The following is a 72089-nucleotide window of genomic DNA, read 5'->3' as shown; positions in this document are numbered from 1 at the left end:
CTTTCTGGTAATTTGTTTCTTTATTCTCATAAGTTACAAGAAATCTTTTTTTTTCTTGTTTGACTTCCTCTTTGATCCAGTTGATTATTTAGTAATGTTTTGTTTAACGTTCAGGTGCTCAAATTTACTCCCATCTTCCTTTACTTGTGGCATTATGGTCTAAGATGGCATTTGGTATGGTTTCCATACTCACAAATTTATGTTATGCCCTGGTATGTCAGCTGTCCAGTACAATGTTCCAAGTACACTAAATACCAAACAATAATATGTATTATACTTTTTTGAGATGGAGCGTTCTTTATATAATAGTTCACTGTCACTGTCCTCCCGTTGTTCATCAATTTTCTCGAGCGGGCCCAGTAAGGTCTCCATTGTGACAATTGTTACTATGTTTGGCATATCAAATACATCACGGGTAGCTTGCCAGGCTTTGCCATGAGGGCGAGATACTCTCGGTAGCTTGCCGGGCTCTCCGAGAGGGGCGGAGGAATCGAACTCGGGTCGGCCATGTTGGCTGTGTGCAAGGCGAACACCCTACCTGCTGTGCTATCGCTCCAGCCCATATAATAGTTAATTCCAATTTTTCTAATCCTTCATTTAGGTCTTAATACCCATTTTTCATTATTACTGCACCATATTTGATGGGGTTCAAATATATTTTGAATCTTGGGAACACCTGCAAGGGCAATGAGAGGCCACCCTAAAAGCCTCTATCCCTCTCAGAGAATCCAGCAAGCTACAGAGAGTATTCTGCCCACATGGCAGAGCCTGGCAAACTATCTGTGGCATATTTGATATGCCAAAAACAGTAATTACAATGGGTCTCATTTCCCTGACCCTGAAAGAGCCCCCAATATGGCAGCATTAAGAAGGATGAGCAAGGAGAGGCTGATAAAATCTCAGGGCCGAACTAGGCTTCCAAAACAAAGAAGGACTAAAATGACTTTCTGTACTTTCAACGCACGTACGCTGGCATCAGAAGCATCCACCAAGGACCTGATGGTGCAAGCGCAAAAGATCAAGTACGACATCATTGGTCTGACCGAGACAAGAAGGCATCAATCACATCACTCCACTTTCAATACTGGAGAAGAACTGTTCCTCTGAACATGTGACAAAAGAGGCATTGGTGGTGCCGGTGTCCTTGTCAACACCAACTTGGCCATGAGCATTGATTCATTAGATTGTCTAACAATCTGAATCAGACAATTATACTTGAATAGATGTGGCTCACTGCCAGCAGTTTCTATCTTCGTTGTATATGCACCAACATCCAATTACGATGAAGAAGAAATTGAGAAGTTCTACATGGAGCTGGAGAATTTCTATAAAGAAGACCACACCTTCTACAGGATCATTGTCGGTGATATTAATGACAAGATAGGACCGAGAACATCAGCCGAAGAACTTAAGAACTCTACATCGGGACCCATGGTCTAGAATGGAAAGAACAGTGTGAGAGACTGAGCTCATCATGTCGACCAAGACCATCCATGGTAACTCACAGTTCCAGAAGGCCGAATCTAAACGTTGGACATGGGAGTCTCCTGGTGGACAGTTCCACAACAGAATTGACCACATCATATTCAATGGACGATTTTGCCTGACTGATGTCACTGTTGTCCCAAAATTCCAAATGGTATCGGACCACTTTCTCCTTCATGCAAAATTATACTTCACCAAGCGAGGAGAAAGGGCTGCAAAGTTTAAGAAGAAAACTTCCAGAAGGACCAGCAACTGGGAGATCTTTGGCACTATTGCGGCAACATGGGAAGATGCTATCATTGATACAATCGACTGGTTCAGCACCTCCATGATTGTGCGAGAAATGACAAAAGAGAGAAAGCCACAAAAGACACCTGTCTTCAAAAACTCTTGAGCTCATTCACCAACATGGCTGAGCATGAGCCTCAGGCAACACAAGCTAACATCTGAGCTTGGAAAGCAGTGCAGAGAAACAATAAAGGAAGACATCAAAGAGAGAAGAGTAGCAGTGCTGACCGATGTGGCAGAAGCCAGGAAAAACATTCACAATGCTTGCCTGTCCTTTGCCAACTACAAGACCAAGATGACTGTCCTCCAACGTCCTTATGGATTTATCACATCTTCCAGAAGGGCAATGGAGAAGATTATCCATGACTTCTACTCGGATCTCTTCAATAGCCACATCCACCTTCCCACATACCAAAATTCCACAGGATGGAAGTGTCATTCCCAACGTTCTCCCTTTCGAAATTCAACACACCATTTTGTCAGTAAAGAAGAGAACAACACCTGGCCCACACAAGGTCATACCCAAAAACCTGAAGAATCTGCCGTCAGTACTCATCAATACACTGGCTCGATCTTCACACGCTACCTGTCTGAATGCAAGGTTCTGAACCAGTGGAAAACCAGCAGGACCATTCGACTGTACAAGAAGGGAGACATCCATGACATTGGCAACTATCACCTGATCTGCCCGTTCATCTATAAGCTGTTCACTCGAGTCATCCTGAATAGGATTGGCAGAATACTAGATGAAGGAAAACCATTCGAGCAAGCCATGTTCTGAAAAGAATTCAGTACAATCGACCATATCCACACGATAACCAAGCTCATTGAGGTTTCTCGAGAATTCAAGATGCCGCTCTGTCTAATGTTCACTTATTTAAAGAAGGCCTTTGATTCTGTTGAGACTGAAGCAGTCATCAAAGCCCTAGCCAAACAGAGCATTCAAACTCAATAAGTCAGGAGCCTCCGTGAGCTGTATTACGGATTCACCACCAGGATCTCACCATTCTACAAGGAAGTGATTGTGAACCTAAAGAGAGGGGTTCAGCAGGGTGGTACCATTTCACCAAAACTCTTCAGTACCACCCTCGAGAATGTCATGCGATGACTGGAATGGGAAGGAATGCAAGTGAAGATAGATGGTCGGCAACTAAATCACCTCTGCTTTGCTGATGACATCATTCTAATAACACCAAACGTTAGCCAAGCAGCACAAATTCTGGCTGACTTCGACCATAAGTGTGGAATGGTTGGACTGCAGCTGAATCTCACAAAGACAATGTTTATGAGAAATGGACTCATTCCTGATGTTCCATTCACTCTCAATAGAATGAACATCTCAATAGAATGTAGCAGTTATGTATACCTAGGTCAAAAACTCAACATGATGAATGATCTAGCACCTGAGTTACACAGGAGGACGAGAGCGACATGAAATGCCTTCAAGAGCATCGAAGAAATAGCTAAGCAGATGAAGAACCTCTGGTTCCGGGCACATCTCTTTGATTCCACCGTTCTTCCTGCATTAACATACACCACAGAGACCTGGGCCCTATGAAAACAGGATAAGAACGCTATTCAGGTCTCCCAAAGAAGAATCGAAAGAGCTATGCTTGGAGCATAACACTTCACTCAGGTGAGAGAAGGAATCCTGAGTTCTGACCTCCATAGACGATCGGGAATCAGAGATGCTGTCTCGTTTGCCAAAGCATTGAAAATCAGATGGGTTGGACATGTAATGCGATTTGGAGATGACTGCTGGACTAGTGACATTACTGGCTGGATTCCATGGGAAGTCAAAAGATGGTGTGGCCTCCCATCTACGAGACTTTTTCATCAAGACCCTGAACAAATGGTTTGAGGCTCTTCGTGTTCCTGGAGTGAGCAGACGCCATTGGGCTACACTAGCACGCGACAGGGACAAATGGAGACATTACTGGTGCCCACTCAAGCAAATCAATAAGTAACGGGATGTCAAGTGATCAGTTAGGGTTTTTATTTATTATTTCTTTGTTTATTTGTTTGGGCCACACCATTGTGCTCAGGGCTTACTCCTGATGGGATCAAGGTACTATATAGGGCACTGGGGATTGAACCCAGCTCAACTGCATATAAGACAACATCCAACACTCTGTTCTATCACTTCCACCCCTTCGGCTTGTGTTTTTACTAATATTCTGTTCATAAATGATGACAGTGAAATGCTGGAGTGTTCCATTACTATGTTTCCACAAATGTGTTTCTTTAAGTTTGTGAGCAGAACCTTTATAAATTTTTCTGCTACTTCATTTGGTCCATATATGTTGATAAGAGCACTTCTTGACCTACTGTCCCTTCAAATAATAAGTAGTTTCCATCACTATCATAACTTTTTTTAGATTTAATGCTCTTTGGTTTAATATAATTATGGCTGGTTTGGTTTAATATAATTAATATAATTTGGTTTAATATAATACCAGCTTTAAAAAATACACCATAGGCTTGTTTGTTTTTCCATTCTTTCATTCTGATTCTGTCTTCATTCTGTGAATTTAGGTGTGCAGGAAATAGATGAATTTTGTTTCCTGATCCATCCAGGAACTCTATGCCTTTAGATGGGAAATTTTAGTGCATTAATGTTCAAAGAAATTACTGATATAATAACTTTTTATCATTTTTCTATAGTTATTTTGGCTATTTTTGCCCTTGAAATTTTTTTTATATGAGGGAGATCTCTTAGTATTTGTTGCAGGACTAGCTTAAATATAGTAAATGTCTTGAGCCCTTGTTTGTCTAAGACTCTTATCCCTTCTCCAACTCTGAATTGCAATCCTTCAAGATAGAGTGCTCTAGGTTGAAGATTGTTCTCTTGCAGAGTTTTGAATCTGTCATTTCATTGTCTTCTTGATTTCATATGATATATATGTTGTTTGATGTTCTTTCCCTTGTATTTCAGATTTGCTTCTCTCTTGCCTCTGTAAATAATCTGTCACTCTCTTCGTTCTTGACTTTTTAATTACAATGTGTCGTACTGATGTTCTATATGTATATATTTTGTCTGGTTTCTTTGGGCCTCTTGAATCTATGCACAGGCTTCCCTGCAAGGTTTGAGGAATTTTGAAACTATTTTATATTCCACTATTCTTCCTCTCCCTTGTTCGTTTTTCTGTCCGTTCGGTATTCCTATGATTTGAAGCTTATACCTCTTGCTGTTATCCATTAAATAGTTTCCATTTTCTCCCATTTGTTTTCAAGTTGATTTCCTATTTCCTCTTCTTTTGTGGTACTAGCTTGTCTTCAAGATTACTGGGAGGGTCTTCAGCTTTCTGAATTCTGTTGCCATGAATTGTTACTGTATTCATTATCTCTTTCAATTCCATTTCAATGTAGCACTGTAGTACTGTAGCACTGTCCTTCTGTTGTTCATTGATTTGCTCTGGGCCCAGTAACATTTTCATTGTGAGACTTGTTGTTACTGTGTTTGGCATATCCAGTATGTCCCAGGGTGCTTGCCAGGCTTTGCTGTGGGGGGCGAGATACTCTCGGTAGTTTGCCGGGCCCTCAGAGAGGGATGGAGGAATCGAACTCGGGTCGACCAGGTCGGCCACATCCAAGGCAAATGCCCTGCCCGCTGTATTCTTTAATATTTTGCATCAATTTTTCTTTGACTTGATTGGATTTCTCTTTCAGAGCTCCTTCATTTCCTCTACTGTCACAATAATTGTTGCTCTGAGGTGCTCCTCAAATGGTTTTTAATGGTCTGAGGACACCCCTGGACTTCTGTTCCCCTGCATCTTAAAAGTGAATTTCCATGGATTTTTCTTTGTTCTGCATTTTGTGAGTGGTAATATGGAGTTGGAGAAGAGGGTTCAGGGTATGAATACTTTCTGGCAGTTTCTGCAGCTATGTCAAAGTAGTTTGGAGCTGTCTAAATGTGTAGGATCCAGTGGATGGGTGGGGGAGGTCTCTTAGCTGCTACAACCTACAGGCAAAGACCTGGGTCCAGCCAGCCTATCCCTTCCAAGGGTCCAATAACTGGCCTGCCAGTCCTCATTGCAGTGGACTGGGTCTGTGGTGAGTCAGCATGGTTTTCCAGCAAATGTATGAAGGTATGAGGTAAGTGAATAATAGCTTCTGTCTAATGAGAAGAGAACATTCCAAATAGCTCCAGGGCAGTGCTTATGAGTCTTTAACTTGAATGTAGCTCTAAGAGTAGGGAATTGGCGCTGAACAGGCTGGAAAGGAGAGCAGTTTCTCATCCCAGACCCTCTGGCATTTTCATAGATGGCAGACAAGGGCCCACTGAGCTCTCCACTGCTGGGGAAAGGCAATGAATCTGCTCTACCATCTTAATTAACATATCTTTATGATAAAGTTTTATAGCAGGTCTTAAACTCATTTTCTGTCCTCCAACATTGTTCCTTTTTCAGTTGTTTTGATCCTCTGTATTTCCATGTGAATGTTCTTTGTTTTCTATCCAGCACCTGTTTTTGTTTTGTTTTGTTTTGTAACTTCCCACCTTGCCTGGCTCTTCATCCTCTCTTTAGATCAGCCTATTTTGTTATTATCCATCAGATTATCTTTTTATTTTGTTTAATCTTCCCATCCATGGGCTGGAGCATAGCATAGCGTTAGGGCATTCGCCTTACAAGCGGCCAACATGGCTGACCCGAGTTCGATTCCTTTGCCCCTCTCGGAGAGCCTGACAAGCTACCAAGAGTATTCGATATGCCAGACACAGTAACAACAAAGTCTCCAATGGAGACGTTACTGGGCCCGCTAGAGCAAATCAACGATCAACGGGAGGGCCATTACCTTTACCTTTACCAATCTTCCCATAGATTTTACATTGCACACAAATGCAAAATCACCAAATCATTTCTTTTTTAAATCGCTTCATTTCACATAATCTTCCCACTAGCTGTGAACTGTAAAATTTCATCTTCTAAAACTGTCAACCCAGGGGTGCAGTGCCGCTAGCAAGTCAACCTGTACCTGCAGGGCAAGTGCATCAGTAATCTGATGGTGGTTTCAGGCTTCCTTATATCCCAAAATTGCCACTGTGCTTCGGGCTGGACCCCAACAACTCCGTACCAAGTTTCCTAAGAAATAATATAGTCAAAATGAGGTATGTGGACAAATGCCCACGAATAGCTAAAGCAATTCTTGGGAAAAAGATGTGGGGAGGCATTACCCTCCCCAACCTCAAACTCTACTACAAAGCAGTAATAATTAAAACAACATGGTACTGGAACAAAGACAGGGCATCAGACCAGTGGAACAGGGTGGAATATCCATATACACAACCCCAAATGTCACGGTCATGGTCCTCCCATTGTTCATCGATTTGCTTGAGCAGGCCCAGTAATGTCTCCATCGGGAGACTTGTTGTTACTGTGTTTGGCATATCGAATACATCACGGGTAGCTTGCCAGGCTTTGCTGTGCAGGCGAGATACTCTCGGCAGCTTGCCTGGCTCTCTGAGAGGGGCGGAGGAATGGAACTCGGGTCGGCCTGTTGGCTGTGGCAAGGCAAATGCCCCACCTGCTGTGCTATCACTCCAGCCCAACCCCAAATGTATGAACATCTAATCTTTGATAAGGCAGCAAGAAATGTGAAGTGGAACAAGGAAAGCCTCTTCAACAAATGTTGCTGGCATAACTGGACAACCACATGCAAAAAAATGGGCTTAGACCTCGACCTAACACGATGCACAAAAGTCAGATCAAGATGGATTAAAGATCTCAACATCAGGCTAAAATCCATAAGATACATTGAAGACAAGGTCAGCAAAACCCTCCATGATATTGATGCTAACGGTATCCTCAAAGATGACACTCCACTGACCAATCAAGTGGAAACAGAGATAAACAAATGGGACTATCTTAAATTAAGAAGCTTCTGCACCTCAAAAGATACAGTAACCAAAATACAAAGACCATCTACAGAGTGGGAAAGGATATTTATCCAATACCCATCTGATAAAGGGTTTATATCAAGGATATAAAAAGCACTGGTTGAACTCTTCAAGAAGAAAACATCTAACCCCATCAAAAAAAATGGGGTGATGAAATTAACAGAAACTTTCCCAAAGAAGAAATCCGAATGGCAAAAAGGCACATGAGAAAATGCGCTACATCACTAATCATCAGGGAGATGTAGATCAAAACAATGAGATATCATCTCACACCATAGAGACTGGCCCACATCCAAAAGAACAAAAGCAACTGGTGTTGGCATGGATGTGGCAAGAAAGGGACTCTCCTTCACTGCTGGTGGGAATGCCGACTGGTTGAGCCCTTTCAGAAAACAGTATGGACGATTCTCAAAAAATTAGAGATCAAGCTCCCATTTGACCCAGCAATACCACTCCTGGGAATATATCCGGAGAAGCAAAAAAGTACAGTCGAAATGACATCTGCACTTCTATGTTCATTGCTGCACTTTTCACAATAGCCAAAATCTGGAAAAAAACCAAGTGCCCAAGAACAAATGACTGATTAAAGAAACTTTGGCACATCTACACAATGGAGTACTATGCAGCTGTTAGAAAAGATGAAGTCATGAAATTTACATACAAGTGGGACTACATGGAAAGTATCATGCTCAGTGAAATGAGTCAGAAAGAGAGGGACAGACATAGAAAGATTGCATTCATCTGGGGAATATAAAGTAACAAAATGGGAGACTAACACCCAAGAATAGCTGAGATAAGTACCAGGAGGTTCACTCCATGGCTTGGAGGCCAGCTGCACATGCTGGGGGAGAAGGCAGCTCAGATAGAGAGGGGAGCACAAAGTAAAGGGTGTTGGGAAGATCCTCCCAGGATGAGATGCATGCTGAAAGTAGACTATAGACTGAACATGATTGCCACTCAATGCCTCTTTTGCCACTCACCACAGCACCCAAAAGGAGAGAGAGAACAAAAGGGAATGCCCTGCCACAGGGGTGGGGTAGGATGGGGGGGGGAGGGATGCTGGGAGCATTGGAGGTGGGGAATGGGTACTGGTGGAGGGATAGGTACTCAATCATTGTATAAACGAAACCCAAGCACAAAAATTTGTAAGTCTACAACTTTGCCTCATGGTGTTTCACTAATAACAAAAATAAATAAATATAAAGAAAAGTTTTTAAAATGAAGTATGTGGGATCCACACCCACAAACCACCTCCAACTCGGCTATATGAGTTCATGTTTAAGCCTTGCTTCAGAGACCCATAAATAAGTCTCGAAAGAGATCAAAAGTTGCAGTTAATCTCAAACCTGTATAAGGCTGTAGAAACCAATGTAAATTGGAAGAAGGGGTGTTAGCCTGGTACCTGCCCAAGCAGGGCCTCCATCAATCACTTGTTTCCACAATTCAAAATTGCCGCCATGTTCCCAACCAGACCAGCATCTCAGTACAGACCTCACCAAGATATAATCTGCTGAACATTAGGGTATGTAGGTACCTCCCTCTATTTCCAAAAGCCTCTACAGTCATGTACACATCCCAAAGCTGCCACCCAGTTAAAAAAGCTACTCCAGCTGTACCTTCCTGATAAAAAGTACTGACCTCCCTGAACAAACACGATGAGCTCTTGGTACCTGTATTGCAAACCATAATGCACAAAAGGAAAGGGATCGAGAGAAAGAAGAAAAGTGGCTGCATGGAGGCAGGCTAGGGGTGAAGGGTGGGATGATAGGGAATGGTGGGATGGAAACAAGGTATATCGGTGGTGGAAAATGTACACTGGTGGAGGGATAGATGGTCATTGCATGACTGAAACCCAGTCATGAAGAGCTTTGTAATGGTTTATATTACAGATTTCAATTAAAATTTTTTAACAATAATAATAATGTAGAGTTCGTGCCCACTTCAGTTAGCTTAACTGGTGGCTGAATAAATAGCAGTACTCCTATATAAAAAATAAATAAATAAAATTAATAAAATAAAATAAAACTGTCAACCTGTGCAAGACTAAGTCGTCCAGAGAATACTGGAAGAGGGGTGGGTGAGCCCACCACCTGCTCAAACAGAGCCCCAGCAGCCAAAAACCTCCGTACTCTACGAGTGCCACCATGCTCACAAGCCAGACTCCACTGCTCAGGAAAAACCTCATCCAGAAATTGATCTGTTAAAAAATTCAGGTATGTGGCTTTTGTGACTGAAATCTCTGGCTTCTTTGAGGGAGGGGATGGGCTACCTGCCCCCCACCTCCTTGTTCTTCCAGAAGCCTTGCAATCATGCCCATGAACTGCCACTGGATTCCTAGTAGGCTCAGTAGCTAGCCATGATCCAGAGACTCATAAATAAACATCAAAATAGATCAACAATCTGAATAGATGCTTCTGGACCTGTGTCAGGCTGAGTCATCAAATGGCACCCAAAATCACCATCCAGTTAAAAAATTAACTTTAGTTATGTCACCCCATTCAAAAAATTTGAATTTCTGGAGCAAATGATACCTCAAACTCTACACCACTGATATACCAGGAGTAGCACACCACATTGGATGGACTGCAAAGTAGAAGGTGACCAATATTGATTAAGAAAATATAAACACATAAATCTTAACTGTAACAACATATTGACAATCTCTTCTACAAGGGCTTAATGACTTCTTGGTAAGAAAGAACAATATTCGCACACTTTCTTCTAAGGAAATATTTTTTGATCATTTTTAGCTTATTATAACAAGCTATAACTTTTTCAGGGCCTGCTATAGGGGCAGTCTTGAGGGGTGGTTTGTAAAATGGGAAATAATGGTAATGGGAAGGTACAATGATGGTGGGATGTAATGGTGGTGAGATTAGTGTTGGAATATCGAATGTAATAAATCATGAACATCTTTATAAAAATAAATAAATATAACTGTCACATAGCATTCCATTGCATAAGTGTAATACATCTTGATCCAATCATCTATTGATGGGCATTTTGGTTTCTATATGAATTTTGAATCAGTTCATTCATTGCAAGTAAAAAGACCTCTTTAATTTATCTCAGTTTGTTTGTTTGTTTTTCCCCTTTATTTATTTATTTATTTATTTATTTTTACAGTTGTAGATTTACAATTTTTTGTGCTTGGGTTTCGATTATACAATGATCAGATTCAGTTTGTTTTTTAATTCACTAATTATCTTGGGCATCTTTTGTCATCTCTTAACATTTTTATACTTGAAATGCTAGTTTTGTTTTAATATCTTATTTATTACTAAGAGTAACTAATAAGCACAATTGATTTTTTATGTAACTCTTACAACCTACAACCTTGATAAATTCATTGCTTAATTCTAGTAACTTTCTCCCATAATGTCTCAGTTTCTCCATAAAAAGATTTTCATTATCAAGCCACCACCACTACCCCCCAAGAAAAAAAAAGTGGATTTTTTTCTTCTTACTGTCCGCTCTGAGTGCCTTTCTTTCTTTCTCTAGAACTACTGCAATGGCTGGAATCTTTAGCACAATACTGAATAGAAATGGTAAGAGTAAGCATCCTTGTCACTTTCTTAGATTTTGGAGTAAAGTACTTCATCTTCATAGGTATGATGTACACTGTCTTTTTGTAGATACTTCTCATCAAGATGAAGGAATTCCTTTATATTTCTAATTTGCTGAAAGTTTCATCAGAAATTATGAGTATAAAAGACTTTCTCATTGTTAATTGAGGTTATAGCATTTTTTGTCTATTTTACTTTTTTACTGAATCACTGTGAAATACAGTTACAAAGCTTTCATGTTTGAGTTTCCATTATAGAATGATCGAACACCCATCCCTCCACCAGTGCACATTTTCCACCACCAAAGTCTCCAGTTCCCCTCACAACCCCCTCGACCCATCATATCCCTCCCCCTGCCTCTATGACAGACATTTCCCCCATACTCTCTCTCTCTCTGCTTTTCGGCATTATGGTTTGCAATACAGCTACTGAGAGGCTATCATGTTTGGTCCTTTACCTACTTTCAGCACACATCTCCCATTCCGAACAATCTGTGCAACAAACAATGACTTAGTGATCCCTTCTCTATCCAAGCTGCCTTCTCCCCCAGCTCATGGCGCAGGCTATCAACCATGGAGCAGTATTCCCAACCCTTGTCTCTACTGTCTTCAGGTGTCTCATAATGTGTTATTTTATATTCTCATATTGTGTTATTTTATATTCTTCAAATGAGTGCAGTCATTGTATGTCTCTTCCTCACTTTCTGACTCATTTCACTTAGCAGGATACTCTCCATGACCCTTCACTTATAAGCAAATTTTATGACTTCATCTTTCCTAACAGCTGCATACTATTCCATGGTTTAGATGTACCAAAGCTTCTTTACCAGTCATCTGTTCTCAGGAACTCGGGTTGTTTCGAGATTCTGACTACTGTGAACAGTGCTGCAATCAACATACAGGTGCAGATGTCATTTCTACTGAGCTTTTTTGCACCCTTGGGATATATTCCCAGAAGTGGTATTGCGGGGGTCATATGGAAGCTCAGTTTTCAGTTTTGAAGGAATGCCCATATTGTTTTCCAAAAAGGCTAGACAAGTCAGCATTCCCACCAACAGTAAAAGAGTGTCACTTTCTCCCCACATCCACACCAGCACTGGTTGTTCTTGTTCTTTTTGATGTATGCCAGTCTCTGTGGTGTGAGATGAAATCTTATTGTTGTTTTAATTTGCATCTCCCTGATGATTAGCGATGTGGAGCATTTTTTCATGTGCCCTTTGGCCATTTATATTTCTTTTCTGAGGAAGCGTCTATTCATTTCTTCTTCCCATTTTTTGATGGTGTTAGAGGTTTTTTTCTTGTACAATTCTACTAGTGTCTTGTATAGCCTGGATATTCATCCCTCATCAGATGGTTATTGGGTAAGTATTCTTCTCCATTCTATGGACTCTCTCTGAAGTTTGGTCACTGTTTCCTTTGAGGTGCAGAAGTTTCTTAGTTTAACGTAGTTCCACTTGTTTATATTTATTTCCACTTGCTTGGTCAGTGGTGTTTCATCTTTAAAGTTGCTTTTAGCTTTAATGACATGGAGGGTTCTGCCTACATTTTCCTGCATTATGGATTCAGGTCTGATATTAGGTCTGTAATTGACTTTGATCTGACAGGTCTGATATTAGGTCTGTAATCGACTTTGTGCCTGGTGTTAGACAGAGATCAGAGTTCATTTTTTTGCAGGTAGCTGTTCAGTTTTTACAGCACCACTTGCAGGGCTTTCTTTGTTCCATTTCACATTTCTTGCTCAGTAACCTCACATTATTGAGATAATGCGAATTGAATTTGTCATCTTATCCCACATTTGTTGGATTCAGTATGCTAGGGGTGGAGTGATAGCACAGTGGGTAGGGCGTTTGCCTTGCACGCGGCCAACCAGGATTCGATTCCTCCATTTCTCTCGGAGAGCCCGGCAAGCTGCCATAGTATCCCACCTGCATGGCAGAGCGTGGCAAGCTCCCCGTGGTGTATTTGATATGCCAAAAACAGTAACAAGTCTCACAATGGAGACATTACTGGTGCCCACTCGAGCAAATCAATGAACAATGGGAGAACAGTGTAGTGGACAGTGCAGTGCTCAAAATGCTAAAATTATATTTAGAGTTTTTATATCTAGGTCTATGAGGCTATTAGTCTCCTATGTTTTGGCATGTCTTTTTAAGGCTTGATTTATAAAATAAATTTTAAACTACTCCCTTTTCCTAATTTCCTGCATTTATCCTAAAATGGTATTTCTTTTTATTAAATGTTTGGTAGAGGGGCTGTCGCAATAGCACAGTGGGTAGTGCGATTGCCTGCATGCAATCAACCCAGGTTCGATTCCCAGCATCCCATATGGTCCCCAGAGCACCGTCAGGGGTAATTCCTGAGTGCAGAGCCAGGAGTAAACCCTGTGCATCGACAGATGTGACCCAAAAAGAAAAAAATAATAATGTTTGGTAGAATTTACCAGTGATGCTTCTGAGGCTTCGGGATTACTTGTGAAAAGATTTTTTAATTATAAATGTACTTACAAATATTTTAATTAATATCTATAGTTAAAACTATGTTGAAAAAGGTTGATATTTGGTTTACTAGTACTTTGTGTTAATATTTAATATTATTAAACAGTATTATTCAATGCTTTTGACTAATAAATTTATTATTAATAATAAAGTATTAATAAGCTAATATTAGCTTTATTAACAAAACTATGGTCACTCACTCTTATTCTTAACTCACCTTTGTTTGGTATTTGGTAGTGTTTTTCAAAGGATTTATTCACTAAATCTAATAGATTAATTTATTCAACATCAAATATTTTTATCAATTTTTTCTGATATATGCTTTTTAGTATCTATAGAATATGTAATGACTTTACATCTGCTTTTTGATATACATAACATGTATTCTATTTCAATCAATTTAACTAAAAGTTGTTCAAGTTTATTGATCTTGTTAAGGAATCAGTTTTGGACTTCACTGATATTTTCTATAGCTTTTAAGTCTTCTAGTTCATTAATTTCTTCTCTGGTTATCATATTTTCTTTATTTTGCTTGCTTTAGGTTTAAGTTTCTCCTGTTTTTCTTTTTTACCAGTACGGAAGCTTTGGATCATTGATTTGAAAACTTTCCTCTTTTCTAATATAGGTATTTAATGCTACAAATTTCTCCCTAAGTATTAATTTAGCAGTATTCCACAGTTTTTTGACATGTGGTATTTTAATTTTATTCAGCACAAACTCCTTTATAATTCCACTTCTGGATTATTATTAAAATATATTTTGAAGTATGCTACTTAGTTTTCAGTATTTGAAAAGTATCCAAAGATCTTTCCACTAGTTGCATTTTCCTATATTCAAAGTTATGTCAGTTATGCCAGCTATGGAAATAGTATTGTTTAAATACTTTGTGTTCTTAAATGTCTTCTAATTTATTATTTTTAAATACTTTGAAAGCTTTATTATAATTGTGAGTTTGGCTATTCATCCTTATGCTTTTGTCAGAGTTGTCTTCATGTATATTAAAGCTCTATTATTGGGCACATATTTTGGTGTACTTTTTTTCCCTTGGGTTTATACATATATGGGTTAGGGACCAAACCTGGTGATACACAGGGCTTACTCGTGGTCCTGTGCTTGGGACCACATCTGACAGGCTCTGCGAAATATATGTGGTTCCTGGAACAAAATCTGGGTCTGTTGCATTCAAGAAAAACCCTCTGCCAGTTAGTTGTACTATCACTTTAGTCCCTATGTCTCAAACTCTTTCTTTATAAGCTCAGGTGAAAGAATTGCATTGCTTTATTGTATCATTCCATGATACAATTTTATTTAATTTTTATTGAATCACTCTGAGATGGGCCCTTAGAAAGCTGTTCATGATTAGATACAGTGTTGTTCCAACACCCACCCCTGCACCAGTGCACATTTCCCAGCACCTGTGTCCCAAGTTTCCCTCCCATCACCCCCCTCCACCTGCCTCTAAACAGGTATTTTTCCTCTCTCTCTCTCTCTCTCTCTCTCTCTCTCTCTCTCTCTCTCTCTCTCTCTCTCTCCCTCCCTCTCTCTCTCTCTCGTTCTATATGTGTGAGTGTGTGTTTTGTGTGTGTGTATCAGAAGACTAATATCCATGGTCAGGGGAAACAGGGGCTAATATCTTTGCTAGTTCTTGGTCAGGTGGAATTGAATTTTTTCTGCTCATTATAGTTGGGTTTTGTTTTGTTTTGTTTTGTTTTGTTTTGTTTTGTTTGTTCCTAGGCCACACCAGCAATGCTCAGGGGTTACTCCTATCTCTGGACTCAGAAATCACTCCTGGCAGTGCTCAAGGGACAATATGACATGACAGGGACCAAACCCGAGTCAGCCAAGTGAAAGGCAAGTGCCTTACCCACTGTACTCTCTCTCCAGAGCCTCACTATACTTGCATTTTTCTGCTTTCATTTTTTTCACTGAGTGGTTTTTAAATGTATACTATAATTTTGTATTTTGTCATCTAGATAATGAATATTTTTTTATTTCAATGAATATCATTGAACTTTTCTCCATAAATAAAGTTAAATGACTTTAAATAATGTGATCACTTTTAGAATTGCTTTTAAATGCTAGGAAAAATAGCGCTTAATCAAAAGCTCATTATTTTTCATAACAAATTATTCTCACAAGGCAAGACCCATCTATGTACTTTGCCCAGCACTCTATGAATCTTAAGGATTTTCATTTGGCTTGTAGAAAGAGGTGTTATTCCTGGCAGCTGGGTAAGCTACAAGCACTGTTACTTTTTATTGTTTGGATGGATCCTTCCAGGTTCTCAAGTCCTTTTCCTTTCTATTTCATCTTTGTTCTGTTTTGTTTGTGGGCCATGCCCAACTGTGCTCAGAGCTTACTCCTGGCTCTTTCACTCAGAGTCAATCCTAAGAGGGACTCAGTAGATCATGTGGGATGCTGGGATTGAACCTGGCGTGGCAACATGTAAGGCAAGCTGTTCTGTCTCTACACTCCCCTCACATGTTTTTCTTATTTCCATACACTAGTAATTATATAGCCCCTTTCCAGAGAGAAGTACCTAATCAAATGTTTTTATAAATCATTTATACATTTGTCACATGCTCCTTCATATGGTTCTTTGAGTGTGTTCAGACCCATTGAGAATGATCTCCAAATAAAATAGCCTTGTGACAAGCCATCACATGTTTCTCAGATAAAAAGTCATAGGAATTTGAAATGGAATTACTGTGGTAAACTAAAAATATAGACTACTCATTATAAAACATGCAAAGGGTATTCTAAGTTATATCATATTGACTTTATGAATGGTTGGGGTTTTTTTCTTTTTACACATTCTTCAATTCAGAGTCAAACCAAGGAAGAACCCCTCTGTAAGTAATTGGAAGTACTCAGTTGGATGGAAACAGAAAGAAGGTCTCTGAATGGCAGAAGCACATCATTTAAAGTACCTGCTTTTAATAACAGTGATCTGTTTTAAAATCCATCTCTAGTTTCTCCAGAGAAAAATTATATTTTATGTAATTGAAACAAGAAGAAAAGCTTATAACAGTTTTTCATGACATATTCACAGGGAGTTGGCATAAGTCACATGGGTTGACATATTCACATTGCATATGAAAACACATGTGTTAACAATTCTGTTTCTATTTAATGACACACTACATGCCAATAATTTCTTGCTGAACAAATTAATGAGTTTCAATGAAATCTCTCTTAACTTGAATTTTCATTTGGCCTAAGCCATCCTTTGGTTATTATAGTCATATTGAAAAATCATGGGTTTCAGCAATACCACTTCCAGGAATACATCCACAGGGTGCAAAAACACACAGTAGAAATAACATCTGCACTTGTATTTTCATTGAAGCACTATTCACAATAGCCAGAGTCTGGAAACAATCTGAGTTCCTTAGAACAGATGACTGGTTGAAAAAAAAAAACTATGGTACATCTACATAATGGAATACTATACAGCTGTCTTGGGGGAAATGAAATCATGAAACTCATTTATAAATAGATGGACATGGAGAGTATCGTACTGATTGAAGTGAGTCAAAAGGAGAGGCTAAAGAACTAAAGGCTCTCCCGTTGATCGTCGATTAGCTCGAGCGGGCCCAGTAACGTCTCCATTGGAGACTTTTGTTGTTACTGTGTTTGGCATATCGAATACTCTCGGTAGCTTGCCGGGCTCTCCGAGAGGGGAGGAGGAATCAAACTCGGGTGGGCCATGTTGGCCGCTTGTAAGGCGAACGCCCTACCCGCTGTGCTATCGCTCCAGCCCAAAAGGAGAGGGACAGACATAAATGATTGTGGAATATGAAAAAAAAGTAGTATGAGACTAACACCCAAGAACAATAGAAACAAGGACAAGTAGGATTGGTTCATGCTTGGAAGCCTGCCTCAAGGGCTGGGGAAGAGGGCAGTTGTGACGGAAAGAGGATCATTATGATAATGATGGTTGGAAGAAATCACCCTGTATCGGAGATGTGTGCTGAAAATGGGTAAAGAACCAAACATAATGGCCTCTCAATATCTGTATTGCAAGCCATAATGCCCAAAAGGAGAGACAGACAGACAGCGAGAGAGAGAGGGAGAGAGAGAGAGACTGAGAGAGAGAGAGAGAGAGAGAGAGAGAGAGAGAGAAGAACCTACCATAGAGGCAGGCTGAGGGAGGTGGGTGGAAGCAGAAGGAATACAGGTGATATTGGTGATGGGGAATGTACACTGGTGGAGGCATGCATGCTGGAACATTGGATCACTGAAACATGATCATGAAAGTTTTGTAACTGCATCTCACATTGACTCAATAAAACATTTTTTAAAGCCATTGGGTTTGGGACTGGAGCGACAGCACAGCAGGTAGGGCATTTGCCTTGCACACGGCTGACCCGGATTTGATTCCCAGAATCCCATATGGTCCCCCGAGCACTCCTAGGAATAATTCCCGAGTGCAAGAGCCAGGAATAACCCCTGTGCATCGCCAGGTGTGACCCAAAAAGAAAAAAAAGAGTCATGGGTTTATCTAAGAATAAAGTTCAATCATGGGCCAATTTTTAAAGGTTTGCTATTTTTAAGGCACCAAATATGACCCACACTACAAAGACTAACTTTTGATTATCCAAACTACAATATTATGTTTTATTGAGTTTTCTTATAAATTGAACTGCTGTTACTTGAATTAGTTACACAACCCAATTGTGTAACTGTAGAACCCTGTTAACTAGAACATAAAAAACTCATTTGAGGTGCATTTTGGTCATTTCAAGGTATTGACGCAATATTGATACAACTTCAGAACAAAGAGAATATGGAATGAAGCAATGACTCATGGACATATGCTAAATAATACCAAACTATTGTCAGGCAGGTTAATCAATTTACTTCAGTAGGAACTTTGTTAATACAATATAATTCTTCCACTTAATAATTACCTATAAAAGAAGTGTGTTTTCTGTATCTTAATTCAAATAATTCTGAGATAAGAATAGTAAAATTCATTCAATTTCATGGGGAATATGCCAGAAGAAGAAATCAGGAAGCATACATACAGGCATATTAGAGTCATTACAGTATTTAAAGTTGCTTTCTTGAAGCAAACCATCTGAAGAAATAGCTTGAGGACTAGGGATGCAGCTTTATAGTTGAAATAAAATACTACTATGACTATCACTATGAATAATAGTATTATCAGTAGTGGTAGTAGTCGTTGCTCTAATAGTAGCAATCTGATTTTTGTCTCTACCATTTTAACAAAGAGTCTTTCATAATGAAAATTTTCCTATAGATCACACTTTAAATGCTGGGTAAATTATGAAAAGCATTGCTCTGAGAAAGAAAGAGAAAGAGAGAGAAAGAAGAAAAGTGCCAAACATGATGGCTACTTACTACCTGTATTACAAACCATAACACTCAAAAGGATAGAAAGAGTAAAAGGTAATATGCCTGGCACAGGGTGGGGGAGGGAATGAGGTGGTAGTGGGATACTGGGGACATTGGTGGTGGAGAATGGGCACTGGTGGGGGGATGGGTACTTGATCATTGTATGACTAAAACGTAATCATAAAAGTTTGTAAGTCTGTAACTGTATCTTGCAGTGATTCATTAAAAAAGAAAAAAAGAGGGGGAAAGGAAACAGAAAAGTGCCTGCCACAGAGGCAGGCAGGGGTAGGGAGGGAAACTAGGGACATTGGTGATGGGAAATGCACGCTGGTGAAGGGACGGGTTTTGGTATATTATATGACTGAAACCCAATCCTGAACAACAACATTGTAACTGTGTATCTCGCTGTGATTCAATTAAAAACATTTTTAAGAAAAAAGAAGAAAAGCTCTGCTCTTAGATTTTATCCAACCAGGGAGAGTTATGATATCTCCTGAAGGATAGAGTTCCTTTTCTTCCTCATGCACCCTGTTTTGAGTACTGTTCTAATTCAATTAGCCCCTATTTCCCAAGCAAATTTAAGATCATAAAACTCTTGGAATTCTAAAGAGCATCTATCACATTCTTTCACTTCAACTTATTCTATAATGATCACCTAAGTATTTCTACTCTTTAAATGTGGGGAAAGACACGGCAGCAGTAGAGACTGGCTGACCCTTCCCATCTCCCCACCCCCTTGGGTCCTGGCTATCACAGCCATGATCTGCCTCCAGGCGGCATCTCAGCGCATCAAGAGCCTTGATCCAGAGACTCCCAAATGCATCTCAAAATGGATAATCTCCCTACAGAGATGTCTCTGGGCCCCAACCATTGACAATTTTAGAGTTACAGAAGCATGAGGCTGCTTTTGCAGCCATGCAACATATTCATAACAAGCAACAGAAAATAAATTTTCTAGCACCTGCCCCTGGCAGGCAGGCTTGAGAGGTGGTGGAAAAATTTGAAATAATGGTAGTGGGAAGGTGTAATAGTAGTGGGATCGGTGTTGAAATATTGAATGTAATCAATTAACGTGATCAACCTTATGAAAATAAAATTTTAAAAATAAAATAAGTGTGGGGAAGGGAGGGAGAGAGCTCAGATAGTGGGAAGTAGTGATATTCCTATAACCAGAAAAGAAAATCAAAGCATTCCAAATGAAAGCAGAAACTGATGAACTATAAATATATAGTTCTGGTAAAGATGGGAGGGAAAAGCTTATTCTTCAAACCAAGATGTATAGTTTCAGATGTCTGCTATTAGAGCTACAGACATATATCCATGTATATTTCAGCAGAGTAGGTACTATAGGAGATGAGGTGTTATCCAAATATTTCTTAGGCTATTTTGAACTTTGCTGCACTCTGGAACCCTTAAAAGAAACTACAAATCTCCAACTGAACAACTTTTGGAATACCATTACTTTTCCTTTTTATTTTTCCAAAGGAAAGGCAGGTCAACTTTTGTTACATTCATTTTAAATATATACTACATCATTAAAGGTGAGGACCCACTTTTAAAACTTCATCCCACTGGGGCCAGATAGGTAGTATAATGGCTAAGGCACTTGCTTTGCATTGTATCCAACCCAAGTTCAATCCCAAAACCTCATATTATCCCCCCCAAGCCTGCCAGAAGTAAAACCTGAGCACAGAGCCAGGAGTAAGCCTTGAGCACTACCAGGTGTGGCCCCCAAGCCCCATATAACAATAAAATAAAATTCTAGTCTATTTAAAACAATGCTATTTAAAATAATAAAATTTAAACAGTGCTGCATTTGAATTCTTAGTATATTGATATAAATTTGGATAGTCGAGAACAGATTAATTTCATATAAAATTGACATTGTTGTCCTAAATGTTTTATAACATGGGCATTCCAGTCCTATGGTAGCTCAAATAGGCACTGCATGTTTATTTAATCATTGATCTAGAACCCATCCAGTTACTTAATAAGAATGTTGCCTTTCTTCCCCTATACTATATCATCAGCATTGTTCCATGTTATATAACTGTAGCACAATACATTTTTATTGAAAGAATGAAGCAGATATATAAAGAATATGCTGTATTTTCACCTCTTTTCCAATCCTGTAATTTGAGCTTAATTGCCACCATGCTGTAGATGTTCCTGTGACCTGAAGTAAATGAGGGAAAGTTAAAGTGAGTAACGGGCACAGTTATCTTCCTCTGCATAGAAACCAAGAGTCACTGAAGAGCATTCTGATCTTCAGTAAATACAAATCTTCACCAACTCAAAGACTAGCCTTGACCTTTACCTTATATAATCATCATTACTTCTCCAAAGACCAAACCTAGACATCAATCAGCTCTTATAACATCCTCAGGGTCAGAGATTAGAGAACAGCTGCAAATGATACCAAGAGGCCCAATTTTCTAAATGCAACATATATTCCTAACACATTTAAAATCACAGCAAAACTGGTCTCTTTTTAGTACCTCCTTATCATCCTTTGCATTTTTCCTTAGACCTCACAATCGACAGACCTTCAGTTCTGGGTTGGGTTCCTTTTATGTCTCCCAGCCTCCAGTTCCCTGATTGTGACAGTATTCATCACAATACACCAGGATGCCAGTCAGTTGAAACTGTAGGTATCCTGTGAGACACTGGCCTGCTTTTAATGCTGATGACAGCTCCAAACAATAAAACAAAGGAAGAGGGGAAGCGAAGGGGTATTTGGTACTGAGTAGAGTAGAGATAGTTGGAGAACTGCTTACTTCCTTCTGGAAGAGCATATATTAGAATTAGAGTATGTACACAGTCTAGGAAAAGCCCCCTTTTTATTAGTTTGATACTGAAATCATGTAAAGCTATCATTTAGAACTCTGTATTTTGGGGTACACTAAAAGATAGGGAATAGCCAGGTGAAGCTCACAAAATGTTTTGCAAAATGGGTAGGGGAAAGACTGCAAAAATGCTTTTAAAAATAAGTTTCTCCAAGCTAGGTCATGAATACTGTATTTACCCTGCTTCTGAATTCAGGGGAGCAGTCATTCAGCAATGTCCTCATGATGCATTTTTTTTTAACTCTGTTCCTAATAAAAACAAGAATCAAGGTCCACACAGGAACATAATTAAAGGAATCCTCTGAATAGGACATGGGGGGTGCGGTAAGGGGAGCAAACCAAGCACAGCTTGCCAAAGACTCATATACATTTTCTTTACTTAAAATTTTACACATTTTCTTTAATTAAAATTAAGTTTCAAGATATTTTACAAGATACAGGTTTCAATGTGATTGAAGAATCATGGAAATTTTTAACATTCTCTTTTACTATTAACCAAAGTAGCAAAAAAAAGACCAACTCCCTGCTGGTCATCACAATAACCATACAATCTTCTAAGCCAGGTATGTCTCCAACTGAAGACTGAGCAGAAATAGAAGCAAAAGAAAGAGCACGTGTTCAAAAAAATTGCTTTACTTTTCTCCCAAAGAAAATTATACAATAGATGACAGCTTGCTTTCACATACACCACCTTGGTGAAAAAAACAAAGATGACATCAAAAAGTGTTCTAAAAAGACCTGGGCAGATCAGGAGGGCATTGTGCCAAGCCCCTAATCCTGCCAAAGCCCCAGCAGCTGCCATCCACACCCTTCAGCTGCCACTATGCCATCGACCCAACTCCACTGTTTCTCGACTAATCTCTGCAGAGATACTAAACCTACAAAAATTTCAGGTATACCGGTTTCCAGGCTGGGAGCTCTGGGGTCTTTCAGAAGTGGGTACAGGCAAACTCCCTTCATCCCCTGTACTTCCAGAAGCCTCAGAAGCCACACCTACACCACACATCTTCCATCAGGTAAACTCATCTGCTCAGTTCAACAGAGCCTAGAGTTTCTGAAACAACACCTCCAAATTCCACAATACTGACTTCCCAGTAGGAGCACACCAAATTAGAAGGGAATATAACATAGAAGCCAACTAAACTCAATAAAAAAAATAAATAAAACATGAGGTTCAACTAACAATAAACAGCTCTGTATACTCTCACACAGTACTTAATGACCCCATGGTGAGACATAACAATTTTTCAAATTTCATTTTACTGTATTTCTCTACTGGTGCCCGCTTGAGCAAATCGATGAACAACGGGAGGACAGTGCTACAGTGCTACAGTATTTCTTTATAATTCCATTAGCCATCTAGTTATAACAAGCAAGATAAAAGAAGTTATTTTGCGACTGCTAAAAGGGTAGACTTGGAAGGTGATTGGGTAAATGGGGCCATGGTGGATGGACTATCACTAGGGTGGTGGGATTAGTGTTGAAACTCTGCCCATAACAACTGTATTATGAATGACTTTGTAAAACATGAGTTTAAATAAATTAAAAAAATAAAAGACTTAGGCAGAGTAATCAGGTGGGGTTGAAGGAAGCCCAGACAGCACCAAGGCATACTACAATTAAAAAGAAGAAATCAGACACTAAAACAGTGATTTTCAATGTTCTCATACCAGCAGGTGAGGCCACTGGTTGAAACTACAGTTTTAGAAATAACTTTTTCATTGACCAATAGGAAATTTCTGCAAACTAGCACCAGTTCACAAGCCAGATGAGTCCACAAACCAGCAGTTGAAAACTACTGTTCTAAATCACTGACCACACCTTTACAACCAATCCTGTTGTGCCTAGAATTCCTTCCACAACCCTGAACACCAGAATTTGGTGTTAAAATTGAAGAAGGTAGACAGTGTCTCCCACATCTAACAACAACATATCAATTCTAAAAATGTGAAATATCTTTGGATCTACGTGGGTATTAAAATGCATGTAAAATGCACACACACACTTGTGATGGGCTTGGTATCTCAACCATCTTTCCAATCCGTCTGTCATTTTAGTCCATCCTCATCATTTTATTGTTGATTTTTTTCATGTGCAAACAGTGGATCCAAACTTAGCACATTTCAAGGTCAAATTATACAGCAACCAGAATTTGGTCTCAAACAATAAGCCTGGTGTATTCACCCAGTCAAGTAAATATGCACAAAACATCATGTTTTGTTTGCTTCAGATTCATAAATCTTTATCCCAGAAGATTAGGAGCTTCTTCAACTATTGCCTACAGAAAAGACAAGACATCTGGATGCATTTGTTTCTCCCCTCCATCCCCCACATTGCACCCAATCCCCTCAACACACACGCAACAGCTGTAGACAAAGAAAGCATGTTTTCAAAATTCCATTAGTTCATGTAGGCACATACGCTGAGCAGCTCCAAAATGGACATCAAGTAAAAAATACCAGTTTTCAAAAGTCTATAATTATATATTTACATAAATTACATAATCTTGTATGTATTTACATACAATTACAGATTATCAAGTAAATAACACAAGGTTCTAGTGTTAATGAGATGAAATAGAATGAAAACATCATAAACTGAAGCTATTCATTTATCTACAATGCTGGCAGGGGCAGGTTCCCCAACACTGACCTGGCATGTCCTTCAACACTGCCTGGGGACATTCACGTGAAAGACAGGAAGGTGGTTCACTCCATGTGTGTGACGTCTTTGACCAAGCGCAAGAGTTGGCACAACTAGTAAGAGAATGATTTGTTGCCTGAATATCTGTTTGTGAGAACTGGACTCATCCATTCCACAGTGGTTGGAGCTGTCATCCAGTGGGTTCTAGGTCTCTTAGGATAAGAGCTGAATGCAAACCCATAAGCAGGGAATGATTTGCTCTATTGCCCAATAGGACAATACATATATGGAAACCCTGAGCTGCCTACTCTCCCAGAACACTTATTTACATCAGTTGCATGAGTCAATGTTTATTTATTTACAAATCATTACAGTTTATTGTATCATTTGCCAAAAGCATATAACATTTTGTTTTTAATTTTAAAAAAATACCCAAACAAAATATCTCCAAAAGCATACATTAAAGTAGCATTTTCTAGGAATGCATAGAGAGATAAAATTATTACACTAACTGGTTTCTTCCTTTTATAGGCTAATCCTCAAAGTATAACATGCTACTTTAAGATTACTTTTGGTAATCTCCAAAAAGCAATTTCTTCAGTGCTAAATATTGAGTCAATGATGTCCTAGAAAATGGACTCTTTCCTGTGGTCGGGTGCTTAATATTTTCCTGCCGAAAAATATTAAATGCCTTTTGGAAAAACAGAAGCCTGAATATGTGCACATTTTAGCAGCAGCAAAGGGTTAAATAATAAATAAGAATACATCTTAGAATTAAATTCAGTTTCTGTTTAGAAAGTAAAAACAAACAAAAAAAGCAAGAAAACAAATGAAGCTAATATCCTGACCTTTATCAGAAATCAACTATTTTACATTGCTTCTGTCCCATCCCCACCCCCACCCCCATCAGTATCTTTCAAGTCCAATGCTAGACTTCATTTTTCCTTAATGCACATCACAGGAGAATTCTGCTAAACACTCCAGAGGCACACATGTGCCCATGGCAGTAAGTCATGCACTTCCACTTCAAAACAGCTTTCACTCACCAGTGACATCGTTTTATTTTCCATAGAAAATGTGCATCAGAGCAAAACAAAGTTAGAATATTAAACTTTTTAATTAGTTACATAAATTCCAACACATTTTCCACTGTCACTTCCAATTTCCCCACATAACTGGCAAGAAAGTATTCTATGTGGTATGAAAATTGTTATAAATTCCTTTTTCTTAAATATTGCTTTAAGAATTTGGCTCTTTTCTCCTTAGTAGATAGTAAGAAATAGATTCCCTTGCTCCAAGGCAAGTTCCAAAATTATTGCTTTGAAAGAAATATGTATTCTTCTGATTTTCAGCATAAAATATTATAAAAAGCCTTGTAAAAGATATTCTATATAGTAACCTCTCCCTTTAAAAAATTGAGTGCTTGTGTAGACCAATTTTAAAAACAAAACACAGTCAACAGATATTATGCTTTCCCCCTCTTTGTCATTGCTGATGAAAATTTATTTGTTTCATTTGTAAGATTTACTTGATGGGTGCTATTAGCAGGTATTATGACAGTTTGCACCAAAAGCAACCTCCTATAAAAGATGTTACAATGACCCCATGGTACCTGTATAATTTCACATTTGATAACCGAGTGCACAAATAAGAAGTTTACAAGAACAATCCCTTGAATCTGATTCCTGTCCCTTGAAAAGCAGCTGTGCTTCTATAAGCTTCCTCCCCACTCTTTTGAGAATTCTAAATCAGTACAATGTTTGAAGTTATTCCTGGGGTTATAGAGGATCCACTAAAATGAAAGCATAGTCATTATTTAGCTTTGGTATAGTCTGCAATAGATTAAAACAAATAGTACATATACCAACCCTAACGCTTTTCAACTGTGAAGTTACAATGATGGAGTAAGTCACTATGAGAGAGGAAATATTAAAGACACAGAATAAAAGTTTGAGACCCAGTTTATCTTTAATCCTCTGGGATAAGCTATGGAACAAGCAGTCTGAAGAGTGAATACTCAGTGTCATGAAAGATGTGCATATGTTTACAATAATACGGGCACAAAAAAGATTGTCGCCTTTAGTACATTAGGGTCATTAGTTTCTTTTATCCATGCACCATTATATTTACTTGCATGAATTTACCACAGATTCATAGCGGACTTTGCCATTTAATGCTTACAGAGCCTAAAGCTTCCAAAATGCCTATCTGGCCTGTACATATTTCATTAAAAATAAACTCTATATAATAAATAAATATATAAAATAAATAAAATGTTGCCTTTGGAATTTCTATAAATAAATTTAACTTTTTTTTATTTTTACTAAGAGGTCTTTGCTTTAAATTCACTGGGATGATTCCAGTGAGAATTAACTAAAAAGTCTTCTAAGTAAGACTTGCACCCTCCATGCCTTTGAAAAGGCAGCGTACCCCTGGGCAGGCCACCAGCCCAAATCCTGATGAATCGAATTATGGTAGCTGTGCTGTATAGGATGAAGTACAACTGATCAAAACATGGAAAAGTGTGTCTAGTTCCCAGCATGCATCAGGCCGTTGTCCTCTCTGTTTCTGTTTCCCTCTTGCCTGCTCCCCATTCACTCACACACTCACACAGCTTTCAGTCTCCCTCCCCTCTTCTCAACGGAAATTAAGCAAGTGAGGCTGGGCGATCCTCCAGGAGGACAAGCCTTTAAGTGCAGCACAAAATCAGCATGATCCCATTCAGGCCTCCATCGGACATTATGCATGCGACAAAGTTTGGCAACAGTGGCGCTGATGTGATGGCACAGCTAATCAATGAGAACCCACCACATGAACCTTTAGAGTGGTTACTTTTTTAAGGGCTCAAGTGAAGAAATTGTCTTTGTCAACTTTGGCTTAGAATATCCTTATAGAGTTCAGGGACTTTGTCGGGGTCCACTGGTCTAGGTAAAAAATGTGTGAATTTCTGGTGCCGTTTAGTCCTCGTTCCTTCCCTTGGGGTCCCGTCCTTATTCAATGCCACATAATAGCGCCTTCCAGTGTCCACGTGTTTGTACAGATTCGATGAGTATGTGTTATACCAGTTCTCTTCAAACTGTTCTCTGAAGACACACTCCTGGGTTAGTTTTTCCTGTTTAAAAACAAAACAAAACAAATAAATATTTCACAAAATTAGTCTCTCTGCATTAAAGGTGATATTCAATGTCTATGCAATAATTGCTAAGAGAAAAAAAAACACAGATCCTAACTCATTGAATCCATTTTGCCAAAACTATATGCCTCAGTGAATTTAACTATGCTCAATATTTTGATTAATGGCTGGAGTATAAAACATCCTAATTGTCTTCAACTTGAACCTTTTCATTAGCGGGATGTGTCAAAGAGGGAAAGGACCGTGCAAGTGATCTGCCCCTGCTTTTATGACCATCATCAGGAAGTAACCATCCCATAAGGGAGAGCCACAGCTGAAGCCCAAGATTTTCATGAACATTTCCTGCTTTAATCTACTATCATAAAGTCACTTACACTGAGAACAACGGTGTCAACAGCATGAAGGATATCACACACTTTATGCCCCGGAGGCTGTGGGATTGATTTACTGTTGATTTATTTTGTTTTACAAACATCAGAAGGCAGAATAATCTCCTTGCATTCTCTTTACAAAATACAGGTACCCTGATCTCCATCTTTTAAAATTCAGATCCAGAAAGTCTAAAAATCTGTATTTTCTAGGAACATCTAGTTATGGCTACTTATAATAACATTTTGTAATATGCATCATTCTAGATCCATACATTGGTGGTGTAATCATTCCTATTAAAACTGAATGAGTCTTACAGCATACCGCCTTTTAGTTTGCATTGGATGCAACTACTCAACTCCTGCTTTAAAAGCTACATGATCAGGCACCTACCTACCAAGAGGAGAAGCAGTACTTAATTTTCAATTCCCAAAGCTAAAAGATCTACACCACAGCCCTGAGAGAAGCACAAACTCTGACTTCTCCTTGGGTCCTGGGTGAGGCAAGGCATGAGAAGTGAATGCTCTTTTGCTCTCATTGCCAAACTGAAACTTTTCAAATCTATACCTGTTTATGGTTCTTTTTTTTAATTTTTTTAATTTTTATTAGTGAGACACCATGAGGTACAGTTAGAGATTTACAATTTTTTGTGCTTGGGTTTCAATTATACAATGATCACAAAAACTAGAGGCTAGAGAGATAATCCAGCAGACAAGGTGCTTTCATTGCATGCAGCCAACCAGGGTTCCAACCCCATACGTTCCCCAGCATTACCAGGAGTGATTCTTGAGCTCAAAACCAGGAGTAAGCCCTGAGGCACTTCTGGGTATGGTTCCAAAATAAAAGATGGAAGAAAAACCAAAACCAAAAATAACATACTAAACCTTTTCTCTTTTAAAATAATTTTATTAAAAGACCATGATTTACAGTTATTCATAGTTGAATTTTGAATTTTAGACATATATTCCAGCATCAGTCCCATGGCCAGTATCAACTTCCCTCCACCAAGCCCCAGTTTCCCTGCCAGGCATTCACCCTCCACCTGCCACCTTGACAGGCACATTTTTTTCATTTTAGTTGCTGAAGTTTGGATCTCTTGTTTTCGGTATTGTTAACTCTGTGGTTTGGATAGTTAGCTATCCCACTCTTTTACACCACAGAGGCACTAGAATTCCTTTGACCCCTATCTCTTTTGCTTCCCATCTATCTCTTCTTCCCCTCTCAAATTCTCGCTCATTCTCTGTCCTTCTCCCATACTCTGGGGCCAAGGGTAATCTACGCATGCCCCCCTTCAAACATTGCTTTCCCTCACCCAGTTATTTTATATACCATCTATAAGTAAGATCATCCTGTGTTTGTCATTCTTCTTATGGCTTACTTCATTTAACATATCTTCCAGTTTCATGTTGCAACAAGTTGCGTGATTTCATCATTCCTAGCAGATCTAAAGTATTCCATTGTGTTCATATAGCTCATCTTCATGATCCACTTATCTACTGCTGGACATATAGGTTTATTAACTATTATACTAAGTACATGGATAATGGTGTGCATATATCTTTTTGAACAATTTTGTATCCTGGAGATAGATGCCCAGAAGTGTAATTGCTGGGTCATATGGCAGCTCAATTTTTAATTTACTGAGATATCTCCATACCGTCTTTCATAAAGGTAGACTCAGACAATATTCCCACCAGCAATAGGTAATAGTTCCTTTTTCACCACATCCCTGCCAACACAGCTTATTCTCAGTATTTCTGATGTGTGCCATTCTCACTAGTGTGAGATGGTATCTCATTGTCATCTTGATTTGGATTTCCCTAATAATAAATGATGAGCATTTTTATGTGCCTTTTGGTTATCCCTTGTTCTTCCTCAGAGAAGTCCCTGTTCATTTCTACTCCCCAGTTTTGATGGGGTTTTGGATTTTTATTCTTGTTGTTGATCTTTGTGAGGACTTTGTATATCCTGGATATCAACCCTTTATCTGAGTTGAATGCAAGTATTTTCTCCCCTTCAGTTAGCTGTCTTTTACTTTTAGCCAGTATTTATTTTGTCATGCAAAACTCTTTAATTTAATGTGATTCTGTTTGTTTTTCTATTTTGTTATTCTGTTATTCTGTTGCTTTTGGCCAGTAAATGGATCAAATATTGGGACATTCTGCCTATATTTTCCTCACTGTGCATTGTAGTTTCTGATCTGGCCTAAAGGTCTTAGATATACTTTGAATTGGCTTTTGTGTAAGATGTGAGACATTGATCCAGCTTTTATTTCTTATAAGTGGTTATTCAAATCTCCCATCACCATTTGTTGAAGAGGCTGTCTATATTCTATTTTGTTCTAAGTTCCTTTGTCAAAAATTAACTGACCATATATTTAGGGGGGTTAGGGGGCTGTTCTTGAACAAGGCTGATGCATTGGTGAGAGAGTCTGTCCTTATTCTAATACCAACCTGTTTTGATTATTATGGTTATATATCCCCCACTGTATAATGGTATTCCAAAGCCCTTCCTGACTGTCCATCATGCTCAAGGGCAGAAACACCACCTGGGGGTATTCCTCTTCTCCTAACATCTTAATTAACATCTTAATATTAGTCATTTTTGTATGGACACAGTAAGAGATACATTGAGGCTTGTAGTGCGGCTCTCCTGGCCACAGACTCAGACTACAGTGCTCAGGCCAGAAGAATCATTCCTAACCCTGGCAGGGTCTGAATCTAGTTATTGCTTTTTGGATCATGACAACATTTGTCCATGACCAAGCTCTTAACTTATAGTTAAGCATTGTGGTGCTTTGGCCAGGCCCATTTTGATGCCAGGGTAGCACATACCTCACCGCCTGCCCTGGGTCCATCCAGTTCCTAGTCAGGACCCTGCTTTTGCAGTGCTAGGAAGTAAGGGTAGCTGAGGCTTAAGTTAAGAGAACAGATGCCCAGGAGGAAAATATCATTTAGAGTCAATTAACTGGGCTGGAGCAATAGCACGGCAGGTAGGGCATTTGCCTTGCACACGGATGACACTTCAATATGCCAAAAACAGTAACAACAAGTCTCACAATGAAAACGCTACTGGTGCCCGCTCAAGCAAATCAATGAACAAAGGGAGGACAGTGCTACAGTGCTATAGTGTAGCTTACATAATGAGATGCCTCCTGGTTTCTTATTTTTTAGCATGGTTTCATCTGTCCCAGTCTTTTAAGATTCCATACAAACTTTACAATTGACTGGTCTAAGTCATAAGTTGTTCTAAGATCAAGTTTAAGAATGTCATCTGAATTTGGATAAGGATTACATTGTATCTATATAGCAGTTTAAGGTATATTGGTCATTTTGATCATGTTGTGCTTTCTTAAGTGTTTTAAAGTTCTCATAGTAGCTGTTTTCAAGTTTTTTTCCTAGGTTTCCATCTCCAGCTTAACAGAGAGTTGTTCGTAGTAAGTTCTCATGATGTCTTGGATTCCTGAGGATTCTGTTGCAATCTCTTCCCTTTCATTTCTGATCCAATTTGTCTGAGCACTTTCTCTTTTTTTCCTCATGAGTACAGCCAAAGCACACAAGGCCAGCACTTCCCAAACACATCTGGAGTTGGGCAGGGAACTGAACACTCTGGTGGGGCATGTCAGTGTTATATACATGAAACCCTACCACAGACACTACTGAAAACCATGGTGTCTCACATGCAAAAAGATTAGTTTAAAAAGAAGGAGAAAAAAAATTAAAAAATCATTGCACAAGTATTGCTCAGTTAAAATACTTGACAATAGAAAAAATGCATAGACCAAGGACAAACAGGATGGAAATGCTTGGAGCTGCCAGTGCCTTTTATAGGGACACGGTGAATTATAGGAAGGAAGAAATGATCTGTAGCTCCCACTTCAACTGGATGGCTCCCACTTGGGGTGCAGCAGAAGCTCCACCTTGCAGCTCAAACCCATCTATCCAAGGAAGAGCTCCTCTCAACATTTTCCACTGGAAGATTCTCTCTTATCTCTGTTAAGTGGATGAAATAAAATGTATGTTTGAAACAACAGAAATAATTGTAAAAATTTAAAAAATAAAAGCATAAGAATAAATAAAAATCATGTATAATATATTAACTATTTGGGAGCAAGAGAGATAGTATAATGGATAGGGTGTTTGTCTTACATGGGGTCAACCCAGGTTAAATTCCTGGCACCCAATATGGTCCTCGGAGCCCCACCAGGAATAATCCCTGAGTGCAGAGCCAGGGATAAGCACTGGAGCACTACCACATGTGCCTCTAAAACAAAAAAAAATGATATTAACTATTTCAATTTTTACTTCCATCTCTATCATAAATATTTTCCTAGACAAAATTGTTCCTGGCTTAAAATGTATGGTTCAGATTTACCGTGATTATGTACATTTTCTAAAGAAATGACCTTCACTTATCTTACTTAATAAGACATACTGAACTATTAAATTAATATGCTGACATAATAATACTAAGAACACAAAAGGGGCTGGAGAGACAGGAGAGTGGCAGGGCACTTGTCTTGCGTGCATAAAACCTGGGTTCAATTGATCCCCTCGTTATTCCCCCAAGTCCCTCTAGGACTGACAATCCTGAGCTCAATCCAGGAGTAAGCCCAAGGCACAGCCACATAGAGCCCAAAAATCTTTTTTAAAAAAGACACAAAAACCTAATTCAAATTGCAGCAGGAGTAAAAGTACAATGTCCTGGCATGGAGTAAGCCCTGAGAATGGCTGGATGTGGCCCAGAAACAGAAAAAGCAAAACTAACTCAAATTAAGCTTTCTTTTCCTCAGCATGAAATCACATCATTACTGAACAAAAACCTTATATAAAAACAAAAACATTTCCTCTTCTTTTCAGTAACTATGAGCTATACACAGGTCCAAGTTTTCTTTGCATAGATGTCACACCTATACCATGGTGGTCTTTCTTGGGTTAGAAATATGTGAACAAGAACTTCTGCCTGTGGGCATTTACACAGGGTAAAGATCTGCTTCAGAGTCAAAGACCACCACAGACATCAGCTTCACCCTCCCAACTGCATTCTAAACCTCTCCAAATCTCAGTCGCCGTATCTCTAAACCAGGCTGGCGGTAAAAAGTACTGCCTGATATGCAGTCAAGAGATAAATCTTAGCCCAGAGGAAGTCCTCAGCAGATAATGGTACTTGTTGACATTACTTTAACAACATAATCCCTTATCATGAGAACCAACTATTTCTAAGAATGAGAAAATAGTTAGAGTCACATATTCTGTTTAATACATGGGCAGTGAGTCCAGGTCTATATCACAGAATCTTGGTATCCCCTTGTAATGTAGATGCCAACCAATCTCAACTAACAAAAACATTAACAAGAAGGCTTAACTTGCAACAGCAGCTTAGCCTCAGCCTCAGACAAGGATTTAATGTCCCCATGATAAGATGCAACAACTTTCATAAATTTTCTTCTACAAAAATATGGGCGTTTGAACACTGTATGATTGCAACTCAAACATGAGAGCCTGTAACTGTATCTCACAATGATTCAATAGAACAGTCTGAACTGTCCTCCAGTTGTTCATCGATTTGCTCGAGCGGGCCCAGTAACATCTCCATTGTGAGACTTCTTGTTACTGTGTTCAGCATATTGAATACTTTCGGTAGCTTGCCAGGCTCTCTGAGAGGGGTGGAGGAATCAAACCCGGCTCGGCCAGGCTGGCTGCACACAACGCAAATGCCCTACCGCTGTGCCATCACTCCAGCCCGATGATTCAATAAAATAAAATTTTTTTAAAAAAAATATTTTTTATCATCTTGTTAGCTATTAAGTGATAACAAGCAACATAAAATAAATTATTGTGGATCTGCTACAGCGACAAGCTTGAGGTATGATTGGAAAAATAGAGATGATGTGGAGGGAAAGTAACGGTGGTGGCTGGTTGGTGTTGGAATATTGAATGTCCATAACAAATCATCATGAACAACTTGGTAAACCATGGTATTTAAATAAAGTAGTGGAAAATAAAATAAAATAAACTGGAAAAAAAAAGGATCTTGTAATCCCACCAATAAAGCATCTAGAGCAAGAAGTAACTGGGGGTCATACGAAGGACAGAGCAGCCAAGGACAGGCCCGTGACTGGTTTTTCTTTCTTATTTTTCATTTTCAAATTAAATTTTAATTTTCAAACAGCACATTTATGTGGAGATTTTTCAGGTGGATATAAACTGCTAATATATTCATTTTTATTTCATACAAATTGTATTTTACTTGAGTAGAGCAGTCTCAGCTGCTACCACTTACATATACATATGGTAGAAAAATCTAAAATTATATTCACGAATCATATTGACACAGTATTTTCTGATTCCTAATCTTAAGCCTTTATGACATTTGACCAAAAGCAAGGCAATAAAATAGTACCGAAGGGGCACAAAACTGGTGGGAAATGTGTGCTAGTGGAGAGATAGGTGTTGGAATGTTGTATGACTGAAACCTGACCATGAACAGCTTTTTAACTTTTTAACTGTGTGAGTAACAGGGATTCAATTAAAAAATAAAAAATAATAAAAACAAAATAAAATAGTACCAAATGAAACCAAAAAAGTCTGTACATTGGCACAGTATCCTTTTGATAAATATACTAAAAATCACTTTCAATATTCCTTGGAAAACATCTGAACCTAAATTCTACTCTGTAAAAATAAAGTTCACTGATATTTTTAGTTTTTGTAAACTGCTCAAAACTTTGCAGAGGTCTGTTAACCTAGAGGTTAATTTTAAGTATCTTTACCCAAATGATGGGCTGGAGCAATAGCATAGTGAGTAGGGCATTTGCCTTGCACGTGGTCAACCCGGGTTAGATTCCTCCGCTGCTCTCGGAGAGCCTGGCAAGCTACCGAGAGTATCTTGCCCACACAGCAGAGCCTGATAAGCTCCCCATGGCCTATTAGAGATGCCATAAACAATAACATGTCTCACAATTTGTTGTGAGACATTACTGGTGCCCGCTCCAGCAAATGGATGAACAACGAAAGGACAGTGCGACAGTGCTACCCAAGTGATACTCTTACATGCTTTACTCAGTATTAAGCAGCATAATTCTTCCTTTTTCCAAAAAGGACAAAACCTCCCCAGATGGGAGCATTGGACTGCTGCAGGGGTCTTGGGAATAACCTTGGGTGAAGTGGGGGGGAAGGGCTTCTACTTGCTCACTTAAAGAATGTAGACTGGGGGTGTTAATGAAAGGAAGCCTTGTGTGACATTTTGTTCTGAAAAGGCGGCAGAAGGATCTATGAATCTGTGACCTCTCAGACATGGAGAGGAGTGATAGACAACAGACAGAAATTCATAGACTGTGCCCCAAAAATTCAGGGCAACAGCATTTTTCCTAACAGTCCCGTGCTTCCTTTCCTCTTTCTTCCTGAATGTAGTGTTTTTCAGAAATAAGCTTTATTTTGCCAAAGAATGATCAAAGTAAATAGAAAATGACAAAATTCTAGAGCCAGAGCAACAGTACGGAGGGCAGGGCACTTGCCTTGCACAGGCCCAAGCCCAGGTTGTATTCCTGCCACCCCAATGGGTCCCCCAAACCCTGCCAGAAGTGATTCCTGAGTGTAGCCAGCTGTGGCCAAATAAATGAATAAATAAATAAAGTCTACAGTAGCAGGCACATTATATTATAATATAATATGGTGCTTTCAGTATTCAAAAAAATGATTCTCATTTTACACACTGTGGCATCCGGTGTTTTAGTAACAACAACAACAAAAATTTGTGTCATGTCAGGGATCAAAGTTGGGACCTCAAGCATGCAAGACATGTTCTGCATCCCTTGGGGCTATCTCCCATGCCGTTAGAACAAGAAGAAAAGAACTTTGAGAAAAAGAAGTTGACTAAGCTAAGAAACTGAGTTGGTCTTGTCAGGGTTCATTTCTCCCAACAGGCTAATAGAGCATCCAATTATACACACATGATGTGGCTTTCTAGGCAACCCAGAAAATGAGATGAATTAGCTTCTTGAAAATAATAAGAACCTATAGTCAACACTTTAAGAGTCCAAGCATCCCTAATATGGGAGTGCTATGGAATTTCGGATTACAAAAGTTAAACAACATGGTCCTGATCTCACAGAGCTAAAATACCCACTGATGTATTTTAGCTCCTAAAACTAGTACATACCTTAAAATTAAAGTGACCATTAAAAAATGGAAGACTTACTTTTCTGTATCATATATATATACATTATTAAATAACTTATTTCTCTTTTTGTATTATGTTAATGAGTTGTTTTTGTTTTACAGGATGATAAAGTAACAAGATTTACTGAGTGAATAAACAAACATCAGCACTTAACAAATTTCAGTACTGACTGATAAAATATGTGGCTTAGGTGGATATATCTCTGTTATGCATTTGTATTCCAAAGTGTTCAATCATAATTTAAATTAAGATAAAAAAATTTTAAGCTAAATTATGCAAATTGGGACAATAAAAATATTTTAACCTGTATTCTTATGTATATGCAGAGGAGGGGAAAAAGGTTTTGCCTCCACATAAACTATACATTTTAGAATTATAGAACTCAGATGTTTGAAAACTCAGCACATGTTTTCAATACAGACAGTTTATAGAGTATTCCACTATAAAGTGATCAATTCCTGTTTTATTGTATTTCCATGTTTTAACTTTTTTTTAGATTATTTAACTCTAACTGTTTATGGCATACCTATCTTTGAACTATTGAATTATATCACTAGGCTTGGATGGAGAATGTGGATTTAATTCAAATGTCTACTAAAACCAAACTTTGGAACAAAATCTGGTGAATGTTAGCAACTAACTCTTTTCATTTTATATCACCAAATTCTTAACAATGAGGAAAACTTCAAAAATTTTACTAATCCTATTAAAACAGAAGTATGACATGATGTGAAAATAATAATAATGTACCTCCAGAGAACATTTAGAGATTTTTAAGATATAAATTCATATAGACACTAATGCAATATATTAGAACATTGGAAAATATATAATCCACATGGGCATTCTTATGCCCAGTTTATAGTTATACCCATTTAATAACTTGAAATCCAGAATTTTACATAATTCCAGACTCAACAGTTTACTTTTTAAATGCATTGTCATATCATGCTGCTATTTTAAAACAAACTTTCCATAACTTTATATATATATGCATATAACTCTATATGAATAGCTTCAACCACACTGTCCAAATGGCTGCATTTATTCAACTCAGTGGGTTTCTTAAGCTACTTGCATAAAATGTCACACACATAAAGCCAAGGTCAGTGAACTGGCAAGAAATAACTTGAGAGGCCCAGGAGATAGTACAGTAGGTAAAGCGCTTGCCTTGCACACAGCAACCAAGGTTGTCCTAAGCAACCCCAGCATGCCCTAAGTTCCCCCAAACTCTCCAGGAGTAACTCCTGATGGCAGAGCCATGAGTAGTCCTTGAGTACTGCAGAGTATGCCAGAAGAAGAAAGAAGAAAGAAAAAGGAAGAAGGAAGGAAAAGGAAGGAGGAGGAGAGGTGGAGAGGAAGAAGGTGGCTTGATTCTAGAGCTCTCAAACACTCTATAAATGATCTAACATCCTTAAATCGACCATTTATTGCTATCCTAGTATTCAAACCTCCTGTAGTATCACAATCAGTTGTTTCAATGTGATCTTTCTCATTAATAATAGCAACAAAGTCTTAATGGGAGTTGTTGCAGGGATCAAGGTGATTAAATATAATGACTAAAGGACCATTAAGAAGAAACCAAGTTTTCAAACTCTTCTCTCCTGGGGGAAGTTCCCAAATAGAAAGCAACACAGAGGCTAGGCAGAAATACAACACTTTTTATTTTTATTGGGAGCTCAATTCAGACTTCAGTATGCCTCATCTTAAACCCCATTTAAAAAAAAATTAAAGTCTCTTGAAAATGGTCCTTGTTGCCTGCTCTTCTATCCGTGATCCTAGCCATCAAACTGCAAACAAATAGGTCACCTGAGTTCAGTCAATGTGAACAAAGGAAGCAAGTAAGTTGGTAATGTTTCACAATATTTCAGAATATACAGAATGCCAAAACTGCATTTGCCCCAGTCTTCTCTCTCCTGAGAAAAACAAAACCAGAACACTTTCTCTCAAAGCAGCTTACTTAGGTGGGTAAGAATTGAAAGGTAGAGCACGGTCTGAATCCATAGTCACACGCAGACATCCTCTGTCCTATGTGCTCACCAGACGTGTGGCACCAGCAGTGCTGCCAAGGTCAGACCTGCCAAATTACCCACCACAAGACAGACGAGATAATTTAGAAGCCTAAAGATATGAACATTTGTTGAACTAACCATAGCAGCTAATAAACTTTAAATAATGCTTCCGAGATGAAGACCCACAGGGTAAGAAAATCTTGCCCAAAGAATAACAATTCAAACCTGATAAGTTAATTTTAATTTTAGGGAATTTATTTGCTTGTGTCAATGCATAGACAAGTTTTCTACAAAGAAATACACAAGGGAAAAAGTCATGAAATTTCTTTTAGGATCTTACAATATCAAGTCATAAAAAAAATCACATATGACATTTCTTAACACAGACAATCTGATAAGAGTATGTCCTTCAACTACCTCTTAAAACGTACATCAAAGATACAGAAAGGCTAGACAAATAAGTCAAACTGAATTTTACTCTATTGCACAATCTGAAATTAGAATGTCCTTGAAGAACCAGATTGACTAGGAAGGGAAACTGGGAAACTAAAAGAGCCTGAGAGGTAAAATTCAAAAAGGATTCCTACAGAGACAGACTGAATCTTACCACTGTATTTTATAATGACCAGTCACACTGTAAGGAATGGAATAAAAAAAGATGCACTAAAGATGTTCTATGACAGACAGGCAGGTTAAATACAGGACCCGGTTTATAGAAATAAAAGAAAAGAAACTATTATCTGAGCAAATCTGATGACAGTCTATACCCAAAGACTAGTCTTAAGAAACTAAAAGAGTAACATTCTCCCTGGCAAGAGAATGCCAACCTTCCACAAACATTTGCACACAAAAAATATGGTAACTTATGAGGTGCTGCTGAACTACTTTGGCCTCTAATTTTCTAATCTGTTAAAATACAGAATAGGACTGTGAAGTCTAGGGTGTCTTTGGTTCTAAAAGTCTAGGGATTGGGCCTTACAGAACATATGCAGAGGGAGAGCAGAACTGCGATCACTAGCTTTGCCAGGACACAGTGGTCGGGGGCTTGAAAGGAAAGAGCAGCAGAGCTAGCAAAGAGAGAAGGAAACCAAAGGTGACAGGTTACCTCAGAGCCACCACACACGGGTCAGGGGCAGCAAACGAAAAATGCACTCAAGTAGGAAGCAAGAGAGAAGTTTCACCCATGCACTCTCTCCAAAACCTTTCCAAAATGTGGTTCTTGTCTCCTAAAATTCGTTCAATTACAGGTACTGATGCATCCCACAATGGACATGATTTCCCCAGACCTCAACCAAGGGCCCATGAACAAACCCCCTTTTGAAGGGGGTTCCACCAACCATTCATATCTTTCTGACCACTCTGAGGAGGAAGTAGCACCTCTGATATAGCCACATGGTGCAAGAGGAAAACAAGCAGGACAAGATTAGAAGGGATGGGCCCAGAGGGAAATTTCTGAAGAATGGGCCCAGGCTCTGTAGTCAGGCAAGATATACAGCAGTATATCCTCTCAAACATCCTGCTTTTCCTCTGCGCCTATGTCTTCCCATCCATCAGGCTTAAGCCCAATGCAGAGTGCTCACCCACTTTTTATGTCAAAAGAACATAAAAAGAGGTGGTTTTCCTTTCCCAGGCCCCCAACTTAAGGACACCCTATTCTCCAGTTTTCCTGCCCTTCCCTTTCTCTTCTCGAAGTGTCGTGACAGTGACAGTGACAGTCTACTGAACTTGGCAAAAATAAAGAAATATTTTTGTAACTCATGGTGCTTTAATAAAATAAAATTTGGAAGTAAATAAATCGCAATCTACTGTATCAGTACTAAGAGATCTTCTTAAAAACCAACCATGTGCAGAAGCCATGCAAGGCTTGAGGCTGCTCTGTCAGAGAGGAAACAGCTAATAGCAGGAGTGCTTCTTTGCCTTCCCTTAGACAGGCCCTTTCCAGAGTGTGTCCGGCTCCCACTTCCTTGCCTCTGGGGAAACCAACACCCTCTCCCCAGTGTTGGCCTCACTAAACCTGGCCTCAACCTGCCTTACCTCACATCCCAGCTTTCTTAACATCCTGGTTCACAAAAGTGAATGTAGGAATTGAAAAAAAAAAAAAAGGCAACGGTGAAAGATTTCTGAAAGCACAAGTAGAAAAGAATTCAAAATCAATCTCATAAGGAATTCGAGGTGTTTCTGAGAGCACTTACCTGCATTGGATTTCTCAGGCAAAAGAGTTTGCAAGTAGGAAAGGGCTTTAAGAAGGCTTCTAAAGAAGCCCAGCTCTACAGAGAGAGCAGCCCTCAGAGAACCTACAAAGCATAAAACTCAAAGTCTGTGAGAAAGAGAAAGATAACAAAGTCACAGCATAGTCAACTCTGAAGGGAATTCAAGACTTGCTCACCAAATGACATACAACACCAAAACAAAGAATGCTGGAGCTTCTGAAATTTTCACAGATGCCCAGACAAGGCCCAGGGCCCCTGCATTACCATTTCCAACCACACTCACTGAAAAATTAAAAATAAAAAACCGTAATGAAACTAAAGTTGCTCTTTGGCACCCTCCACTTGCCTTAGATGCCCAACTCCTACGCCAGCTGAACTCAATGTCAGACCAGATTTGTCTAGAACCAAAACACCCACCTTGTGAGAGAGAAATGGTTCTGTTCTTGTAGAAAGGCGCTGAGCTCTCACTCTGTGACACTACAGTGACCACTGAACTCTCTCAGGACCCCTCTCTATTATGCATCACAACTCCCTTCCATATTCTTATCACATTCTTCCTCCAAGACACCAAATTTGTATCCTTATGCAGCCTTTTGTTTAAAAAAAAATAAAGTGCCTGCAAACCAATTCTGATAGTAGACATTTAATAATTAGATGAGTTCATTAACATGTGGGCATTAAAAATCATCATCAAAGCCAAAGAGATAGTACAGGGGGGTAAGATACTTGCCTTGTATGCAGCCAACCCCAGTTCCCATTTTTGGTAGTGCTCCAGGGACCACTCCCAAGTACAAAGCCAGGAGCAGCCCCTGAGCACCATAAGGTGTGGCTCAACAACTAAAAAAAAAAAATAAAATCAACACCCCATCAACATAGATTGAAACCCTAATAAAAAGAATTACTTCAAGTGAATAAAAATCATAATGAGATGGTAGGATGGGGGAGAGTAGAATCAGGAACTTGGGAACACTGGTGAAGGGAAGTTGACACTGAGGTAGGTAGGATGAATGAAGGAATATTGTATGTCAAAATCCAACTATGAATAACTTTGTAACTCACAGTGCTTTAATAAAATAAAATTTGGAAATAAATAAATAATAGTACTATGAGTCCCTTTCAATGATGATTATATTTAAAGTCCCAAGAATACTATGATATGGATGCTATTATTCTTATGCATAAGTTGAATTAAATATAATTCAACTGACAAGAGACATACATGATATTTGGGAAAAAATCATAATGAGTTGCCCATAAAAATAAGGAACATAAAATTATGAGACGAATATTTTAAAGTATATTTTAAGAGATGCCATATTTTGATTTGTCAGAACACTTTATATCCTTTCATAGCTTACGCGTAAGTTTAAATTTCAGAATTTAGAATAAATGTGGACATAATTTCCCTATGAGACCCCACGCCCTGTGTTCTATCACTTCATTCTTTATCTCCAAGCACAAACCATTCAGAGTTGTACTTAGCAGTTTGAACAACTCGCCAAATACAGTAAACCTCGTCAACGTGGAAAACAGAGCAAGAAAAAGAATAAAAAGCCAAGTCAACAGTCAAGAGCAAACCATGTAAAGATCCAGCAATTCCAATGGAAATGGAAGAAAGTAGAGGGAAAGAGAGAGAGAGGGAGATGAGAGCAGAAAGGACCGGGCAGACTGACACCTTGTTAGACTTTACAATGCAACAAAGCAAAAAAAAAATATATATATATATATATATATCATTCATTCCCATTACAAATAATATATATCACGGATCACGGTCCTCCCGTTGTTCATCGATTTGCTCGAGCGGGCCCAGTAACGTCTCCATCATGAGACTTGTTGTTACTGTGTTTGGCATATTGAATACGTCACGGGGAGCTTGCCAGGCTCTCCCGTGCTGGCGAGATACCCTCCATAGCTTGCCAGGCTCTCTGAGAGGGGCAGAGGAATCGAAATCAGGTTGGCCATGTTGGCCGCTTGTAAGACAAATGCCTTACCGCTGTGCTATATGATAATATAATAAAATGTTTAAAAAGTCATCATGTGAAGGCACGACAGCCCATAGTGAGAGCTTTGGCAGGACCTGGCAGATGGAGTCTTAGAATATTACATTGAGCTGTTGACCACTTCAGTACAAAGGCAGAGGAAACTGCAGGAGAACGTTCAGTTAGAATTCTAAGGACAGTCACCAGTAAGAAGGGTATGCTGAAGTCTGAGCTCTTAGCACCACATGGGCTGAGAACGAGGAAGGAAGATGACTGTGTAAAGTTTCTATTTAAGCTGACAACCTTTCCTCTCCTAAGATGGGGGTGCTAGGGTGCATATAATTTCTGGGTCACCCATCAGGCTGCCACTGAGGCAAAGGACAAGGACTTCACATGCAAAAAAACTGCCCTTGGCCTGACCAGAGGCTGAAGATGGGCAGGGTCCCACTTGCCCCAGAAAGTGCCTGTTTTCCCAAAGTAGGTGACTACCCCTTGGAGGGGGGCTAGAATGGGAGAAGCAGGAAGGAGCTCTGCAACAGGGGGTAAATAGAGAAATAAAGAAGGGCACTTTCTGTTCCTTTGCTTTAGTATGTACATTTCTTGGGCGGGGGGGGGGGGGGGGGGGGCGGGGGGGGGCTGAATGATTTTTCTTCCCTGCAGAGGGAGCAGTGGTACCCTCTGCTCCAAGGAAACAAGTTTCTCAGTGAAGGTCGAGTCAATCACCCTCTGAGGGGCTAGAGGGAGCAGTTACCAAATGCAAACCCCATGGCTTGGGCAGCAGTTTCGAGCAAAGAAGCTGAGACCCCACCCTGCGGTAATGGTCACTGCAGCAGAACATGGGATCCTGTAGCCCACTGACCTTCCCTTGGGCCTTCTGTCTCCCCGGAGAACACTGTCAGTTTTCCTCCATCTCTCCTCAGAATAATTCTCACCTTTTCTCCTACCATTAAAACTCAGCCACCTTCTCTAAACACTCTGGGGCTTTCCAGAGGCTACTTCTATTAGAACATTAAGAGTCAAAATTACAAATTGAGGACACCCGTCAAAGCGAGGAGTTCTTCTGGCTCATGCCTGAGACCTCCCAAAAAAGGGAACAGCATTTGCATTTGCAGGAACAGTCCATCCTTCCCAAGAGCTCTCTCTATAAAGTCATCAAGACCTTGGAATTAGGAAATACTGAACCACTACTCCTCAGAGGAACACAGAGAAAGAGGTTCCTGTGAGCCTCGAGTTAGCAGGTTTTATCAGGCAATCAATAAATAACTTGATTTTGTGTCCATTTCTATTCAAATAATACTGTGACTCACTGACAATAAATTTGCAGTCTATAGTTCCATGACTCAGACCTGAGTAAAGCTCATCCAACACATGAACCTTCTGCATAAGGCACATCACACACTTCTTGTACCTAGGGACCAACTTCAACAATCTACCAAAGGGAGCATTTTTTTTTAATTTTTATTAGTGAGACACCATGAGGTACAATTATAGACTTACAAATTTTTGTGCTTGGGTTTCAATTATACAATGATCAAATACCCATCTTTCCACCAAGTGCCTATTTCCCACCACCACGGATCCCAGTATCCCTCCCACCCCCATCCCTCCCCATTCCACCCTGCCTCTGTGGCAGGGCATTCCCTTTTGTTCTCCAAATGGAGTATTTTAAATGGCATAAATCACCCATAGAAAAGAAAACGTCCTCTCATCTGCAAAGATGCCTCCAGATTTTGCAATAGGTCGATTTCACCAGGCTACTCAAACAGGAGCAGGTGCTATCCCTCCTCCTGGCCCCTAGGAATCTCAGCAGCTGCTGTCTTCCCAAACCCAGTAAAAAGCCCAGGTACACAGGAGTAGTAAGAGCAAATGCCAGGCCTCATGGGATGAGGGAGGAGCCGGTTCCTCTCATCACCCCCCGCCCCCATCCCAATGGGACTCTGAGATGGCACCCACCAACTGCTTTCAGCGAATACTTAAGCCCCTTAGTGGCTGTGATCCAGAGACACACAGAAGAATCTTGGAACTGAGCAGCGTGCTGCAAAGATCTCTCCAGACCCTAATTATTAAAATTTTACAATTTCGGGAGTATGCAGCTGCTTTTACGGCTGCATGACATATATGCTATTTTTAACAAGCGATACAAAATAGTCTAGTATTGCCTTTTCGGCAGGTTAGAGTGGTAGTGGGAAAACTTCAAATAATAATAGTGGGTCAAAAGAGTGAGTATAATCAAAGTAGAGAGAGAATATTGTGAAAATTGTCTACCACACAAGCAGGGGAAAGGGTGGGATGAGGGTAAATACTGGGGACTTTAGTGGCGGAAAATGTGCACTGGTGAAAGGATGGGTGTTTGATCAGAAGAAGAAGAAAAGAAGAAGAAGAAAAAGAAGAGGAGGAGGAGGAGAAGGAGGAGGAGGAAAGGAGGGAAAGAAGAGGAAGAGGAGGAGGAGGAGGAGGAGGAGGAAGAAGAAGAAGAAGAAGAAGAAGAAGAAGAAGAAGAAGAAGAAGAAGAAGAAGAAGAAGAAGAAAGGGAGGAGTAGGAGGAGGAGGAAGAGGAGGAAGAAGAAGAAGAAGAAGAAGAAGAAGAAGAAGAAGAAGAAGAAGAAGAAGAAGAAGAAGAAGAAGAAGAAGAAGAAGAAAAGGAGGAGGAGGAGGAGGAGGAGGAAGAGGAGAAAACCATGACACTAAATAGATCCTCCCACAGGATCTTGTTGGATCTCAGCTGAGCTCATGCCTATCAACTTTATTTTTTTGTGTGCATGTGCACAAATCACCAGAACAGGATCATAAGTAATGATTTGAGGCTTCCAAGCAAACTTGACTAAGTACCCAATTTTATAAATATATCATCTGCAAATAATAAGAATCAAACGCATTTCTAGTGCCCTCTACAGCCCCTGGCATGTGTTGGTAGGGTAATGTCATGCCTGCTGTGAAAGGAAGAGGAATTACGTGAGAGAGTGAACAGAAGAGTAACTGTGGGCAAGCAAGCGGGAAAAGCTGAGTGTGCAAGTGTGGTTTCATAAGTGGAAGATGGGTGGGAGTGTGAGCTACAGAATTTAGGAGTGAGTGTGTGAATGAGTGTGAACAGTGAATGTGTGAAGGAATGTGTTAACAGGGAGTGTGTGAACAAGTGAGTGAATGGACAAGCATGTGAACAGTAGATGAACATTTAGTGTGTGAATGAGTGTGAATAGTGTGTGAATTAATGACTGTGTGAGCAGTGAGTATGTGAACAGAGGAGTGTGTGAACAGTTAGTATGTGAACAAGCAAGCATATAATGTGTGAACAAGGGAGTGTATGAACACTAAGTGTGTGAACAGTGAGTGTAAACCTACTGTGAGTGAGTGAGTGGCAAACCTAAATATAACTCTAAGTTCTGAACCCACATTACCTCAGGGAACTTGGGGAGACTGAGAGGGAGCAGGAAGATCTTCAATCCCCACAGCAGTCTTAGAAGCAGATGCCAGCTGGAGGTGCTCAGCCTCTGTGTGACTGAAAATCTACTTGGGAAAGAGAGGTTAACTGGAGATGACAAAGGAAAGGTCCTGTGTGGTGAGGAAAAGGGAATCCCAGAAATCTGGAGGGGTCACCAGGGAGGGGAAGAAGAATCAGAGGAAGCAGGAAGAGCTGGTGTGGTAGCATCTGTGCTTCCTGCTGCTTATTCCCACACTGACTGGATGTGGAGGCATAGTAAGGCCCAGAACCAGGACCCCAGGATTCAAGACAGGGTGACTAAGTGAAATCCCCACCACACAGACAGTGCTTTGAAGACAAGGCTCACCTTAGAGTGTCGCCAAGTATTTTTCCTTTTTTTGCTTTTTCCTTTTTTTTTTTCTTTTGCTTTTTGGGCCACACCTGGCGATGCTCAGGGGTTACTCCTGGATCGTGCTCCCAGGAATTACTCCTGGCGCTACTTGAGGGACCATATGGGATGCTGAGAATCAAACCCGGGTTGGCCACGTGCAAGGCAAATGCCCTAATCACTGTGCTATCACTTCAGCCCCTCTCCAGTCCTTCTTGGAGAGCCCGGCAAGCTACCAAGGGTATCCCGCCTGCATAGCAAAGCCTGGCAAGCTCCCCATGGTGTATTCGATATGCCAAAAAGAGTAACAACAAGTCTCACAAAGGAGATATTACTGATGCCCACTTGAGCAAATCGATGAACAACGGGAGGACAGGACAATGCTACAGAGCTATTTTTCTCTTTTTATCTTTGCGTCACAGTTGGTTGTGATGAGAGCTTAACCCCAGACCTCCAGCAGGCAAAGTATGTGCTCCAGTCCATACAGCTATCTCTCTGGCCCCAGTAAGTATTGCTCTATCATAATGTACAAGTACAATGACTATGATATGGGTTGCCTAACACTTTTTCACCTAAAGAGGAACTATAACTTCAAAACCACCAAGAGCCACCTGCTCTGTAAGTCAACGCTTGTCACATCAAATATCTACTTATAAACAAAGTCATCATAGCCCAGCATCTGCATGATCTTTTTTCAAAAAAAATAATAAGGGGGCCGGAGCAATGGTACCGCGTGTAAGGCATTTGCCTTACATGCAGCTGACCTAGATTGGATCCTCCTGCATCCCATATGGTTTTCCGAGCACCACCAGGAGTAATTCCTGAATGCAGAGCCAGAGTTACCCCTGAGCATCGCCAGGTGTGGCCCAAAAACAAAAATAAAAGAGAGGAAGAAAGAAAAACAGACAGAGAAAACAGAAAGGAAAGAGGAAGGAAGGAAGGAAGGAAGGAAGGAAGGAAGGAAGGAAGGAAGGAAGGAAGGAAGGAAGGAAGATAATTGGGCTCACTGGCCTCCCACCAATACACTGACAATATATCACCTATTCTTTATTCATTGTCTCATTCACATAGTCTGGAGCCCCCAGAAACACCATGGGAAACAAAATAATCAAGTCCCTGCCTTTACAAAGCTGATGCTTAAGAAATGGAATTCTGGGGTAACTCACTTTCCTTGTATGTGGTTGACCCTGATTTGACCCCAGCATCATGCATGGTCCCCTGATCACCTCCAGATGTGGACAGAACTCCCCCACAAACCATGAAATGAAATTCTGGGACCAGAAAGATAGTAGCACAGAGCTGATAAGGCACATGCCTTGCATCAGCTCACCCTGGTTCAGTGCACTGTACCACATTGGTCCATCAGCATCACTGGATATGACCCTAGAGGCCTTTGAGAATCACCAGGGTGACCCAGGCAACTCCTAGCACCCCAACTTCAAGCCCTCGTGTTCCTTCAGGCCTCCCCAGAATCATCTGCCCAGAGTTTCTTCAACAAACTTCTCTGGCAGGAGTGTGAGCAGAGCATATGGTATAACTTGAAGGAGATTCAGAATCGCCTGTAAAATCTGTGTCCATTATGACAAACACTCTGTTTTGAGATGCCTGAACTTGAAGAACCATTCCTGATTCTGTTGCCTGCTAAAACCATGTTCTTCCCACCTCTCATCCCAGATAGGAATGTACGAGAAATCAGCCATGAAAATGGAATCCTTCCCAAGCCTGTAAAATGTGTTTTTGACCTGTATGCTCAGATCTTGGCCAGTACTAACTTCGACTATTTTAAACATGACTCAAATAATCAGTAATTATAGCTACCTTGCTAAATAACATACACAATCGAAATTAATTACATAGCACAAATAAATAGCAAATGAAACAGATGCAAAAAATAATAACCAAAGGAACAACTAAATAAGAATTAGCTACTAGAAAGGAAAATTGTTCTAAAGTTATGTCTATAAAAATACTAAAATCCTGCTCCAGTATATGGAGGGCTATCAAAGCATATAAATACACATATATGTGCTTTTTATTAACAAAACTAGAGGACTACTCATGAATATGTATCAGAAAAGATTTACTGAGTTGCCTACGTTCAAATTGTGATTTGTCACCACCAATGTGACTGTGAGTAAGCAAATCAGTCAAATCTCATTCTCCCTTATCTCTAAAACAAGAGCCCTGCGTGAAATTAAATAAAACAATGTTCTTCTGCAAATTTAGCCCCCTTACCAACCAAAAATTATATTCCATTCTTTGAAAACTGGTGATGCACAGAAATAATATAAAGTTCCATACCCCAAATATCTGTATAAAACCACCATTTCCTGAACAAGCTTGCTGACAGGTGCACTGCCACCTAATACCCCCTTCATTCCCCTGTGTACATAACATTCTTCGGAGCCTCTGCATGCAAAAAATGTCTGAACATCTACCATCCAAATCACTTGAACTGACACAACACAATGACAAAGTTATAAGTTGAGGGGTATCCTCCTTTCAGTATGGTATCCTGTTCCATAATCACACAGGCCTCATCGGCTTGCTCAAAGGGGTTCACAGTTGCCACTGAGAACGCCCAGTGGAGACAAGGAGGCTGCCAACACATTACAGGAGGCTTCGCTTCCTCACAAGCACAACCCTCAACCTGGTGTCAGGACTCTGCATCCAGGGTGATGGTCTTAAAACTGGTGCCTCACCTATGGATCCCTGGAAAACAAAGGGCCTAATCTGGAACTCCGCACTTTCTACAGGAACACTGTTATCTTGTCTGTATTTCATGAGCTATAAAAGGTTATTTCTAACCTCCAGATGTGCAACTACAATACCTTACTACTGTCCAAGAAATTAGTTTTGTATAAAGTTAATTTCTAACTTTATAGAATTAGTACTGCTCTCAGGGCTATAAAGAAAAAAAACATCAGAACATTAGTGACGACCAGATGATGTTAAGCTGGTTTCCTAGTGATTTGGACAGGAGAAGGGGGATAGTGGTGGGAAGGGAGTGGCCTGGCAAGGTGCTCTCAAGAACGTGTCTGTCAACAACAAATCAGGCCACAATTATAGTCCACAGACGGTAAAACAGAACTGTAGTCTCAGCAAACAGTATCATCCATCACAGAGAATCAATAATGCCAATTTGGAGATTACAATGTTTGATGGTCAGGTTTGAAATTTAATTTGAATACTTTTTGAAGAAGAGTTTCTAAAAAAATTAAATAAGTTTATATTCTTCATATTTACATAGGGGCTCTAAGGATGTGATAAACTTGGTTATTTCCTCAAGGCTGATCTATTTCTTCACTATGGGACAGAAAAATCTATAGGGCATACCGACTGCCTTCATCGAAAACATGACACACTGTCAAGCTACCCTAATACTCCCACCCACTCTCATTACAAAAATCAGGTAAGAAGTCACTGTGGCTCACAAACCTCTCCTCCATAGACATAACTGGCCCAACTAATGTGGTCTGTTTTTACTGGAAGAAATAAAAATCCATCATGCTCATTGATTACATGGATTCACATACCCAGGCCCAAGCTATGTCCCTAGTAGCAATTTTACCTACTAATAAATGACTGATTTATAAGAATCTCTTTCAAGACAATGCATTACAAAGTCCTAGTCTAAGGGATGCAAGAAGAGATGTGTTCTTTCTCTGCTGTCCAGGGTCTGAGTCTTTGAGCAAGTTACTTAACAACTCTCACTTTCCATTTATCAGTTCAAAAAATCTTCTGTGAAAATGCCAGAATAGAGAGGCTGATGGTAATATTAACACAAGATGCCCAACTAGAGCATGTTGGACATGACTGACAAAACAGCAAGGCCAAAAGGAACCATCTATCAGCTGTGCTGCTGTGACTTTGGGAAACAGAAATATTCTTCAGCCCCAGATCTCAATACTGAAGACGAGCTGAGGAGCATGGGGAACAGGGGCAGGGGACAAGGAGGCGAACTAGAAGTAACATAAGACTGTTGGCAGAGGCCTTGGAGGCTTTGCTGGCAACAAAGGAGGGTAACTAGTACATCAAAAATCATAAGTGTCAACATGTGACCCTAACTAAAATTAATTTTTTTTCTCCCCCTCCCGTTGATCATCAATTTGCTCGAGCGGGCCCAGTAACGTCTCCATTGGAGACTTTGTTGTTACTGTGTCTGGCATATCGAATACTCTCGGTAGCTTGCCGGGCTCTCCGAGAGGGGCGGAGGAATCGAACTCGGGTCGGCCATGTTGGCTGCGTGCAAGGCAAACGCCCTACCTGAAGGTTCAAAATTTTATGAAGGGGTCAACATAGAAGAGGAGCCTTGTGGAGAGACTGGGAGTAAGTGTAGGGCAATACTGTTCACCTGAAATTCTACAACTATGAACAATATTCATATCTGGATATTCATATTAGAAATCCATGTAAACCACAGTGTTTAAATTAAAAAATAAATGTATAAAGAAAACAACAAAGATTATAAAGGTAGAGAGTCTGGGCAAAAGAAAAATTTTAATACTGAATACAATATAGGTCTGATCAAAAAGATTCAAAACAGGGGCTGGAGAGATAGCACAGCAGATAAGGAGTTTGCCTTGCAGGCAGCTGACCCGGGTTCGATTCCCAGCATCCCAAATGGTCCCCTGAGCACTGCCAGGAGTAACTCCTGAGTGCAGAGCCAACAAAATTCAAAGCAACTATCTGTGGACAGCAGAGAAACTATCTGTCAGGTATGGCATGATTGGTATGATTTTACAGATTTTATGTTCCACTTTTCAGCAGCATTTGGAAAAAACAAATTTCATTTGTTTTTGTATCTTTGTGGGGTGTTTTTTCAGGGGGTGTTGTTGTTTTGGTTTCAGGATAACATCCATCAAAGCCCTGGCCTTACTCCTGACTCTGTGCTCAGGAATCACTCCTAGTGGGCTAAGGGTCCATATGAGGTACCAGGGACCCAACCTAGGCCAGCTGCATGTGAGGCAAGTGCTTTTATCTGCTGTACTCGAGCTCTTCAGCCCCAGCAGCATTACAATTTTAATGACTGACTACCTCTTCTTATGTGAAAGGTCAAATATCTTTTATTACATGCAAAAGTCATAGAGATCCATTTTTCATGTGTCTTTTTAGTGAGACATTTATAAATTGATTCATTCATCAATTGTTCTTGGTGTTTTAATAATAATATTCAGAAAAATTTAAATGTAGTAGCCATGATAGTACAGCCTTGCACAAGGTTAATCCAGGTCGAATTCCTGGAACCTCACAGTTCATCCTCTGAACCCCACCAGGAGTGATCTCTGAGTGCAGAACCAGGAGTAATCCCTTAATATCACAGGGTGTGCTCCCCTAAAAAAATTAATTTAGATTACCTATAGAGCAATAGCACAGTGGGTAGGGCATTTGCCTTGCACGCAGCTGACCCGAGTTCGATTCCTCCGTCCCTCTCAGAGAGCCCCACAAGTTACCGAGAGTATCCCGCCCACATGGCAGAGGTGGCAAGCTCCCCGTGGCATATTCGATATGCCAAAAACAGTAACAACAAGTCTCACCATGTAGACGTTACTGGTGCCCGCTCAAGCAAATCGATGAACAATGGGAGGACAGTGCTACCTATAGAAGAAGTATTACCTCTGGAAGAAAAGTGACAAATAAATATAAATTTATAGTCTAATTCTCTGAGGGAGGGAGGCGGGTGGCGAGAGGCAGGAACAGAAACAGAGAGACAGAGACAAACAGAACTAGTATCCTCTCTAGGTTTCAACCAGGCAGGGTACTGGAAGAATTTGGTGCCATAACTTGTGTGCCCTTGCTTTCCTGAAACTCCTATTCATCTCTCAAGATCCAATTTAAGTGTTTCCCCTCAATTTTCCCATGAATTTATCGAAACAGTTCTAGACTCAAATATCTGCATCCTTTAGATATGGTGCATTTCACACTGTACAGAATAAGGATGTTCTACCAAATTCTTATATTTGAGGCACTGTTATTTGTTTAGCAGTATCAGCCATGGAGTAAGTAAAATGCTTGTGAATAAGCAGTGAATGAAGAGATGCAAGGATAAATTAACACATAAATTAAATATAAAATCTCAGAATTAGAATAATGTAGATTTTCCTTAAATCAAATTATGTCCTGTAGGGCCTATGATTTTTGCTATTTCTACCATCTAACAGGAAATCAGAATCCAATATATTTTCGAGAGAAACATTATCCCATTCTTGTCTGATCTTTCAGATCTTTCCCCAAGCAAAACTTAGAAAATAAAAGAACTACACTGATGAAAAAAATTAATGTCCAAATAGCAAATTATATTTATAACTACTTTTTCTAGATTTACATATTTATTATTTTATAAAAAGTAACTATGCCCTCAAGTCTCCCACTTACCTTTTTACATATGTGAAGGGGGGGTTATTTTCAATATTTAGATGGCCTAAATAAAATTTTTCTACTTCATTTTACTGAGCTTTAGTCAACTGCATCCAGGTAAAGATTCTCTAAGTTACAATTTTTCATATGTTGACTAACGGGCTCATTTTTTGCTTCTTTCCTTTCCTTTTCTTGGTGAATTAAGATGCAATGTTTAAATCACTCTGGATTGTCATTCCCATTACCACACCAAAAACTCAGGGGAAATTGAGACTCCTGGGCTGAACAAGCATGACTCTTTCCTTCAAACTTCCCTATATCTACATTAGGTGCAAGACCAGGGGAAACCATCCAGCTGCCCAGGGATTTCTCATTCTAACTCCAAAAAGATAACACTGCATTAGCATTTCATGTGTGTGCACAGAGAGTATCTTGGGTTCAGCTGACGAGACTCACAGTCAAAACTAAAAAACTCAAACCACAAATCCGCGTGCTCCAGAGCAGGAAGACACCTACCAATCACCTGAGTTAAGCTCTTTGTCTCACAAAAAAGTGTGGGATGTGGTCACTTTGGGGTTAGAGAGGGAAAATGGGAGTGCTTATCATGTCCTCAGCCCTTTGCTGAATACTCCAGCTATAGCCACATGCCCGGGTACTTGACACCCAGGCCCTGTGATGATCCAGGCGAGCATGGACAGGGAAGACAGCTACTCTCTCTTCAGAATCTTAAACATACACTGATCATTTCAGCAGCAATACAAAGAGGTCAATGCCTATGTTTAACAAACATAAAAAAATAACCGACAACATTTCCTTTATTTCAATCCAACAAGTGTTTCTTGAGCATTTACCAGAGCGGTATGCAGAGGTCACTGCTCTGTATCAGAGGGGGAACAATATATATATATATTATATATTATATATATATTTATATATATGTATATATATCCATTTAGGGGCTGGAGAGATAGTACATTGGCAACCCCGGGTCCAACCTCTAGTATCCCATATGGTCCCCTGAGCTCTACCAAGGACTGATCCCTGAATCAGGAGTAGTTGAGCCAGGAGTAAGCCCTGAGCACTGCCAGGCATGGCCCAAACAACAAAAAGGCCTGTGCAGGCCATGCCCTTTAGAAACAGTATATGGAATACTAACTTACAATGACCTACGGGTTAAAGCTATAGTACAGCAGGTAGGGCACTTGCCTTGCACATGGCCAATCCAATTGGATCTCCAACATCCCATATTGTCTCTGAATCCTGCCAGGAGTGATCCCTGGGTGCAGATCCAGGGTTAAATATGAGTATAATAAGGGTGTGTGGCCCAAAACACCATAAATAAGCACCAAATGCAATTATTTAGCCTATAAATTGTACTGTTTCTTGTAGGTTGATGAAATATTATGTAATAGCATAAATTAGAAAAATTGTATAAGAAATTAGTCTGGAGTCGGGTTGAAGAGATAAGTAGATTAAGAATTTCCTTGCATGTGGTCTTCAATTCCCACAGTCAGATATAGTCTCCTGAGCCTCACCAGGAGTGATCCCTGAGTTCAGAGCCTGGTGTAAATACTGAGCATCATCAGGACTGAAATTTCCACCGCCCCCCTTCAAAAAAAAGAAGAAGAAGAAGAAAGGAGAAGGAAAGAAGAAGGAAGAAATGGGGAAGGAGGGGGAGTAGAAGGAGGAAGAGAAAAGGAAGAAAGAGGAAGAAGGAGGAGGAAGAAGGAAGAAGAGGAGGAAGAGGAGGAGGAAAAGAAAGGAAGAGGAAGAAAGAAGAAAAATTACTATTCCAAGAAATGCTAACCAGATTTCTAGTGATTGACTTGAGAGAGTACAGTGCAGGTTTCCCAGAAAAGGCAACATTTCCATGGATTCTCAAAGCATAAATGCAGCACCATCAAGGAGAGGGAGAAGAAAAAGGCATGATATATAAAAGGACTAACCTGACCTCGTAGACAAATGTCATGTCATGTTTAGAGAACATCAAGCAGACAAACTCAAAAGCCACAGGGAAAGAAGAGCTAGAGGTGAAACTGGCAAGACAGGTCCAGGCAAAGTGCTCTGGGAACAGAACTAGAAAAGGAATTTTAGCTAAAGGATACCGCAATGACCTTCCAAGATAAAACCCACCCGAAGGTGGCTGGGCTGAGAAGCAACATGCATATCTGGATCTAAAAGGTAATTCTCCCATCTGGATGGAAAACATGTTGGAAAGGGGAGAGATGGGAGGCATGCAGAGAAGCTGCTTAAGACATTTTCCAGAGTGATAGCACAGTAGGAAAGGCACTTGCCTTGCCCGCAGCCAACCTGGGTTCAATGGTTCCCTGAGCCCTGCCAGGGGTGTAGAGCCAAGTAAACCCTAAGCATCCCTGGGTACAGCCCAAAAACAAGCTAAAAAAAAATGAAGGGAATCACAAGACAGAAGTGTTCCTCATCCACCTTTCTATAGATGCAAGCCTGAGGACACTGCTGGAAAAGACAAGAAAGGAGAGTTTCTTTTTCTCTCTATTCTCAGGTTCTCTCTCCTTTTTCTGACACAGTTCGGCAATTGGAATTATCAGCTACCAGGCCCCATGGCCGAGGCAACAGAGCGGCATCTAACCATATATGCGGCATGTTCAAAGAGCTTTACACGAGGCAATTGCCAGTCACAGAAAATGTCACAAAACAGATTAGATTCCTGGAAAGCATGCCAAGATGGGGTTCTCCAACTTTCTGCCATTATTTCAGGCAGTCCTGTCACTGGCAGTGATTGGGTATGTGGCTGGGGACCTCCAGAGTCCTCCCTCATGCTATCCCAGGCTGTGCTCCAGAGAGGAGCATGCAAGAAGACTACAGAGAAGGAGTCATGAAGGATCCAGATGGATAGCCAAGGCGCAGCTGGAACACAAAACCTAAGGGCCACTTTGCTGAACACCAAGTGCCACCTGACTGCCTTATCAAATCATTCACTGCAGCAGGCGACATCTTTGAGCATCTCTCTACAGGAGAGGGTACCACATAGGCATATGCCAGGAGGCCCGTGAGGCAGAAAACAAATGTGGATGTTTGCTTGTGTTTGCTCATTCCTCAAATCTCAAACATTTTTCACTTCTAGGGACCAGAGAGGTAGCTCAAAGCTCTGGGTGCATGGCTGGCCTTCAGGAGTCCCAGACTTGGTTCCGGGCACAGCAGTGTCCTCTGACACTGCCCTAAACAGCCAAGTAGGCAGTGACCCAGCAGTCAGCCCAAGAAAGAACCAGGCGCAGGCTGGCACCTTCTGATTTAGAAGTTTTCTTTTACATATGTCTATTCAAGAATACAAACTATTTTCAAGTGAGTATCTAATATGTTTATTACGCATTGTTGAAATTCATCCTAAAAATTACTTTGGGACATCACATATTTTATGATCCAAAATAAATAAATGGTCTGGAGACCACAAACCAAAACCATCATCCTTCCTATCCAATGAAGGTCAGGTTGTGTCTGACATACAAAAACTTTCTTGTCCAGCTTTGTAAGGTTCTATCTCACAGTGATACAATTAAAAAGTTAAAAAATAAATCTTATTGACTTCATTAAATTCACATTACATACCTATAAACTGCAACGCAAATTGAAGGTAATCCAAAAGAACATCACTTAGTATTTGGAATTTAAAAGCTTCCCTCAGATCTTATCTCTTTGTACTTCCTACAAATTGTGGACAAAGCAAAAACCTTGTCTCTATCACTGGTCTCCTGAAGCCACTAGCAGAGAGCAGAGACCTGGTATGAACAGCGGCTATTCTTCACTGCCTCCCAGAGCAGCTCACAATCCCAGCAGGTAGAGGAAACATGATGAGAGACAAAAAAAACTCCAAACGCTTGCTAATAATTGCAGTACTTTTATATTCTTATTCATAAACAAGAATAAAAGGACCTTAATTTCCATCTCTCCCTACATAATGAAAATCTTATGTAGCTCAAAGAAAGCATCTATATGGCCTCTGCACGGTCTATTTCTAGTGTTAATTACACTGCTTACAAAGCTTGGAAGAGCATTTCCATTCATTTCAAAAATAACACCCACTCAATACAAGAGCTTGGGATTCCCCACACACAAGCACACTTGTGAATCTTCTATTTACTTGATAATGAAAATGGGTTGCCATCTAAATAAAGCATTATCTTAGACACTCTGGTCTTGGAAGGATTCATGATGGATATCTATTAGTACAAACAAATGGCTTCATTCAAAAGAAGTAGAAGCTTCTACTTTTCTTCCTCCCCAAGGTAGCCACATAGTTATTTACAATGGGTAGAAAATGCAGTCTGAATCAGTTGTGTACAGAGATGATGGCAATCATGATACTTACTGATCCATACAGCTCCCCTTTCTCATTCATCCCGAGGTAAAGGCCGCTGTCCACACCTCGAATGCTGACCAGGCCCACTGCTATGCTGATAAACTCCAGAATGCCTGTAAGACAAAGGGTCCAAGCACCAAGAGGTCAGAGCCTGGAGCATGTCCTTGGGGTCTCAGCAGCTCGGGAGCTTTGGGGAAGACGCTGAGTCCTGCTCCCAGTCAGGACAATCTCACACTCATCAGAGCATGGTTTTTCTAAAAAACAAACAAACAAACAAACAAACAAAAAACCTCCTAAAAGTTCAATAATATAATCATGATAAAAAAAAATACTCATCACCACAAAAAATATGCATATATTCTACAAATATACAGGTTAGTATTCACATTAATATGCTAAAAAATTGTATGATATGTGAACTATGTAGATTTTTTTGTTGTAATTATTTTGGGGTCACAGCCAGCTGTGCTCAGGACTTATTCCTGGCTCTGCACTCAGGCATTACTTCTGGCAGGACTCAGAGGGACCACAAGGGTGCCAGGAATCAAACCTGGTGGGCTGAATGCCAGGCAAGTACCTTGCTTACTGTAATTTCTCTCTGGCTCATCATATTTTCTAATTAATCTAAAAGCATAAAAATTTATTTAAAAAACTTATTTCCATTTTGCATGGTATAAAATTAAGGATTTCTTCCTGGAGAGATCAGGAAAAGCATGATTCATTCAGAGAATGGTCAAATATCCCTCAAAGTAAGCACATTGAGCACTAACCAAAATCTTGATTGATTTATATAAAAAAATTATTGGGCTCTCCATTGTATAACTTTATTGAGCTTTGTCTAGAAAACTAAAATAACTTATACACATTCCAAATATACTTGCTTAAATGAAGTATTGGTTTTTGCTAGACTTATCTAAGTTTCAAAAGATAAGTTAAGCAATTGAAACAGCAGAATGGGAGGGAGGGGAGGAGAGAGGGAGAGCAGAAACGTTACCTCTTAAATTTCACTTTACGTAAAATAGGCACAGACTAATAGATTCCCCAAATCAAAACAACATAATAATCTTTTATTTCCTCCTTTTCCTCTTGCTTACCTCATGAATAATAACAATACTTAAACTGGACATAAATCCAGAATTTTATGACAGAAGCAACCTTAATTTCTCTTCATTATGTTTTCAGATCATTGTCCAAGAGTATGGTCACAGTCCTCCCGTTGTTCATCGATTTGCTCGAGCGGGCCCAGTAACATCTCCATCATGAGACTTGTTGTTACTGTGTTTGGCATATCGAATACGTCACGGGTAGCTTGCCAGGCTCTGCCGTGCAGGCGAGATACTCTCGGTAGCTTGCCGGGCTCTCCGAGAGGGGCGGAGGAATCGAACTTGGGTTGGCCATGTTGGCCGCTTGTAAGGCAAATGCCCTACCGCTGTGCTATCGTTCCAGCCCGTCCAAGAGTATACCTGGAACAATATTAATACCAATGTTCTTATCCACTTTTCTGATTTTATCATAAAAGGCTACACTTTGTGATGTCCTTGTGTTAGTGTATAACCAATAATCAAACAGAGTTTGAAGAATATCTTCAAATATTGACAAATGTACTTCCACTGAAAAGTTTAGAGGGGGGGAGTAATTCTTTGCTATAATCAGTCTTGTGTGACAATTGAAAAAGCACCTTTATGGACTTTGAAACAATTAACTTTGTAACCCTCACAAATAGACTGCGATGCAATCAAAAGACAGCAGAAACTGTGTAAGCTTCCTGAATAAAGGGGGTATTCCTAATTCATTTGTAAGCACAAAGATCTTATGCTTGCAGTTTACAGAACATATATCTGCTCTGGCAACACAAATGAATAGAATGTGAGGTGATGGATAGAAAAATCATAATGTACAGAGTACATTTTGGATCTGATTATCTGTGATTCCATAATAAAATATACATCTCAAATAACCCAAAATAACCCAGAAGGCCTCCTCGCCTCAGAAGGTCACTAGAGAGAGTAATGAGGCAAAGTTTCCATGAGAATCATTTGCCTGAAAATGCACAATCATCTTATTTCATTTTACTGTCTCTAATTCTGACAATGAAATATAACCAACACTGTAGCTTTATATGACTATCAGGAGTCTCTGATATCAGGAAACATGACCAATAGAGATCACAGGATTCCTGGAATTAATGAAAGAAACTTACTGATGCCCCAATTTCCATTAGAATATGAAAGACGAAACTTGTGCACCCCTTGGAAATCTGATCAGCTTAATTCTGCATGTCAGTGCTTACACATCTCACCATAAAACTGAAAGATGCTGGCATCTACTAAGAGGGCAGCAAATGAACCTTCTGTTTTCCTAAACTTGAGGCAGTTCTGTGAACTGATAAGGACTATCCTCCAACATAACCCATCAAGCCCAACCACAAAATAGGGTGAGTGTCATTTCACTAAATCACTTGATAGGTCTGCAAAACAGTCCTGATCACAACAGTGAAAACCAGAAATGCTGGAAGATTTGACTACTTCACCTGTACCAGCAACAGGCCTTCTCTGCAATGCTCAGAACCCCCTTGGCATGACAATATATTAATCTCCCATGTACAAATGGGGAAATTGAGGTTTAAGAGTATTAAATAACTTGCCCCCAAGCAATCAGACTGCAGATCCCTTAATTATTAAGCACACCTTGCTGCTGGTTTTACCTGTTTTTCATCTACTGTGATTTCCATGTGCCATATTTATACAGACAAGCCCTTACTGGACACCAGAAGAGCTTACCTAAACCTAGCACCACAAATCCCAGTGGGCAATACTAGAAGCATCAAAGGCTCTGTCAGATAAGTGTTCATTCAATCAAAATTACAGAGGGGGGCATCTGCACTACATGGAGACAAAGTATCCAAACTGTTGGTACACGTGCAAATAAGAGAGAGCACGAAGCTTTTTATTTTGAATGGCACCCATTCTGAAATTATTATTATTGTGGTTGTATACTGTGGAAATAAAAATATTAAGTTATCTATATCCTGTTTATTTTCTGGCATTAGCAAAATAACTCTAATTCATATTCCATTTTTTATTAAATCAATAGGCTACCATGCCATGTGTTGAGAATATATGATGACTCAGAGACCATCTAAGTCTCAAACCTCCAGAGAGCTAATATGAGAAAAGAAAAAGAAAATGACACAGTGGCAAGGGACACAGTGAGAGAGAGAGAAAAAGAGAGAGCGATGTTCAAGTCATGGTCAGTGTCAATGATAAGGGTTCACTCAGACTTGGCAGAGGGAATCAGTGTGGGCTGGCTCCCAAAAGTTCTCCATGTGAGAAGCAATGAATTAGTGAGTGACCTCAGATAACAAAGATTTTATCACTTCAAGTCATCCATATCTTTGAAGCTCCTTGAAAATCAAAAGAATGGCCCAGCTTTATTTGCGGGTTTGGGGTATCAATACCCAGTGCACAGTGAAGTGAAGGGTAAATCCTGGCTCTGATTAGGGTCACCCCTGGGAAACATGCTATGCTGAAGATCAAACAAGACAGGATGCACACCAGGCAAGCACCCCAACCACCACACTATCACCCCCAATCCCATGTATGGCAAAGGCAGGGGACTACACTAAGCAACATTCAGGGCTTTCTCCTGGTTCTGTGCTCAGGAATCACTTCTGGCGGGGCTCAGGGGACTGTATGTGATGCCAGGACAGAATGAGGGTAAACCGCATGCAAAGCAAGATCCATTACCCCTAAATTATCTCTCCAGCCCCCAACACAGATCTTTAAGTTCACCTCAGTGACACAAGATAAGGATACCCCCAAATAATAAGATACAGACATCCCTGCAGCTGCCAATGCTGCAAGGTCAGAAAGGTGTGGCAGCTTGCCAAGAGGATGCTAGTCAGCCCCAGGGAGAACACTACTATTCCTGGTACCATCCTGTTCACAACAAGCTCCATCACCTCAACCTGCTCAATGACTTAGGCATGAGCCAGTGCCAAGTAAGTGCCTCACTTTTCTCCCTTAAGAGGGTCCCATTGCCCAGGTCTTCTGTGTCATATGAGCATCCATGGGGGCTGGTTCATGCCACAAGCATTCAGGAGAAGGTGTTGGTACAGGAACACTTTCATGTTTAATGATCAAAGAGAGACGAAGAAAAAAAAAGGAAAGAGAAAGAAGAGGAGGAAATAAGGGGGTCATGGGAAGTAGAGAAGAGAGGGAGGGAAGGAATCTGGGATTGTGGCTATAATTAAGACTATGACAAGAGACCATGGTCACACTGTGCCACTGTGGCCTTTCTCTCCTCTTGAGTTACAGCCAGGACATCCTCCGGCCAGAAGAGGGACAGGAATGGGTTGTGTGATGGGGGAGTCCAGGAAGCACAGGGCAGAGACTGAGGCCTCTCAGCCATAGCCTTTCACTGCAGCACCCAATTCCTGATGAGGACAAGTACACTGGGTCCCTGAGATGGGAAACAGCCCAAGGTCATTACGGCTCCCAAGTCACAGCAGTTCCTGGGAGCATTTCAGGAAACTGGTCCACACTCCACTGGGTCCCAGCACTGGGTCAAGTGCAGGACTAAGCCAACTAAACCAGGTCACTGCAAGAGGCCATAACAAGGTCAGGCCCAGGGAATTGGAGGAGGAAGCAAGCCAAGGCTGCACCAGCACAAGGCCCATGTTCTAACCTCAAAGCCTCCAATACATTGCAGATGCACATTTTTCAGAGGACAAGAAAGTGCAGACCCAAGCCATGGAGAAGCAGGAAGGGCAGGGAGAGATCACCCCTCCTGAAACCCCACCCCAGAGTTGTCCCTCTCAGAGGCCCCTTCAGTCAGGCTGGAGTGACACAGACCTTAAGGACTCACCGGGAAATGCCTACCCGGAACCTGAGCTGAGCAGAGCCCCCGCAGTCTCTCAAGGGTCTAAGGCCACTGTGCCAACAGCTCCTTATGTGGCGTGTCTTTCACATGGTAAGAAAATGAAGTGTCAGGTGCACTCAACAGAAGTTCTGCATTTGCGAAACCCTACAACTAAGGTGTTTTTCCTCAAGGAGAAAAGCAGGGGTAGGGCCATACCATTGCGACCTGACTCCCTGGCCCATTGGGGGGAGGGGCGGGGGCAGCCCTATCAAGGTACACTGGGGGTCCCTGATGAAAGTGAAGATGAAACATATGAAAACCTGCTGCTCAGGGTCGGCTGAGGGCCCACCCAGGGCGCTGGCAGCTCAGATGCAGTCATCTTTCCACCAAGAACAGATCAATCCTAAGGTTCCTGCGCCACGTGGAACAGCAGGTCAGGCCCAGTGGTCGCCATGATGATGATGATGATGATGATGATGATGATGATGATGAAGCCCCCGTCTGCAAATAATTTTCTGCACACTCCTTCCCGCCTTCCAGACGCTCCAAAGACAAGCATGCTTAGAAAGTTTGGTGCTCTCTCTCCCCCGCCCATTACCCAGAAAGACTCGTTTTCTTCACGTTCAGCATTATCCCCCAAGCTGAAATCTAAGGGCTCCCTACAGGCCTCACCGGGACTGTCAATGCCGCAGCTCCAGCGGGGACTGAGAAAAGCTTCCCCCACCCCCACACTGCCACTGCGGAGTCACCAGCACTATCCCCAGCAGCTGCAGTCACCTGCAGTGGCATGCAGGGGGTGGGGGAAGGAGAGAGGGAGGCAATAAACGGCTCCCAGCAGCCCGTTTCCAGGCTCCCGTTGCCTTTCAGGTGCAAAACGCACCTTCAGTTCCCACCGTGATGTAAACCCAGCCCAGTGTCAAGAGAGGAGCTAGAGCTGCAGTGGCTGTCCAGAGGAGCAGCGTAGGGGCCAGGAGATCCAGGCCGCCTAGCGGGGCAGAGGGCAGGAGGGGAGGTGGCGGGCAGCGGCACAGGGCCCAACGTCAGGTGAGAATGTCAGCAGCAGCTCAGCTGCCCGGGTGCCCGGGACTTCTGAAGCCCTCCTGGGCCGCGCCGCGGGGTCCTAGCGCCCGAAGGCACCCGCCTTCCCGCGGGGCCGAGGCTAGGCACGCACACGCTCTACAGAGGTTGCTAATATTGGGACCTGCCGCAGCGGCAGCAGCTGGAGACCGAGGCGCTGCTGTCACCCCGGGGGCCGCTCTCACTGCAGCCGGATGAAAGACTTAAATAACCCTGCAGCCGCACCCTCTTTCCCCACCCCCAATGCGCACAGCCACCCACTCAGCTCTATCCCGAGCGCAGCGAGAGCTGCACCGCGGGGCGCCCGCAGAGCCCTTCCCCGGCCCCCCTTCAGGACGGCCCTGTGGCTTACGGCCCGGCGCCCCCTACCGTAACCCGGGATGAGCCTGCCCCATCAGCCCGGCCCGCTGTGCCCAGCGAGGCCCCGAGCGCGGATGGCACCTGCCAGCCAGCTCCCCTCTTCACCCTCTGGGACTCGGGAGCATGGAGCGGGTGGGGTGGGGCCGCGAGTCTAGATCTGTACTCGGCGCTCGCCGTTCGCCCGTTGGGACCCCAAGGCGGCCTCCACCGTGACCTCCTCGCATCCTCTCATTCCCCTGGTGGTAGAGCTGCCGGATTTCTGGACTCGGTTGCAATGCGTGTGGCAAATAAATGCCCTATGCTAAGGTGACTGCATTTAAAAAAAAAAATCTGAGGCGGGGGGCGGGCTTGCGCCCCCCCCCCACGTCTCCCCGCACCCCAGCCGGGGGAGGCTGCACCCGGGCCGCCCCGATGCTCTCCCGACGATCGGCGCGGGCGATTCACACAATGAAAGCCGCCCACCGCGCTGCGGGTCCCCGGACCCACCTCCCTGCCGCGGAGGCTCGGGGAAGCCGGTCCGTGGGCCAGCAGCTGGGCTCCTAAAGCCGCTAACAATAGCACGCCGCCCCCTCCACCCGCCTCCGAGATCCTTTGTGTCACCCCCTCCCCCGCACCGCAACCGCGCAACACTCCTCCGGCGGCGACTCGGGCCTCCTGGCCCACGACCGACCCACCCACCTCGCGGCCGCCGGGGAGTCCGGAGACTCCGAGCCGGGGCTGCGCGCTGCGGAGGGGAAAGCCCCGAGGAGCACGGCTCCGCTACCCGCTCGCCCGCCCGCCGCGGCGCGCGCTTCAGCGGTTCCCACACGGCCCAGACCGCGCGGCCCGGGGAGGCGGCGGTCAGCCCCGCCAGCCCCGCACTCGCACACAAAGGGAAAGCGCAGGGACTCCACTCGGCCCAAACCCTGGGAAAATTCCCTCCGCGCGGCCCGCCTGGTGCCAGCCTCCGCCCTCCATCCCGCACACCAGCAATCCTCGCCTCCTCCAAGGGCGCACCCGGGCTGGGCCGAAAGGGGAAAAGAAGCGGAGCGCCTTTAGGACCACGCGGAGCCGGCGGGCGGCCGCCCATTGCGCCGCGGGGCTCGGGCTGCAGAGCCGGCACCTGCCCGCCGGGCGCGCGGGAGCTCGGCGTGGCCGACGCGGGGCCATCCCCGCTGCACGCGGGCCCTCTCCTGGCGGCTGCGACCACGACGCGCGCGGGCAGACGCGCCGGGCTCGACCCTTCGCCCTCCCACCCCCGGCCTCCCGTTAGCCGGGGTCTGGCGCACGCCGGGTACGCCGACGGCCTTAAAGCGGCCGGGAACCCGCACTTCTCCTGAAGTTTCGTCTCCGTTTGGCAGCAACCCGAGCTGCGTTCACTTCTGCAAAGAGGGGAGCGGGGAGTTGCGAGTGCCGCCTGATCACTTAACCGCGCCGGCCCGAGCTCCAGGAGGGAAACGGAGGAGAAGACCGCCCGGTGGAACGCTCGCGGGTCCCGTATCCCGGCTGCGGCGCGGGGCTGAGCCGGGGGAACGCTGTCCGAGCCTTGAGTGTGCAGAGACGCCCCATTTCCACCCCAGGCCTGACTCCGTCTCACCTCCTGGCACCGTCCACCTCCCCGAGCAACGGCATGGCTAAGCTCCGGCTCCACATCTGGCATTCAAGTATGGGGAAGAAAAATCCCCCAGGACTTTGAATTTTACGACCTAGTTTAAGTGTTGTCAGGTGGGTTCATCAGAAGTTAACTCCTTCCAACAGCCTGGTTGCCCGCTCTGGCAAGTCTGGGGGTGAGGGTGGAGGTTGGGGGTTGATTTTCGTTTGGGTAAGGAACTGGGGAGGGGTACTAAGAGTCCCCTTCTCCCCAAACCCCCATGGGAATGTGCTCACTGACTGTACAGCCGAGCTCGCGCTGGTCCCGCAGGCACGTGTGTGCAGCGGGCATACAAGGGGACAGTCATACTCTCCAGTTGTGCAGTCCTCACTGCTGAGTCACAAATACCCTCCATGGGAAAAAAGACCCTGGAATGCCCTTTAAAATCAGCTCGCTGGTCTTGCGCGCGCACAGAGCCTAGCTGCAGGAGCCCCGCACCAGGCTCGTGCGACAGAAAGCACCTAGCACAGGTACAAGGTGTCCTCGGGGAGGGCGTCCTGACCCTGCCGCCCCCCACCCCCACCCGCCTTCCTAGAGAAACTGGAGTCCGCACCCTGGCAAACAATCAAGGACCTTCGCCCACCGGGCTTTAAAATCCCCGTTTACGGTTCAAAAAGAGGAAGGGGAGAAAACTACTTCGGAGCACCAGAGGAGAAGCAGGGCTCTGGGGAAATGCATTTTTAAGTTCTCAGTAGTTAATGATTAAAGCGTTGAACTCGCGGAATCCATCTGATTCCAAAGAAACTTCCCAAACCGCGACCTCCGGGCGGACCCGAAGTCGAAGAGCTAAGGGCCCGGTTATATTTATAAACCATGCCCTCTTTTTAACATTTGGGGGGAAGGGGGTGCTTTCGGTGCAGACCCGCATCCGTGCCCGCGGCACGGAGACTTTTAAAAGAAATTGTTAGCCTTTTTGTAAAATCTGTCCGGACCGAAAGACAGAGTGACATCAGACTCCAAGAAGGGTCGATCCCGCGCCCCGCACAGCCCTCCCGGCCACTGCCTGCTCGGCCCTTAGGACCAAGGGCGCCCTCGGTCCGGGCACCGAAGGGTTAAACGGCATACCTACCGAATCTGCTGTGGTCTTTCCTGGTTCCCTGGATAGTGCCATTGGGGAAGATCTCTAAGTGGAATCCAGTCCTGCAGTAGAGCTGCCTTCGCCTGAGAATCCCCTTTAAATGATCCAGGTCCGTGACTGCGGGTCCCCGGGGGAGACCCCCGGCTTCGGACTGACCCAGGTGGTCGCTTAGCAAAACCGGGCTCTCCACCGGGAGCACGGGCACATTCCCAAACGGAACCGCATCCTGCACGCCGAAATAGTTCCCAACTTCGCCTAGGGGAGCCATCAAGAGGACTCGGCTTTCGGAGCGCAGGAATAAACAATAATGATGGTGTCAGCCCAGGAGATATTAGGCGAGGTATATCCAACTCCCCTCGCAGTCTGCCGTTGCAGAGAGAAGGGTGGGGGGAAGGGGAAAAAGGTTCTTTTCTTCAATCCATTAAATGCATAAATAAAAGTAAGCTGCTGTTTCACTGGCACAGGTTCAAGGTCAAACCACTGATAGTCTAAGAAACCACCACTTTATACTCACACACTGACATACTGATAAACATATCTATGTATCTATAGATAGATTCCCAGCTCTTAGCAGGCAAGAAGGTCTTCATCCCATCCGGCCATCGTAAGGGACAAAATCCGTAGTTGCTCCATTTGGTTTGCGATCTGAATGACCATAACGACTTAAATGCCTAGGCGTTATTATAGGGATTTTTAAGATGCACGGGCTACGTCAGAATTCACGGATCCTGACTCCAGGAAGGCATGCGCTGTTTTTACTCTAACCGACTCTGCAGACATCAGCACGAATCCTTCAAGGGGAAAGAAAAATCTCACGTTGGTGGAGGCGACAGATTTCCCCGCCCGGCCGCGCCCCCCCTCCTCCTCCTCCTCCAAAAATAATAATAGAAATAATGAAAATGATCGTAAAGCAAAAAAGAAAGGAAAAACTTTGGGTGTGCGAAGCTAGTCTCCAGAATGCTCCGAGAACCGGCAGGCGTCCATCGGCTTGCGGCGGGTGGCGGGCGGCGAGGCGGAGAGCCGCGTCGGGAGCTCGCGTGCCGCCCGGGCTGCCGCGAACAGGTGTCGCCGCGCCGGCTCGGGAGCGTTGGAGCCGGGCGGAGCGCTCCTCCTGCGCAGCCCCCGCCGGCGCGCAGAGTGGCGCAGGCAGCGGCATTGGGCTGGGTTTAAGGTAGCGCCGCGGCCGCCAGGGTTCCCCGCGGTCCTAGCGTCCGTCCGCGCAGCCCGCATCGCTCTGCGGCAGGCCTGGCGCGGCGTGCCGGAGCGCGGGACCTCCCGGGCGCAGCCGCCGCCGCCCGCCGCCGGAGCACCGCGTACAAAGGAAGATCCCCGGGAGCCCGAGGGCAGCTAGCCCGCGTCCCCCGCGGAGCTGAAGGCGGCCTGGCAGAATAAGTTCTCTCTCGGAGGCGCGGGCGAAAACTGGGAGGCTAGTCCACGCCGGGCTCTGTCATGTTGCATCACGTTATAACGTGAAAGTTGAGTGAGTTGGTGGGGAATGGGGGAGCGGGGCTTGATTTAATAAACGTGAGCGGACGCTGGAGCTCCTCTCGCCTTCTTCTGCCAGGCACAGACACACAACCTACGTTGCAGCTAAGACTGGCGGGTGTGAGGATGCGAACGCAGACGTGTCCTCTGCCGCCGTTTGGGTTCGTTGTGGGTTTACCGAGAGGGAGCTTTGGGTGGGAGCTCCAAACCGGTCCAGCCGCGGCGCTGCTGGCGGTGGGGGCGCCAGAGCACCGTCTGTATCTTCTGAGTTCCACTACCGCGCGTCTCGGAGAGTCGGGGTGAAGGACGGCGCGCCAGGGGACTCCCTACCCCCACCCCATCCCTCCCCACCCCCAACTAGGGCAATTTAGTGCCAAGCTTCGCCCCCTTTCGCCTCGGAAAAGCGCTGGCAAGTTCCAGTGCCGCTGCCCTCCACGAACCTCCGCCTGCCGCTGGGCGAGAGGTGCTGGAACTTGAGGTGGGGGCGCCCCCGGCTGCAAGCGACTTGTTCCTACTCTGCCCTTCGGGGCGGTCCGTGCGGGCCTAAGCGTCCTCGCCTCTGCCCGGGAGTCTGCTAGCCGTAGGACCTTCGCGCCGGGCCAAAGCCCGGGACAAAGAAACCCGCTGCCCCGGGCCGCCAGGGCCCTTACAGCGCTGGGTCCGCGCACGCTGCGTCTGGCGGGGCCCCGGGCACCAGTGCCGCGGGCATCGAACGCAGGCGGAGGGCGCGCACGCGGACACGGGCAGACACACAGTGTCTCTCTCTCTCTCTCTCTCTCTCTCTCTCTCTCTCTCTCTCTCTCTCTCTCTCTCTCTCTCTCTCTCTCTTTCTCTCTCTCTCTCCCCTCCCCCCTTCCCAGCCCTCGCGGGCCCCTCGCTCCCCCTTTTCTCTTTGTTCACATTGTCTTAGGAAAGCCCGAGTCGCGGGGTTCGCGTGGTCAAAGTTACCGAGACTTGAGCACCGCCCGCACGGCCAGACGCGCGGACGACCAGCGGTGGGCGACCGGGAGGAGCCCTGCGGCGGGGACACGAGCCAGACCTTTGGGTCTGTTTTTTTGTTTGCACGGGGAGCAGTCCCGTAGGAGTCCTTGGCTAAAACCCGGACGTGAAAACTGGGGCTGGCTGGCGGTTTTCTCCGCAAGGTGATGAACGTGCAGATTTCTGGGGCGTGGGCGGTGTGGGAGGCCCGGGCGCCCCGGGGGGCTTGGGGGCTAGCTCGGGCTTCAGCCAGCGGGCGGAGAGGGGCGAGGCGGCCGTGCCCTCGCCCCTTTCCACGCCCCTTTGCCGCAGTCCCGGGCCATTGGGCATCCGGAGAGCTGCCCCCGTGCGTCTCGCCGGCGTAGGTGAAGCGCAGGAGCCCTGCAGGGTGGTTTTGCAGCAGCCCCTCAGCCGCCGCCGCAACTGCTCAGGCGCAGGGAAGTCGGAAAGGAAAAGTCACTTGTTCTGACCCATCGAGGAGCATGCAGTAATCATGCTGGCGGCAACGCCGCGCTGCGTCTTCACCCAGGGGCGCTCCGCGACCTCTTGGTTGCAAACACATGGGTTGGTGACTTTTTTCCTAAAACCTCCGGAAGGAAAAGGGCGGGAGGGTGGGCGTATGTAGAAGCGATGCGACAAGCAGCACGTGTGTGTTTGCACTGGAGATATAGCCCTGGGACCGTGCCCATCCGCGGTGTCCCACCGAGTACCTCGACCCGTGTAAGACCATCAGCCCGGGAGCGAAGACCGCTTCCGAATCTCACAGGCTCCTGACTCGCTCCCAAAAGCCCTGCATCAGTGAGGGCAAGGCGGAAAGCAAGTCGCTGACCCAGCACTTTGCCGGCTGGAATGAAGCAGCCTCTTCAGGGAGTCTCTTTCCGGGGCAGCTGGCTCTGCCAGCAGAACTCTGCATTCCGAGCTCAGCCGTTATTCCCTGGGCCCTTTAAGTTGCCCCTTACGTTTCTCAGTCTGTTTGGTCATTTTCCTATTACAAGTAATAGAAATAATGCCCTTGACTTCACGGATCCTAGTTCTCAGGAACCCATCCCACTGGCTTCCTGCAGAGGTCTTCCAGCCCTGCCTGGCACTGAATGCCTAGAGCCTAGCCAGTTCTTATATTTGACAAGTTTTTTTTTTTTTAGTTTGTCGTTGTTTAGCTCTTCAGAGGACTGTGGCCGTGCATTAAGGACCTGCCTTGGAAGATGATTGCCAGGAATAGAAGGTAAACTATGTATCAAATCAACAGCAGACAATTGACACTGAAGACATAGTAGCTAGGGGGCGGAGAGATAGTGGGGGATAATCTGCCTGGCTTGCACACAGCCAGCCTGGATTCAATCCCTGACACTACAAAAGAACCCTTGAACACAGAGCCAAGAGAAATCCTTGAGCACCATCGGATGTGGCTCCCTCCTCCAAAAGTAACTATTACTATATTGTTCCCAATGCACTTCCCCATGGATTTCTGCCTGTGAGGTAGTCAGCAAATTCTATTACTTATTTCAGTCCTAAACCTCTCCTATTCATCTTCCCTCAAATAGCCTTACTCCCTCTTATTTTCCCTTCTTTCAGTTTGTCTTCCTTCTTTAATGCCAACAATTTTAAGCCAGATGAGAATAAATGACAAGATGAGTAGAGAGAGGGAAAGAAATGAGCACTAGAGGGGCCCTCGATAGATGGCACAATGGGAAACCTGGGTTCGATCCCAGGCACTTCCATGGTTCCCCAGCACAAAGAAATGAGCCTAGAACAACTAAATTGGGATTAACAGATAAAGTCTTGGCTTCTAAACCCTACACTACTTCCGGTGCTTTGCATCCCTCTATGGCAGGCCCTGAAAAGGGATGCAATGATGGGCTTATGGCCCATGACTATGAAAATGACCTCTAAGCTCTGCCGTTCCCACAAACTTAAAGTGATCATCCAGAAAAGGGTTATTCACCTCCACACTTTGCCAGTCACCACAAGATCCTTCATTTCTTCCCTACAGTAAAAATTGTAACTGGGTTTCTGTTGTTCCATATCCTCTTTCCCCAATCACCCTCAAACCAACCTTCCATCCTTCCGTCCGTGAGCTTTTGTTTGGAATTAGAAGTAGAGAAGGGAAATGACTTGAGAAGATTGAAGCCTGTTCCTAGTCTTACCCCATGAACTAGATTGGTGCCCCAAATTTAGAAGACAGAACTGTGTGGCAAACATTCATTGACTGATTACAGCATTTCATGCAATCTATTACATTTTTTTGTACTTTATCATTTTAATAATAAAAACTACCTTATTCTGGTTTGTTGAGTCATTTGTTTTGCAGTATACCGCATTTAACTTAGATCTCTTGCATGTAACACATGTGTTTTACTGTTGACTCTCCACCAATGCCTCTCAAAACTCGCTTTTAAGATAGTCATACTAGTATTGTCACATTTTACATGTCAGAATATCCACTTACAGAGATTAAGTAACATGCCAATTGCCACAGTGGAGCCACATTCACAGATACTAGAACCTTGGCAACACTGTCTTCTATGGTGATAGACATTATTTTACTTTATACTGTAAGCTGGGCTGGAGTGGATAGCACAGCGGGTAGGGCGTTTGCCTTGCATCCAGCCGACCTGTGTTCGATTCCTCTGTCCCTCTCAGAGGGCCCGGCAAGCTACTGAGAGTATCCTGCCTGCACAGAGGATCCTGACAAGCTCCCCATGGCATATTTGATATGCCAAAAACAGAGTGACAACAAATCTTACAATGGAGACGTTACTGGTGCCCACTCAAACAAATTGATGAACAACGGGAGGACAGTGCTACGGTGCTATACTACAAACTATTTAAGGGCTATGTATGGCTCAAGTAAAAATAAAAACTACCTTATTCTGGTTTATTGAGTCGTGACCTCTAGGCTCCGCAGTTCCACAAACTTAAAGCGATCATCCAGAAAAGAGTTATTCACCTCCACACTTTGCCAGTCGCCACAAAAGCACATATCTTGCATGTGGTGGGACCTAGATTTCATTCCCAGGATCACATGGTCCTTTAAGCATCGCCAAAATTGAGCATTCACTGTAGGTGTTCCCCGTCATAATATATATTTATTTAAATAGCTTGTTTTCATAAAATAAATATATATCAATAGTTTATATTCATATATATAATTGATCTGCTCAAAGGTGTCACGAGGGGCTAAAGAGTACAGAAGCAAGGTTCATGCTTTGCATGTGTCTACCCTGATCACTCCATGTGGTCCCTATGTGGTCCTGAACTAATGACACATCAGGACCACAGACTCCTCCACATGGGACCATTGCCAGATACAGCCCTGGAGGAAACCAGTGCTTCAGCCTGGCCTGAATAAGATTCCTGGGGATAAATTGACAAAACTATGCAAAATCATGTAAAGAAAAAGGGTGCTCCCAAGCAGTGCTCATGGGGCCCAGAAGCACTCCAAGTTCCCTTTCAGCCTGTTTCAGGGACTGGGGACTTAGTGCCCCATGCTCAGTGTTCAGGCCCTGCAGAGTGCAGGCATCCACCTTGAGGCCTCGTTGGACAGGATGTGCCCCCCACTCCTCAATTCTTTCTCCGGCCTTCCGGAAGGATTTTTAAAGTCTTCTAGCATTATAAAAGAAAAAAAAAGGCATGAACAAATGGAAAGGCATATGATATTA

The 72089-nt window shown here is 42.6% G+C and overlaps 1 protein-coding gene across 2 annotated transcripts; it reads right to left on the bottom strand.

Annotated features, from left to right (window-relative positions):
* Positions 1-26524: 26524 nt before the first annotated feature.
* On the bottom strand, positions 26525-68812 carry FGF9 (fibroblast growth factor 9). 2 transcript variants are annotated; one of them, XM_056132834.1, is made up of 4 exons: positions 68401-68812; positions 65959-66758; positions 56972-57075; positions 26525-27691 (listed from the first exon to the last, which is right to left on the bottom strand). In XM_056132834.1, exons 2-4 carry the CDS (start codon positions 66233-66235, stop codon positions 27446-27448), a joined length of 627 nt encoding a protein of 208 aa, XP_055988809.1. In that variant the 5' UTR covers positions 66236-66758; positions 68401-68812; the 3' UTR covers positions 26525-27445. The 2 variants fall into 2 exon arrangements, with proteins under 2 accessions (XP_055988809.1, XP_055988808.1); XM_056132833.1 differs by lacking the exon at positions 68401-68812 and having other exon boundaries at positions 65959-67388.
* Positions 68813-72089: the final 3277 nt, after the last annotated feature.

The sequence above is a fragment of the Sorex fumeus genome, unplaced genomic scaffold (assembly GCF_029834395.1).
Source record: "Sorex fumeus unplaced genomic scaffold, SorFum_2.1 ptg000095l, whole genome shotgun sequence".
In the NCBI taxonomy this organism is placed as follows: domain Eukaryota; kingdom Metazoa; phylum Chordata; class Mammalia; order Eulipotyphla; family Soricidae; genus Sorex; species Sorex fumeus.
This window is presented reverse-complemented; position numbering and strand designations above follow the sequence as displayed.

Coding starts and splice junctions, on each gene's coding strand:
- FGF9 (XM_056132834.1), bottom strand. CDS start 66,235: ATGGCTCCCCTAGGCGAAGTTGGGAACTATTTCGGCGTGCAGGATGCG. Junction 57,076..65,958: donor GAAAGACCACAGCAGATTCG/GTAGGTATGCCG, acceptor TTTGTCTTACAG/GCATTCTGGAGTTTATCAGC. Junction 27,692..56,971: donor AAGGGGAGCTGTATGGATCA/GTAAGTATCATG, acceptor GTTTTTAAACAG/GAAAAACTAACCCAGGAGTG.